The 65,409-nt window shown below is 45.1% G+C and overlaps 2 protein-coding genes across 7 annotated transcripts; both read right to left on the reverse strand.

Annotated features, from left to right (window-relative positions):
* Positions 1-6,255: 6,255 nt before the first annotated feature.
* On the reverse strand, positions 6,256-44,378 carry LOC309524447 (uncharacterized protein). Of its 4 annotated transcripts, XM_082242383.1 has the most exons (3): positions 27,664-28,239; positions 24,912-25,056; positions 6,256-9,214 (listed from the first exon to the last, which is right to left on the reverse strand). In XM_082242383.1, exon 3 carries the CDS (start codon positions 9,065-9,067, stop codon positions 7,820-7,822), a length of 1,248 nt encoding a protein of 415 aa, XP_082098509.1. In that variant the 5' UTR covers positions 9,068-9,214; positions 24,912-25,056; positions 27,664-28,239; the 3' UTR covers positions 6,256-7,819. The 4 variants fall into 4 exon arrangements, with proteins under 4 accessions (XP_082098509.1, XP_082098512.1, XP_082098511.1 ...); XM_082242386.1 differs by lacking the exons at positions 24,912-25,056; positions 27,664-28,239 and adding an exon at positions 44,340-44,378; XM_082242385.1 differs by lacking the exons at positions 24,912-25,056; positions 27,664-28,239 and adding an exon at positions 10,496-11,283.
* LOC309524448 (uncharacterized protein) lies at positions 37,836-44,189 on the reverse strand. 3 transcript variants are annotated; one of them, XM_082242388.1, is made up of 2 exons: positions 43,040-44,189; positions 37,836-40,684 (listed from the first exon to the last, which is right to left on the reverse strand). In XM_082242388.1, the coding sequence occupies exon 2, from the start codon at positions 40,358-40,360 to the stop codon at positions 39,365-39,367; it is 996 nt and encodes a 331-aa protein (XP_082098514.1). In that variant the 5' UTR covers positions 40,361-40,684; positions 43,040-44,189; the 3' UTR covers positions 37,836-39,364. The 3 variants fall into 3 exon arrangements, with proteins under 3 accessions (XP_082098514.1, XP_082098513.1, XP_082098515.1); XM_082242387.1 differs by lacking the exon at positions 43,040-44,189 and adding an exon at positions 40,928-41,394; XM_082242389.1 differs by lacking the exon at positions 43,040-44,189 and adding an exon at positions 40,904-41,394.
* Positions 44,379-65,409: the final 21,031 nt, after the last annotated feature.

Below are 65,409 nucleotides of genomic sequence, written 5' to 3' on the forward strand. Positions count from 1 at the left end.
TGTAATGCCCTGAAAGAAAACATTATGAAAATGATATACAGGTGGTACATGACCCCAGTCAAACTAGCAAAGATATACCATTTGACTGACAATAGATGTTGGAAGTGTAAAGAGGCCGAAGGGACATTCTTTCACCTGTGGTGGACGTGCCCTAAAGTGAAGGCATTCTGGGAAATGATATATAATGAGTTTAAAAAGGTGTTTAAGTACACCTTCCCTAAGAAACCAGAGACCTTCCTATTGGGCATTGTCGGCCAAAAGGTGTTAAAGAAGGATAGAACTTTTTTTATGTATGCAACCACTGCAGCAAGGATTCTGATTGCCAAATACTGGAAGACTCAAGATTTGCCCACACTGGAAGAGTGGCAAACGCAGCTGATGGACTACATGAAATTAGCCGAGATGACTGCCAGGATCCGTGACTTGGGGGAAGAAGCGATGGAGGAGGATTGGAAAAAATTTAAGGACTATTTGCAAAAGTTTTATAAATTATATGAACTATAAAAATCCGCACGATTTGGAAAGATTAGCACCAGCAAAGAGAGCGGAGGACTTATGAAATTAAACAAAAATTAATGATTGAACCAATGTTTAAATGTTGCAAATGATATTATATTCGCTTTTTTCAGATTAAATTGAAAATAAGTAATTTAAACTAAAACGTAAGCTTATGAAAGTATAATGAAACGCATGAAACAAGATTATAATTTGTTGATATTTTTATTGTAAAGAATGCACTGTGAAGGGGATGTGGGGAAGTCCAACAGGAAATTGAAATAAGTTTTGAAAAGACCTATATTTTCTTTTTTCTTTTTCTCTCTTCTATTTTTCTGCTGTTGAACTGAATGTATGTCTCTATCTGGAAAAATGTAATAAAAATATTATTTTTTTTTTTTAAAAAGAAATGTACATAGATACACATTTATTGAGTACCGGTGGTGGCAAGACAATGGGCCAGGTATATACATCGTCTGTCACCTAGTATTGCCCGAAGGGAGGATTTGCACAACTATCTGACAGGATTAAGAAGTTCCTGTGTACGTGACCTGCCGCTTCGGGGATTATGGAGGTAGGGGTAGCATTATGGAGTCCAGGGGGAGCTGAGTTGAATGACACCAAAAGTGAAGAAATCGGAGTTACGGTTGATTTTATATCAATTTTCAAAGATTTCAATGTTTTCTAGCCTGTTTCGTACTTAAATCAAAAGCGGGAACAGAATGGATACATTTTAGCAAGAATGGATACATTGTAACAGGATTTTGACAGTTTTACGAGGTCCCTGGTTTCGGATCCATTGTTCTCGCAGTGGGGGGCCGTCAACAGCTTGTCAGGGGTGAAATGAGGCGTGCAGTGGCTCCCTGAGCTAGCTCCTGCAGGATGAATGCATGGCTGTGATTGGCCAAAGCGCGGCCATAGGATTCAACGGAGAAGCAGAAACACTCGGTCTACTCGTTTTAAGTATGGAGCGCAGATAGGCATAGGAAAAGATAGGGAAATATTTGAGCTTATTTCGCTCGTGGAAGGAAGAGAGAGAGAGAGAGAGGTCTGGGCAAAGTGTGGTGCTTATGCAACGGTGAGGGGACTGGGGTGAGTGCATGGTGGGCATCCTCGAGGTCATCGCCTCGGACGTTGTACCCGAAAGGGGCACCCCCCCGTCCGTATCAAGGGGAAAAAGTGCGTCCTATAGAGCGAAAAATACGGTATATAAATCATTTTCACAAAAGTTATGCTGACAAATAATTTTATTTCAAGGCTTGAACCGGACCTGCAGATAAAGACAGAGCATCCCCTGTGATTGTGAATATGCAGACCGAGCCCCCTTTGGAATCGGAGGCCCTGGCCACGTGGCCCATATGCCCCCCCTCCGTCTGGGCCTGGAAGCAGTTGCCCTGAGCAACCAGCAACCTGCAGCCTGAGTTAGTGAGGGTCCATCACCTCCTGGTAAATAGAAGGGCAAGAAATGGAGGCAGTGAGAGATTTTACTTTCTTGGGCTCCATGATCACTGCAGATGGTGGCAGCAGCCACAACATTAAAAGACACCTGCTTCTTGGGAGAAAAGCAATGACAAACCTAGACAGCATCTTAAAAAGCGGAGACATCACCTTGGCAACAAAGGTCCGTATAGTTAAAGCCATGGTTTTCCCAGTAGTGATGTATGGAAGTGAGAGCTGGACCACCAAGAAGGCTGATCGCCGAAGAATTTATGCTTTTGAATTATGGTGCTGGAGGAGACTATTGAGAGTCCCATGGACTGCAAGAAGATCAAACCTCTCCATTCCTAAGGAAATCAGCCCTGAGTGCTCCCTGGAAGGACAGATCCTGAAGCTCCAAGACTTTGGCCACCTCATGAGAAGAGAAGACGGGAGTCGCGGGCCCCGCGCAGACATTGAGGCAGGAAATGGGGGGGGGTGCTGCTGTTCCGTCTGGTGTTGTAGCCATCTCGAGAACAAGATTTAAAATATGAAAAAACACGCAAAAAAGGAGAAAAGAAATAAAAACAGACGAAAAAGTTGAAAAGAAAAGAAAAGACCCTGATGTTGGGAAAGATGGAGGGCACAAGGAGAAGGGGACAACAGAGGACGAGATGGTGGGACAGTGTTCTCGAAGCTACAAACTTGAGTTTGACCAAACTGCGGGAGGCAGTGGAAGACAGGAGTGCCTGGTGTGCTCTGGTCCAGGGGGTCACAAAGAGTCGGACACGACTAAACAACAACAACATCAACAACAACAACAACATAAATTTGTGTACAAGTGAGCCCAAGGATTTTCCTAGAACAAGATGCCTTCAGTCTTTGTCTTCATTTACTAGCAAAAGCTGGCGGGTGGCATTTTAAATATTTTTGGCTAAGCTCAGTGGTAAGAAAATCCGCTTTGCATGCAGAAGGCCCCTGGCATCTCCAGGGAGAACTGGGAATGTCCCCATCTAAAATTACAAGGTCTTGTGATTGTGTTGCTTAAACAGGGACAGGGCAGAATTGGGCTCAGAGGTTTCCTGCAGGGCCCACTGAGTTTCTGTCTCGCCCTCCCTGAAAACCTGCGCAACCACTTCCCCCCTAGGTATATTACTGTGGGTCTGACATACATCTGGATTTTCCTGAGATTTCAAAGGTGGAATTGATGTCCGGGGAAGAATTTCCAAAAGAAGGCACTTTGTCTTGGATTTAAGACAAGTCAGTCGAAAACTCATGGGCTTTTTTGGCGTTTATTTGGGGCCTTGTCTAAAAAAGAAAAAGAAAAAGTTCTACAAATTTGGGGGTGTCCTGGTTTTTACTTTTTGAAATATGGCAACCCTAATTATTCTGGGCTCTGCTTGAACTGAAACTCCCTTTTAGAGCACAGCCGGTAGAGCATGAGACTCTGAATCTATGGGTCGGGGGTTTGAGCCCCACTTTGGGCAAAATATTCCTGCATTGCAGGGGGCTGGACTAGATGACCCTCGTGGTCCCTTCCAACTCTGCAATTCTAGGATTCTGCCATGTGTAGAGGAAAGATCGCCCTCTTGTGGGCAGTGGAGGAATGATGTAATGTTGGTTGGTGGGAACTGTTCTTGAGTGTTGCCTTGTCACTCACATGCAACGCCACAACAGTCCTGTGAAAGGAAGGGGGAGCATTTCTGCAGGCTGATGTCCATCCATCCAGCTGCCCAGGCCCCAGCACCTCCCCCTAACAGTGAAGGGTCCCAGTCTGGAAATCCTCCCTTCCTGCTGGAGATGAGGCAGTGAGCGATTCCAGAGGCGTCCTTGCTCTGGAATTCCCTTGCCAGCAGGGAGACTTCAAAAGCCCCCCCCCCATGCCTCCCCCTTCCCTCATTTAGTATGGAGACTTCTCATCTTGTGGTTTGGTCATTTCAAATCCAGTTTTTCTCTCTCTTAATACTGTTGTTGGTTTCCTTGTTTAAATTATTCTGTTCACGACTGATATTTCACATAGCGTTTGTGAATGCAAAGCAACTGTGGCGTTTATGATCCCTGCAGGGTATTAAGTGTTGTTCTAACCTTCCTATTGCAGGTGGAAAGAGGAATGTGGGGCTTGCTTATAATATCTTAGGGTGGCAGGATTAAGATTTGGGACTGGGACTTTCAGATTCAGAGCCCCTCTTCGCATGAGATTTCTTCCAACTATTGGAGGAAAGTATGTCTGAGGTTTATGATAGAAATATAATTATTACGGGTGAATTTAATGGAGTAGTATCTCTGGACTATGACAGAACACTGAGGGAAAGTGTCTCAGAAGAAAGCAAAATACCAAATACTTTTTGATATGGTTACAACAATGGATCTACTAGATCAGGGGTCAGCAGACTTTTTCAGCAGGGGGCCAGTCCACTGTCCCTCAGACCTTGTTGGGGGCCGGACTATATTTCAGGGGGAAATGAGCGATTTTGGCCCACCTGCAAAGAGGCCTGAAGATGTTTGGCTTTACCTGTCCCAGTTGTCGTCCCAATAGCCCCAGTTGGGCTTCTCCAGCCAGGTGCCAGGGCAGGGCAGGAGGCTGTGTTGGCCGGTGAAGACAGAAGCAGCATCCCCGGCGGAGCTTTCCAACTTTGCTGGAGTCTAGCCCTGTGGATGCTGGGAGTCTAGCCCTGTGATCCAGACATGCCCATGTCAATCACACCTTGTTTCAACATCCATCTAACACAAGGAAAAGAAAATATCCCCCCATCATCACGGAGGTTCACTTCCGAGGATCTTCTGGCAGTTCCCGCACATTTACAGGGTACCAGGCAGAGGGCCTTCTCGGTAGTGGCACCCTCTCTGTGGAACACCCCCCCCAATATCAGATGTCAAAGAGAGAAAGAATTCCATACCTTTTGGAAGACCTCTGAAGGCAGCCCTGTTCAGGAGCAGGGCGGAGATCTCTCAGAAGTGGAGGCTTTGTGCTGAGAGATCCCTGCCTCCACTCCTCCTTGCACACAAGTAGGAGCAGCAGCGGGAAGCTTGGCTGAGGAGCGGCTGGCTGCCTTGAAGTGGTGCAGGGGCTCTCAGATGCAGTTTCTGGGCTGCCTCCACCTTCCCCAGCCCCAGCAACTATTCAGCCTGGCTGCCTTCACGGGGTTGCAGGGGATCTGAGGCGGAGGGGGGGGGGCTCCTTTCAAATTCTCCCTTGAGGGGAGTGCAGCCTCAAAGCCCTCAACGGAAAGGGTGACGGAGCCTGTCCCTCCCCAGCTCAGCAGCCCCCATCCAGCTCCTCTTCCCGTGCAAGCAGCAACGCTGCCTAGCGGAGCAGCCCCATCCCATTCCTACTTGCCGCCCGGCCTGCCTTCCCTCACAAGGAAAACAGAAGTATGGCACTCAAAACGGAAGTTATACTCAGAACAGAGCATGTTCGGCTTCCAAAAAAAGTTCCAAAACTGGAACACTCGTTTCTGGGTTTGAAGAGTTCAGGTTGCAAGCAGTTTGAGAACTAAGCTGTTTGAAAACTGAGGTACCACTGTATTTATTTTCTCCAATTACAACTGTATTTATTCCCTCCCCCGGTGGTGATTTGCTTGAGTCAAAATGAGAGTACTGTAGGGATCAGATGGGATTACCATGAGGAATTATAAAATGTACATCAAGCCATCGTGTCCACAATGAAGACATTGTGTTGACTGGGTTTGATATATTGACGATAATTTCTGATCAAATCCCATAAGATTCTACATTCGTGTCCTTTTCATGCCATTTTCCCTGTTGCCCATTTCTCCTGTCACGTACACAGCCCAGTTGCTTCTTGCTTCGCCAGGCAGGCATCCTGGGCCATAGAGATAGTGGGCAAGTTTCTTTGAAGTAGGTTTCTATATGGTAATCTTAGGATCTTAATCTTAGGGCCAGGAAACAGATCTCACATGAAGGTGATAATGATCCGCTGTCCTCCTGGTCATCCTCCTTATCATGTGTATTGCTTGTTTATGACCTCCGGGGTTGCTAAATGCTCTTCTTTGTTTACCCCAGAAATATTTGTGCTTAATTAGTTTTAGTAGTTTAACTTTCTCCCCACGTGGGTTTGTGGAAATGCTCAGAAGAAATCTGATTAGTTCTTACGAACACTCTGTAAAAAGTTCTTTTGTGAATAAACCGGCCTGGGGCGGGGGCTGTGGGAATCGGACAAGCACAGAGAGACGATTATACGCACCCTTCCCAGAGTCTTGCTGGTTCAAGCCTCTGTGTGTATTCTTATTAATCAGAGTTCCATCCTTCCTTTACTTTGCGAACGGAACAAGTACCCCCTAAGCATTTTTTTAAGGAAAAAAAGCACTCAGTTATACCATAACATTACAGATCAATGGAAAGACAATTTAATGAAGAATGTAAGGAAATAACTTTTATGAAGGATTATTTATTACAACAGTAGTCATAGAGAAGAAATGTGAAACAAACAGAAAAAAATTAAATATACAGGTAGAATTGCCGCGTTATAGTAATAATAATAATTTATTATTTATACCCTGCCCATCTGGCTGGGCCACTTTGGGTGGCTTCCAACAAAATATTAAATTACAATAATGCATCAAACATTAAAAGCTTCCCTAAACAGGGCTGCTTTCAGATGTCTTCTAAAATTCTGGTGGTAGTTGTTCTCTTTGAGATCTGGTGGAAGGGTGTTCCACAGGGCGGGTGCCACCACCAAGAAGGCCCTCTGCCTGGTTCCCTGTAACTGGGCTTCTCGCAGGGAGACAACTGCCAGAAGGCCCTTGGCGCTGGACCTCAGTGTCTGGACAGAACGATGAGGGTGGAGATGCTCCTTCAGGTATACTGGACCGAGGCCATTTAGGGCTTTCAAGGTCAGCACCAACGCTTTGAATTGTGCTTGGAAACGTACTGGGAGCCAATTTAGGCCTTTCAAGACCGGTGTTCTGTGGTCTCGGCGGCCGCTCCCAGTCACCAGTGCAGCTGCCGCATTCTGCATTAGTTGTAGTTTCCGGGTCACCTTCAAAGGTAGCCCCACAAAGAGCGCATTGCAGTAGTTGGCACTTTGTGATAAATAAGTGAGTTTTGCGTTGCAGTTTGGGTACTCCATCTCTAAAAGGTTTGCCATCACTGCCCTCGGATCATGTCCAGTTGCAAAGGTGGAGGGAGGCTTTCCACCCTCAGGCCCAGAGGTGGCTCCTGCCTTGGGGCAGCTGGTGGATTTGGAGGAAGCTGACCCTTAGCACTCTGGGTTGGGGACCTGCCTGAACCTCCTTCCCCATTATACTCATCCTTACGGTTTCTCGCCTGCGTCATTATGGGAATAGCATTCTACACACACTTGTGTCACCATGGCTCCCGCCCCCCAGCACATTGCTTTGAGATGCTCTGCTATGGCCCCTTCTTCCCTGTGCCCCCTTCCCTCCTCATGCAAGACCACCAGTCTCAGCTCCACTTTGAGAAACTCTCTATTCCCAGATACAAACATTTCCAGCTCCCTCCACCAAACACCAACACCAGCTCACTCTCAGTCCGCCCTCTTTCAGCAGCAACACTACAGATTCACATTAAATATTAATTAGGCTTACTATTGTGAAATGTTACCTTCATTACTTTAAATAAATGTCTAGACCACGTTACAAACAACAGAAGCTCACACACGCTGCCTGCAATTAAGACTGATTTCCTACTATTGATGTGAAAGAAAGTGTCAACTTGGAGAGAAAAAGGTTCAACTCTCTAAAAAGCGTTGCATAATAACCAAAGCAGGATCCATACTCCTTCTAGTTAAACGCTTTCTCTTCTTTGAGTTAATTGATGGCCTGTGGGTGTCACCACTATTACAACTCTTACCCCTCGGAGTCTTTTGATCGTTTGTAAGACTTCCACTACAACTGAACCTCTGTCCATTTCCCTAGGACTTATATTGTTACTCCCCTGTATGAGTTTGTTGATGTTTTGTAAGAACTCCACTTGTACTGAAGCTCCTTCCATATTCCATGCATTGAAATGGTTTCTCCCCTGTGTGAGTCCGTTGATGGTTTCTAAGGTTTCCACTAGTAGTGAAGCTCTTTCCACATTCTATGCATTTAAATGGTTTCTCCCCTGTGTGAGTCCGTTGATGTTTTCTAAGGTCTCCACTCCCACTGAAGCTCTTTCCACACTCCATGCAATTAAATGGTTTCTCCCCTGTGTGAGTCCGTTGATGAATTCTAAGGTGTCCACTCCCACTGAAGCTCTTTCCACACTCCATGCACTCAAATGGTTTCTCCCCAGTGTGAGTCCGTTGATGAATTCTAAGGTTTCCACTATCAGTGAAGCTCCTTCCACACTCCATGCATTCAAATGGTTTCTCCCCAGTGTGAGTCCGTTGATGAATTCTAAGGTGTCCACTATTAGTGAAGCTCTTTCCACACTCCATGCACTGAAATGGCTTCTCCCCTGTGTGAGTCCGTTGATGAATTCTAAGGTTTCCACTATCAGTGAAGCTCCTTCCACACTCCATGCATTCAAATGGTTTCTCCCCAGTGTGAGTCCGTTGATGAATTCTAAGGTTTCCACTACCAGTGAAGCTCTTTCCACACTCCATGCATTTAAATGGTTTCTCCCCCATGTGAGCACGTAGATGAATTCTAAGCTGTCCACTCTGACTGAAGCTCTTTCCACACTCCATGCATTTAAATGGTTTCTCCCCTGTGTGAATCCGTTGATGTTTTCTAAGGTCTCCACTCCCACTGAAGCTCTTTCCACACTCCATGCAATTGAATGGTTTCTCCCCTGTGTGAGTCCGTTGATGAATTCTAAGGTTTCCACTAGTACTGAAGCTCTTTCCACACGCCATACATTTAAAAGGTTTCTCCCCCGTGTGAGTCCGTAGATGAATTCTAAGGTGTCCACTATTAGTGAAGCTCTTTCCACGCTCCATGCATTTAAATGGTTTCTCCCCCGTGTGAGTCCGTAGATGAATTCTAAGGTGTCCACTATCAGTGAAGCTCTTTCCACACTCCATGCATTTAAATGGTTTCTCCCCCGTGTGAGTCCGTAGATGAATTCTAAGGTGTCCACTCCTACTGAAGCTCTTTCCACACTCCATACATTTAAATGATTTCTCCCCTGTGTGACTCCATTGGTGTTTTCTAAGGTTTCCGCTGTCAGTGAAGCTCCTTCCACACTCCATACTTTCAAATTGTTTATGTTCTATTTTCACACTCCATGTATTTAAATGTTTTCTTCATTATTCCCATTAGACATGGCCCTCCAGAATTCTGATTGCCTTCTCCATTGTCTTCTTTCGATGGGGTGGGGAGAAAATCCTTTTTGTTTTCTAGGAAGAGAACAAAGGACTATTACACACATCAATTAGCACCTGCTCTTATTTTAACGTCTTGTACAATCTCTCCAGTCCTCCATATGTTCCAAATTTTTAGGAAAGGCAAATGAAATAATGTAAAATAATGGTCATGCACCATCAGCCTTTTATAACCCTTAATTATTGTTAATGAAGCAGCATTATCTTAGAATACGGTTGAACTGTGGGCTTTACGTTTTATAAAAAGTGGTTTCTCACAGGAAAGGGAGCTGCTGTATGTTCCAATATTCCTCAGGGTCCTAAGTTCATCATGAAGTTCTTCATCCTCTGCACTATAATCCTGCACCCCTTGGGACACATTTTGTCCCCTTTGACCTCTAGATCTTTATTCATCACCTGTACAGTCCCTTTGGCCTCAGGTGGTGCATAGTGACCATTTCTGGAGACCCATATATAAGTCTAGTGACAAGGCTTGGTGCTTGTGGTCGGTTGAAGGAGTGCTCAGTTGGAGAATGTTCTTGGGGTTGGACCTCCATCTCTCAGCCTTGCATTCTTGAATGGAGAGAGCTGGAGATGCAGAAGGAAAGCAGCTGGAGCCTGACCGCTGGGAAGGCCAGATTGAGACACCCACCCCAATTATTATTTATAATAATTATATGCCCCCCGGTCTCGCACCTGCCTCCTGACACTGGCTTATCTTAGTGGAGATTCCCTGTCCAGGCCTCTCTCACTGTTCTTTCTCCTTTGCCGTGGGTGACCTAGGGCTTCTGGATATTCTAGCTCTGCTCCAACTGGGAATTATTTATTACCGTATTTTTCGCCCTATAGGACGCACTTTTCCCCCTCGAAAAATGATGGGGAAATGTGTGTGCGTCCTATGGGCCAATGCAAGCTTTCGCTGAAGCCTGGAGAGCGAGGGGGGTCGGTGCGCATCCTGCATGCTGTTGCCTGCATGCTGAAGCCTGCGCGCGTTGAGCTCAGCACGTCCAGGCTTCGTGGACCTCTCCGCAAGCAGCGGGAGCCAGCGCTGGGCTCCCACGGCTTGCAGAGAGCTGCCTGTTTGGGGGCTGGGGTCGGGGGAAACTCGGGCTTCCCCCGACCCAGCCCCGCGCCTGGGGGGGGGGAATTAATTTTTTCCCCTTTATTTCCCCCCAAAAAAAACTAGGTGCGCCTTATGGGACGGTGCGTCTTATAGGGCAAAAAATACGGTACGTTTGTATACCTCTCTTACCTGAAGATCACAAGATAAAAATATGTGTGACACTGAAAAAGGTGAGTATTAAAGGTGAATAATACCCATTGTCCCCTTCATGGATCACTGCCTTGCCGTGGCAAAGGGGCTTGAATAACTCAGAGAAGCTATGAGCTATGCCGTGCAGTGCCACCCAAGATGGACAGGTCATGGTGGAGAGTTTTGACCAAATGTGATCCACCTGGAGCAGGAACCGGCAAGCCACTCCAGTATCCCTGCCAAGAAAACTCCATGGACAAAGACAACAAGCATATAAAAGTTATGACGCTGGAAGGTGAGCCCCTCAGGTCGGAAGGCGTCCAACATGCTACTGGGGAAGAGCGGAGGACAAGGACAAGTAGATCCAGAGCTGATGAAGCGGCTGGGCCAAAGCCGAAAGGACGCTCAGTTGCAGATATGCCTGGAAGCGAAAGGAAAGTCCAATGCTGTAAAGAAAAATATTGCATAGGAACCTGGAACGTAAGAACCATGAACCTTGGTAAGCTGGATGTGGTCAAAAATGAGATGGCAAGAATAAATATTGACATCCTGGGCATCAGTGAACTAAAATGGACAGGGATGGGCAAATTCAGTTCAGATGACCATCATAACTACTACTGTGGGCAAGAATCCCGTAAAAGAAATGGAGTGGCCCTCATAGTCAACAAAAGAGTGGCGAAAGCTGTACTGGGATGCAATCTCAAAAATGATACAGTGGTGCCCCGCAAGAAGAATGCCTCGCAAGATGGAAAACCCGCTAGACGAAAGGGTTTTCCGTTTTTGAGCTGCTTCACAAGACGAATTTCCCTATGGGCTTGCTTCGCAAGACGAAAACGTCTTGCGAGTGTTCCGATTTTTTTTTTAAATATATTTTTATTGCTTTTTTCCAGATAGAATATATTCATCAATTTACACAGAAAAAGTATCAATTACAGAAAGAAGAAAGAAGAAAAAAGACAGAAAAATTGATTATTTCAAGCTTGTTCCAGTCTATTATCGGACTTCCCCACATCTCCCCCGCAATGCATTCTTAACAATAAAAATATCAGCAAATTATAACCTTGTTTCATACGTTTCTTTTGTACCTTCAAAGCTTACGTTTTAGTTTAAATTACTTATTGTCAATTTACTTTAGTCAACCAATATAATAACATTTCCAACCTTTAAACATTTAATCCTTTCATTAATTTATTATTTAATTTCAATATCTTCTACCCTCTTTGCTGGAGCTATTCTTTCCAAGTCGTACGAATTCTTATAATTCAAATAATTTATAGAACTTTTGCAGATAGTCCTTAAATTTTTTCCAGTCCTCCTCCATTGCTTCTTCTCCCAAATCTCGGATCCTGGCGGTCATCTCAGCCAATTCCATATAGTCTATCAGCTGCGTTTGCCACTCTTCCAGTGTGGGCAGATCTTGAGTCTTCCAATGTTTTGCGATAAGAATCCTTGCTGCTGTAGTTGCGTACATAAAAAACGTTCTATCCTTCTTTAACACCTTTTGGCCGACAATGCCCAAGAGGAAGGCCTCTGGTTTCTTAGGGAAGGTGTACTTAAACACCTTTTTTAACTCATTATATATCATTTCCCAGAAGGCCTTCACTTTAGGGCACGTCCACCATAGGTGAAAGAATGTTCCTTCAGCCTCTTTACACTTCCAACATCTATTGTCAGTCAAATGATATATCTTTGCAAGCTTGACTGGGGTCATGTACCACCTGTATATCATTTTCATAATGTTTTCTTTCAAGGCATTACATGCCGTAAATTTCATACCAGTGGTCCATAACCTTTCCCAGTCTTCAAACATGATGTTGTACCCAATGTCTTGAGCCCACTTTATCATGGCCGATTTAACTGTCTCATCCTGGGTGTTCCATTTAAGCAGCAAGTTATACATTCTTTTTTTTATTTTTTATTGGTTTTTCACATTTTATATAGACAAATACAAACACAAAAACAGACAAATAAAAAACACAAAAAACATGTATAATTTCAGAAAGTCTTATTTTCCTAACCTTACTCCTTGACTTCCCCCCACCCCCTCCCTTGCATCCCTATTCCCAAAATTATATCAGCAAATTGGCAGTTCTCCTCTTATGCATCATGATATTAGTCCTTATATATATATTTAAAAAAAAGCAAAATAAATTTTTCTAAGTTGGACCCCAGTTCTCTTCCGTCGATTTCCCGAATTATCTTAGATAAAAGTCATATTAACTAAACCACATAATTTTGAGTGTTGTTAAATACATCCTCCCCTCCCTCCCCTCCCCGGTTTGCGCCCCTTCCCAATACATGTCCAAAATGTCAGTTCTTAGCCTGGGTCCCACACGTCCGAGGCTCTCAAATCTCTTTCAGTCCCTCTCCGCCGGTCTTGTTGGTAGTCTTTTATGTCGGTCACCAAGTCTCGAAAAAGTTCTGTCAGAATCAACCCATAATCTCTTCCCATACGCCTTTTTGGAAACAGCTGCTGAAGAATTTCCACAAGGCCTGGATCTTCAAAATCGTGTTAGGGTGTGAAACCTAAGACGCTGGCAAGTTAGCAATGTCATGTAACTTTAAGTAGTCAAGCTCGTTAAGTTGTTAAGTTGTTAAGTTGCTCAGTATATAAAGAGTGTTTGTTTTCTCTGTGGTTGGGGCGTGAAGCAAAAATGTCCGAAAGCTCCGGAGGTGTTTCTGTTATCTTTCTGCAATAAACCTGTCTTTGGAAAGACAGGCTTCCCTGTGTCGTTATTTCTTTGCTGCTGAGACTCTGAAGCTTGTACTGCAACAAGAATCTCTGCACTGGACTTAATTAATGCTCTGCAAAGAGAGCTGTTGCTGGTGGCGCAGCGGAAGCGTTTACTGGACCAGTACAAACTCTCTTAGGTTATGGATCCTCCAACGTTTCTACAGCTGTATTGTGTGCAGAGAAAGTGAAAGCAGCTTTCGAATGAGAGAAGACCGGCTTGGTCGTAAATCCAGCTCTTAAAGGAACTGAGAGGCTTCAGAGGAGGCTGGAGGCGTCTGAAAAGTGAGTAAGACAAATCCCAAGGGGAAAGAGAAGCAAGGGCACACAGAGGGAGTAGCAGCAGACCCCAAGAATGGCAGCGAAAAATTTCCAGGTTCCCTTTACAAAGTTGAACTCTGCTAATTACGTGCAGTGGTCTAAGAGGGCTCAAGTCTGGTTGGAAGCCAAAGAAGTGTGGGCTGACTATGTCCAGAGGCGAAAGCCGTTTGTGGCTGTTGCAGCAGATGCCACAGCAGAGCAACAGGCTGCTGCACATGCTCAGAACAGGGAACATGATAAAATGGACACTAAAGCTAGATGCATGTTGATGGTATCGATAGACGATTCCCAATTACCTCATGTGGAAAATTTAAGGTCTGCATTTGAAATTTGGGAAGCTCTTAGGCGAATTCACCATAGAGCCACGCCCGGAGAGAAGGTGAACATTATACGTGCTTTGTATGAGTTGAAATTGAAGCCAGGGGATAGTGTGGTTGAACACACGTCACAGATGACTGAGTATTTCAACCGACTGTCGTCTTTAGGTGTGAATTTTCCTGAAAATATTAAAGTTTATACTCTGCTTAGCAGCCTGCATGCAGGGTTTGAAAACTTAGTACTAACTTTACAAGTTTTGCCAGAGGACCAGCTGAATATGAATTATGTGACTGGTAGATTGTGTGAGCAAGAATATCAACATCATCGAAAACGTATTGATAATTCAAATACCCCAAGGGTTGGATGTTCAGATAATTCCCAGAGTGGGGAAACTAGCAGGCAGAGCTGTAAAGAAGCCTCACAAGTGTCTGCTATGGCCAGCAAGTCATGTTTTCGATGTGGTAGCAGGTTTCATTTGATAGCAAAGTGTCCAGAAAAGCAACAGGAATTTCAACAGTCCAAGGCCAGTTTCCGGAGTTACAGGGAAAGACGACGTGAGAACTACAAGATTCAACGATCCAGAGGGGGAGCAGGTGCTGATAAGGGACTATCTGCAATGGCAGCACAACAGAGTCCTAAAAGGAGCCAACAAACATTGAAGTGGATAATTGACAGTGGAGCAAGTCACAGTTTAGTTCCAGCGACATCTATTGGCCGCTTGATGAACTGCAAGACATTGCCAGTTGCAAAAACCGTGACTATAGCAGACAATAGTAAACGAGAAATGAACCTTAAAGGCACAATTTATGTTAACTGTTTGCAAACTAACCTTCCTGTTTTTGTTCTTCCAGGAATGAAGAATGGACTTTTGAGTGTGTCATGCCTGGTAAAAAGTGGTTTTAAGGTTGAGTTTGAAAATGATGTGTGCACCATTTCGAAACGGGGGAAGGAGCTAGTTAAAATTCCCTGTGAGGATGGGCTTTTTGTTTTGGTTGAAGAGCAGTTAGCAGCAGGTAGATGTTCAACAGGTGAAGCGCAAGCTAAGTGTGTAAATAAGGCTCCTCATACAGGTTGTGCACATCTACTACACAGAAGGTTAGCTCATATATGCTTTAAGTATGTAAGCAAGATGCCAGATTTAGCTGAGGGGTGTAACATTAAACCCTGTCCAAATTTTCTGGATTGTTGTGCTTGTAAACATGCTAAGGTTAAGACATGTAACTATCCTAGATCTGATAGAGTAAGCAAGAAACCCTTTGAACTTGTGCACACAGACGTGTGTGGCCCTATGCCAGTCAAATCGCTTGGAGGTGCGAGATTTATGCAAATTTTGGTGGATGACTTTTCAAGGGCTAGTTGGGTTTTCTTTCTGAAAGAAAAATCACAAGCAGCTTCCATCCTGATGGATTGGATTGCAGAAGTCGAATGTAAATTTGACACCAGGGTACGTAAAATACAATCAGATCGTGGTGGGGAATATGTGAACCACACGCTGGAGACGTGGTTAAAAAGGAAAGGTATAGTTCATAGACTTACCAATCCCTATTCACCACAGGAGAATGCAGTTGCCGAAAGAAAATTTCGAACATTACAGGAAGCCATTGCTGCTTTGCTGTTTGATTCTGGACTTCCACAGCGTTTTTGGGCTGAGGCTGCACTGTATGCAAATTATACTTTTAACAGAGTGTACAATAGCACAGTAGGCAACACTCCTTACTTCATGCTATTTGGGAAAAAACCAAAAATTGATCATCTAAGAGTTTTTGGATGTCGTGCTTATGTGCTGGTGCCTAGGGCACAACGTAGGAAAGGCGATCCTAGGTCTAAAGAAATGATTTTCTGTGGTTATCAAGCAAACACAAAAGGTTGGAGATTTGTGAATGTAGAAGGCAATCAAACGAAAATCACAATCAGCAGAAGTGCGGAATTTTGTGAACAGGATGGTTGGAATAAAATTCATGGAAATCCTGACATACTATTTGATGTGGTGAACAGTAGCAATGAAACTCAGGCCCCAGGGCAGGTATTAGTTCCAGAACAGACTGAGAAATTTGAGTCTGAGGATGAGGGTGAGAAATCGCCTAGTTCACCCAAGTCTGTAAAGTCAGAATCTTCTAGCTCTAAAAGTTCACCTGTACAGCAAGAGAGACGTGTAAAGTCAGAATCAGAAAGTTCTTCAACTACTAGTGATAAACAGGTGACGACTAGTGATTCTGGGTCAGAGGGGGAAACTGAAGGAACATCGCAGGAACTGTTAAGGCGTTCTAAGCGTACCAACAAAGGTAAACCTCCTGAAAGGTACCAAGCTATTAGTGTTTGGGCTGGTTTGGCAAATTGCGAACCTGAAAGTTTTGAGGAAGTTGAGCAATTACCCCAGGAGGAGGCCAGTAGGTGGCGTGAGGCCATGCAAAAGGAATTGAATTCTATGAAAGAACTGGGTGTGTTTTCCATCACCAAACTGCCAGAAGGTACCAAGGCAGTAAGTTGTAGGTGGGTGTACAGGATAAAGACAACAGCGATGGGGAAACCAGAGTACAAAGCAAGACTTGTAGCTCGAGGTTTTACGCAAAGAAAGGGGTTACATTATTCCGAAGTCTATGCACCCACTTCAAGGAGTGAAACCCTGCGGGCACTATTAGCAGTTGCTGCTCAGAAAGGGTTCAAAGTGAATCAATTTGATGTCTCTACAGCTTATCTTCATTCAGACTTGGCTGAAGAGCTCTATATGGAGCTACCGCCAGGATTGAAAGTTGGTAAATCAAATCAGGTATGGAAACTACATAAATCTATTTATGGACTCAAGCAATCTGCTCATAATTGGAATGAGTGTTTGAATGACGTTTTGGTAGGCATTGGTTTTTGCAGGAGCAAGGCTGACAAATGCTTATATTTCAGAAGTTCAGGAGATGCTCAAGAATCTTTGCTTGTTTATGTAGATGACCTGATTTATACTTCAAAGACACAAGAACAAGTAAAAAAAACTAGCCAAAGAGTTAAATAAACACTTCAAAGTTAAAAATCTTGGTGATGTGAAGGTCTATCTTGGTGTTCAGATAGATAGGACCAAAAATGGCAGTTTTCTACTGAATCAAAAAGGCAAGATATTGCAAATGTTGAAAAAATTTAACATGACGGAGTGTGCAGGTGTTAGAACACCAATGGAAATGGGTTTTGTAAAAGACAATGAGTTCAAGGATAGTGCTGAATTCAAGCGTGCTGAAATCTTTCAGTCAGCACTGGGAAGCTTACTCCATCTTTCGCAATGGAGTAGACCAGATATTGCTTACGCTGTTAACTTACTCAGCAGAGAAGCTTCGAAACCTAGTGTAAATGCATGGAAAGGAATTCAAAGAGTGTTAAGATATTTACAATACACCAAAGATTTTTGCCTTGAATTATCTTCGGAAGGACAAGCACAGATTACTTGCTGGGCAGATAGTGATTGGGCAAATTTAAAGGATAGAAAATCAGTGTCTGGCTGTGTAATAAAATTTGGTAACTCTCTGATTGGGTGGAGATCCAAGAAACAGAACCTGATTGCTTTGTCGTCAACAGAAGCTGAGTTCTGTGCCTTATCTGAGTTATGTAGAGATCTAGAATTTTACAAATGCTTGGCACAAGAGATGTATGAAAAGGCCATCACTCCAATCACTGTATGGGGTGATAATCAACCATGTCTTAAGTTAGCACAAAATGGGCAGTTTAAAGGTCGTACGAAACATTTGGATATCCGCTTTCAAAATGTTTGTCAAACGGTAAAAGCAGGAATTGTTAAATTAAATTACTGTCCCAGTCATGAAAATCAAGCTGATGGTTTTACAAAACCGCTTGGGTTTCAGCGGCATGAAAACTTTTGTGAAGAAATGGGTCTGAAGTAATTTTGTTTTTTGTATTGCCAGCGAGAGGGGGTGTTAGGGTGTGAAACCTAAGACGCTGGCAAGTTAGCAATGTCATGTAACTTTAAGTAGTCAAGCTCGTTAAGTTGTTAAGTTGTTAAGTTGCTCAGTATATAAAGAGTGTTTGTTTTCTCTGTGGTTGGGGCGTGAAGCAAAAATGTCCGAAAGCTCCGGAGGTGTTTCTGTTATCTTTCTGCAATAAACCTGTCTTTGGAAAGACAGGCTTCCCTGTGTCGTTATTTCTTTGCTGCTGAGACTCTGAAGCTTGTACTGCAACAAGAATCTCTGCACTGGACTTAATTAATGCTCTGCAAAGAGAGCTGTTGCTGGTGGCGCAGCGGAAGCGTTTACTGGACCAGTACAAACTCTCTTAAATCGTAGTCAAAGTCAGAGTCAGTGTGAGTGTGGAGGCCCCAATTATATTTCTTTATTTTAAAGTCCTGCATTCCATAAATTCCCGGGGCCTCCACTTTCGTCTTTTGCATCTTTCATAGATTTGTAGTAAACTTAATCCAAAAGTCTCCTTGCTTATATTCCACAGGTGTCAGTTCCTGGTTGGTACTTTCCAACTTTACTTTCTCTTTTTCTTGTTTAGTCTCTTGCACTTCTTTAGATATCATTTCAGATTCAGCTGTGGATTCTTTCTCATTCAGGTCCTCACTACATTCAGCAGAACTGCTTGTTCCAGGAGTCAAGGTCATAAGTTGTTTACTCATAGCTGAAGTCTGCTCTTGTAGGATTCCCACCAGCTGAAACATTCTTTCGATTTCCCCTAGTATTTTTCCATCCACAGCCATTGTAGTTTCACAGAATTCCCCCTAGAGGGAATCTGGATACTTAGTGTTCTTTTCTCCAACAATCCTCAAACTTATTGTTGTTACTTTATTTCCAACAATTTTATTCAATTGTAACTCATTTTAATCCAGAGGGATCTTAAATAAAAGTTTTTCCACTTTAAATTGCCCGTTTGACAGCTTTGACAGCTGTCAAACTCTGCTCCTCTTACACAAGCTCCGAAACAGGGCACTCCCGGGCCCGGGAGGGGGGGTTGTTTACAACAAAAAAAGAGACTTCCGAAACTCCACTCTCCTGCTCAAAATTACTTTTTTACGAAATCTTGGAAGTTACTGTCTTTTTTAACTCACCCCTTATAGGGTGGACTCTCCAGCTTAGTTCTTATGTCGTTGCTCTAAATCGTCTGCAAAGGGGGGGGGGTGCGGACTTCCTTTTAGCACCCCCCCCGGTCGTCTCAAATTCACAGGAAAAGTTTCTAAAAGTCCAATTCCGTTTTACTCACGGGTTATTTTTCAGTCCGAATTTCAAGGAAGGAAGTCAGCGCTCTCCAGTCATGGCTCGCGGCTTCACTCGGCGGAGGTAGCGATCGACTCTCAGCGCCGCGCCGCCCCCCGTATCCCCTCCGCAGCCTTTAAAAAGGCTCTTCGTGAATCGGGGGGCGTTTAAGGCACCCACCGAGTCTTCAGTCCGCAGGCTTCCGCGCCTGCGGTTTTTAAGGGTCCCCGTGTCGCCGGCACGGCAAAGACCCATCCTCCGCTGAGCCGATTCCCTCCGGAGCTCGGAGGGGATCCGCCATTTCCAGATCCTGCCAACCCCAGAAGTCATTCTTGATAATAACTTAGTCTTTGGTTCTAACAATTCTGTCTCTAGTTTCGATTTTTCCACCTGGAAGCCTGTTTTTTTTTTATCCATCTTAAACACCTCCTGAATTTGGGCATAATGAAACCAATCTTGCACCTTATCCTTTAGTCTTTCATAACTCTGTAACCTCCAATTATCTCCAATTTTTTCTATTATTTCCCCATATGTCGGCCAGCCGACCTCCATATTGGGTCTTTTCCGAGCCTTGGCCTCCACTGGTGATAACCACCTCGGGGTCTTATTTTCTAACAAATCCTTATATTTTATCCAGACTATAAATATTGCTTTTCTGACAATATGGTTTTTAAACATTTTATGTGTCTTTACCTTGTCGTACCACAAATACGCATGCCATCCTAGGGAATTGTTAAACCCTTCCAGATCTAGGACGTCAGTGTTCTTTAGCAACAACCAATCTTTCATCCAGCAGAAGGCTGCAGCTTCATAATATAACCTTAAGTCTGGCAGGGCAAACCCCCCTCTTTCTTTTGCGTCAGTTAGTATTTTAAACTTTATTCGGGGCTTTTTGCCCTGCCAAACAAACTTTGAGATATCCTTCTGCCACTTTCCAAAACATTCCACTCTATCCACGATCTGTAAGGTTTGAAACAAGAACAACATCTCTGGCAAAACATTCATTTTTATAGCTGCTATTCGGCCCAACAAGGAAAGTTTCAGTCTTGACCAAATTTCTAGATCTTTTTTAACTTCAGACCAACATTTTTCATAGTTGTCTTTGAATAAATTCAAATTTTTGGAAGACAAGTTAACCCCCAGGTATTTCACTTTTTTGACCACGTTTAACTCCGTTTCCCTCTGAAACCCATCTGTTTCTGAAGGTGTCAAGTTTTTTCCCAGTACCTTAGTTTTTTGTTTATTCAACTCAAAGCCCGCCACCCGACCAAATTCCTGAATCAGTTCTAAAACTCTTTTTGTACTAGACTCTGGCTCCTGCAAAGTCAAAACCAAGTCATCTGCAAAAGCTTTCAGTTTATATTGTTTCTCTCCGACCTGTACTCCTTGTACCTGCCGGTCCTTCCTGATCATATTCAAGAGCACCTCCAGGACAGAAATAAATAATAAGGGGGAGAGAGGGCACCCTTGCCGTGTTCCTTTTTCAATTTGAAACTCTTCTGTCACCACATTGTTTACTATCAACTTAGCTTTCTGTTCTGAATAGATTGCCTCTAAACCATTTTCAAACCCCCGTCCCACTCCCATCCCTTCCAAGTTCTTCTTCATAAACTTCCAGGAAATATTGTCAAAGGCCTTCTCCACATCAATAAAGATTAACACTGCTTTGGTGTTAATATTAGTTTGCAAGAATTCCAAAATATCAATGATGTTCCTGGTATTGTCAGACAAATGTCTACCCGGGAGAAAGCCTGCCTGGTCCTTATGAATTACTTCATTCAGAACCTTTTTAAATCTATTTGCCAAAATGTCTGCAAATATTTTGTAATCCACATTAAGGAGTGAGATGGGACGGTAGTTCTTTAGCTGAGTCTTTTCAGTTTCCACTTTGGGTATCAATGTAATGAAAGCTTCTTTCCACGTTTCTGGTGCTCTCCCACCGTCCATAATCTGGTTACAAACCTCCATTAGTGGTAATGTCAAATAGTCTTTTAATGTCTTATAATACTTGGAGGTAAGTCCATCAGGGCCTGGAGACTTGCCCAGCTGCATATTCTGAATGGCAACCTCAATTTCCTGTTGTGTTATTCTATGATTCAAGATTGATCTCTTTTCCTGAGAAAGTTCTGGTAGGCCGTTGGCTTTCAAAAATTGGTCCATCTCGAACCCTTCCTCGGGCCCTTGCGTATACAGTTTTTTAAAATATTTCTGGAAACACTTTCTAATTTCACCTGGTTTCTGAATGTTTTTCCCTTCAACCTCTAGATTGGTTACATAGTTCAATTTTTGTCTTTTCTTCAACTGCCATGCTAGCAGTTTTCCACATTTATTTGCTGATTCAAAAGATCTTTGTTTCATTTGTTTAATTTTCCATTCCACTTCTTGGTTTATCAATTTCGTATATTGTGATTGATAAAATTTAATTTCTCTCAAAGTCTCTTTTGATTTTGGGTCTAATCTCAATTTTTTCTCTCCATCTTTTATCTTCTCTAATATCTTATCCTTTTTTCCATTCCAGAGTTTTTTCTTAATCGTGTTCTGTTGTATCAGAAACCCTCTCATTACCGCTTTGCTTGCGTCCCAGATTATTCTCTTTTCCACCGAGGTGTTCAAGTTAATTTCGAAATAGTCCTTTAAAGCTTTTTGGCCCTTCTTTACAATCTATTGATCTCTTAGCAGGTTGTCATTCATTCTCCATCTGAAGGAACCAGCTGGAGTAAGTCTTAATTCCATTTTCAGAGCGTTATGGTCGGAGCAAGTCTTTGGGCAGATTTCCACTCTTACAATCTTAGGTGCCAGCCCTCTAGTTACCCAAATCTGGTCGATTCTTGTCCATGACAGGTGGGCCTCAGAGAAGAATGTTCCCTCCTTACCTAGGGGGTTCCTTGTCCTCCAAGTGTCAATCAAATCCATATTGTCAGTCAATTCAAAAAAGGTTTTAGGTAATCTGCCGTCCTTAGTCAAATTTTGGTTCTGGGACTTGTCCATTAGGGTAGAGACCACCCCATTCATATCTCCCATCATAATGATGTTAGTATAGTCCAGATAGTCCAGCAATGTCTCATGCAGTTTCTTGTAAAATTCCGATTTCCCCTCATTTGGTGTATAAATTCCTAATATCAAAACTTTTTCTCCTTGAATTTGTGTTTCAATTGCCAAAATTCATCCGTGTTCATCTTTAAACAAAATTTTCGGTGACAGATTCTCCTTTGCATAGATCACCACGCCTCTTTTCTTGACTCTATCTGATGAAATAAATTCTTGGCCCAATCTTTTGTTAATCAACACTTTCCTTTGGAGTCTTGTCACGTGTGTTTCCTGCAGACAAATTATATCCAAATGTTCTTTTTTCAAAATATGAAAGATCCTTCTCCTTTTCTCCGGGGAATTTGCGCCATTAATGTTCCAACTATATAGCTGCAGAGACATCCTGGGTCGATCTGTTGTTACTCTATAATGGGGTGTCCTCTTTTTCTTCCGTACCTGAGGCAGAAGGTAATTGTTCTACTCCAGGCAGTGGTTGTGGCCAAAGAGCCGCTATCCCTTTCTGTAGGTCCTCTCCGTGGTCGTGCAGGAACTTCTGGCTATCTTCTTTTGTTTTAATTTTAATTTTCTTTCCTTTATAGGTAAAAGATAAACCTTGAGGGAACTCCCACCTGTAAGGTATCCCGTTGCCTCGCAGTAATCTTGCTAGATCCGTGTATACAGCTCTGAGATCCAAAAGTTGTTTTGGTATATCCTTATAAATTTCCACTCTCTTATCTTGGAACTCAAGTGATTTCTTAAAGTGAAGGTCCAATATTTTGTCTCTCTCCTGTTTAGATCTCAAAATGATCAAACAGTCCCTGGGTCTGTCCTTCCTTGTTACTCTTCCCAATCTAAATGCAGTTATTATTTTAAAGTCCTGATCAACTTTTATACCCCAGAACTTAGAGAACTCCACTGTCAAGTAACCAATCAGATCTTCTTTCTCAAGTTCTGGGATAAGACAGAGTCTCAAATTATTTTCCCGATTTCTCAATTCGACCATAGACAGGTAGGCTTGCTGGTCACTGATGTGTCTATGAAGTGGCCTTACTTCCCCTTTTATTTCCTCAATTTTTTGATTTGCTTGGTCAGCTTTCAAATTGGCGGCTTCGGCCAATTTCCGATTCTCAGATGCTATATCTTTAAGATTTCCAATTGCTTGTGAATGTTGTGTCACTTGTTCAGTAAGTTTTGTAATGGAGGATGTGGCTAAATCAATTTTTGCCGTCTGATCATCCACCTTCTTGTTTAAAATTGCGAATTGATCTAACATCTCTTTTAGTATGGTAGACTCAGATCCTCCTGCAGCCATATCCTCTGTTGTAGTCTGTCCAGCTTCCTCTAATACAGCTGGAACGGATGATCTGCGTGTTTGAGTTGTCAAAGTTGTTTGCACAAGTTGTCCTTTCCCTGCTTTCGCTTTTGCAGCCCTTGTTTTCGGTTGGCCACTCATTCCACACCTGTCTATGGCTCAAGGTCAAACTATCAATCTTCCCATGGGAAAGACAGTCCCTCAATATACCAAAGAAAACCGCAGAGAGTCAAAATAAAATTTGTTCCCAGGCACTTGTAAATCCAAAACTCCACTAGAGGGAGTATTATTGCAATTCAGAAAGGAAAGAAAGAAATTTGTCCGCCATTAAAGTCCCTGCAGTCCCAAGAAGTTTAACAACAGAAGTTTAACAACAGTCCTTTTTCTCTTTAAAACTTACAGAGCGTTCGCAGGTTGCCACAAAGTCTCTCCAAAAGGTGTCTGCTACAGTTCTTTAAATGTATCCTCAATAAGCACCCAAAATGTATCAATTTCCACTTTAGATACAGTTCCCGCAGCAACAGTTCTCTTTCCCCCTGCCAGCCCGATACTTGGCACTTTAAATTTTTGTAATCCAACAAGGAGGAGAGGATTCCCAGTTTAAATCAATGCCATGAAAAAAGAAGAAAAACTTGCCTTTACCCTTTCGGTTGCCAATTTCATTAGCGCACGATATTTCCAATTTTTATGTCCCTTTAAATTGCTTCCAGCTGTCAGTTTCTTTGCCTTTGATCTTTAAGCAGTGCGGAAAGACGGACTTCCTTTTTTCGTCCCCCGCTTTCAGCCAAATTCCCGAATTTGTAATCCAAAAGAGAGTAATCCTTACTCACGAGTAGATGGTTTGTAATCCAATTCAAAGGAAGAAAGGTCAGCGCTCATCAGCAGCAGCCGCGCGGCTTCACTCCCGCAGAAAGAGCGATGAACTCACAGCACCGCTTCCCCTCCATGCTTCCGGAGCCCCTTACGGGGTCCCTTCTTCGTTTCGGGGGTCGCTCCAGGTGCCCGCCGAGTCCCACGGCCACGAGCTCACTCTACTCGTGGTTTTTCTTAATGGATCGTCGCTGTGCCGTAGCGTACGATCCTTTTCTGCGGAGCCCCTCTTCAGAGACTGAAGAGGACCGCCATTGCCGTTTCGCGCCGCCCCCGGAAGCCGAAAAGAAACTTATTTTGAAAGCATGGACAACCCCCCGCCCCCGCTACTGGCTAGAACATTGCAGTTAACTATTTTTTCCAGTTCCCCCGACTCAGCCGCTGAGGAGCTGTCTCCAAGGGAGGAAAGTGCCAGCACATCAGATTTATTATTTCCTTCAAATGTTAGCAAGACACTGGGGGAGAAATGGGACAGAGGTCAGCTTTGGATTTCTAAAATCTAAGCATTTTAGTTCTGCTGAAGCCTTGAAGCCTTAGCTATTAAAAACCAGTTAGATACATGGATATATGGATACATATGGATATATATGATTATATAGAAATCATAAGGGTAAAATTATTCCAGGTGGTCTTGCCACATGGGGAAAACTGGGGTTTGGTTTTGACAGCTCCCCAACTCCTTCCAGGTGAAAATAACAATTCTTGGGGTGCCCTACCTTAAAGTGCTTTCCAACTTTGCTGGAGTCTAGCCCTGCGGATGCTGGATTGATCAGAAAACGCGAGACGGCAGGCAAGCAATGAGGAAGCAAATCAGTGGCCAGAAGGGCTGATCATTTATTTGTGCAACAAAGGTCTCAATCTCTAAGGAGAGCAAAAAAAGAAAAGGTCCAGGACAAAGATTACGTGAATTTTTAATAGTTCCCACAACACATTTATCATAGTGTCATCAATACATCACAGGTATGTCCAGGAAGAGGAGTGGTGTTGGGCAGAAATCTGTGATCCAGACATGCCCATGTCAATCACACCTTGTTTCAACATGCATCTAACACAAGGAAAAGAAAATATCATCACTGAGGTCCACACCAATTGAGTGTCAAAAACAGTAAAGCATTAAATATTAACAACTTCCCTAAACAGAGCTGCCTTCAGATGTCTTTTAAAAATAAGATAGCTGCTTATTTCCTTGACATCTGATGGGAGGGCGTTCCATAGGGCAAGCGCAACTACCCAGAAGGCGCTCTGTCTGGTTCCCTGTAACCTCACTTCTCGCAATGAGGGAACCGCCAGAAGGCCCTCGGCGCTGGATCTCAGTGTCCAGGTTGAACGATGGATGTGGAGACGCTCCTTCAGGTATACAGGACTGAGGCCGTTTAGGGCTTGAAAGGTCAGCACTGTAGCAGGAACCCCCCCCCCAATCATTCAGTTTGTACAAACTTCACACACATTCACACTCACACACTACACACGCCACACTTCTGTTATAAATTCATAGAAAAATCAACCATACATCGGATTTGCAGTGTTCCATTTTTATTTTACTCCATATGACAAGGACTATCAAAGGGGGGTGGCTTGGTTCTGGTCAGCCATAATCCCTTCACCATCCCAGCACATCCACAGGAGCCCTGCCCAGTTGCTATGTCAACCCTGATGATCCCAGACAGAAGACCATCAAGATCACAAAGAACTTGCATATGGGAGTGGATTCAGCACCAACAAAGGACAATGATCAGATCTTCCCTCTGGGGGCAGGAAACTGCAAACTCCCCTTTGTCTCCTGGAAGTGACTCATGGGCAGGGGGAAAGGAGGAACCTGCCAGGTGACAGGACACTCAGGTTACCACCACAACTCCTTCCTCAACCCCTCCTTTCTGTGATGAAGGTGTGATGTTTCTGGGGGTGGGCTTGACCTAGAGGGTGGCAATTTCAAAAGTCTTTATAAGACTTTGCACACCATTTTTCTTTGTCTTTCCTCTCTCTTGCAAATGAGGGGAACACCCTGTTGCAACAGTTCAATAAAGGCCAAGCCTACAGGCAGGCTGCTGTTTTGCTCCAAGTTATAACTGGTTGGTGTCTTTGTTTTGTCCAAGGGAGCACCAACACTTTGAATTGTGCTCAGAAATGTATTCAAATATTCCTCTGCAGTAAAGAAGGCAAATGGAAGCCTTCCCATTGTCTTTGTGCTTACAAATACTGCCTTAAGGAGGGATGAACAGGGTGAGCCTGTGACCTGGATTCAGGAACTAAAGTATTTACCATCACAAAAGAATGCCCAGGCTGCCCAGGTAATGCAGCTAGTGACCATTAACAGGTATCCTTGGGGACAGGTTTTCTGCTGTAGACCGCCTCCTGTGATCTATTCCTGCTGTAGACAGTCTCCTTCTGTATGATATTGGGGGGGTGGTCTTGGGTGGGCAATTTCAAAAGACTATATAAGGCCTTGCACACCTCCCTCCTGGTTGTGGTGAGGGGGGGGGGGACACTGTTGCAATAAAGATCAGGCTTACTAGCCGCTTTGCTTCTCCATATTCTCTGCTTGGCCTCTGTTATTTTCTCCTACCTATATGGAACCCACTTAAGGACTATATGGGCTCTTGGATACCCCATAAGGGGAAAGGAGCAGGTTTTCCTTATAACAAAGGTCGTAAGACTATGTTTGGTTGGCACGCTTATTTATGGCAGGATAAAACTAAAACACACAAGAGCTCTATGAATCAGGTTATTCAGAAAATCCTTTTTACAGTATGGGATAAATATAATAATATGCTGGAAAGAAAAACACCTCTTTGGCTCCAACCCACAAAAGCAACAGCTTTTTTAAAAAATGCAATACGGAAGAAGCAATGGGCAACTTACAGAGATCTTTTGGACTTTTCGGAAGAAGAAATAAAACTGAATAAACAGGATGAGGTGGGAGGTGTGGTGGCGGATTGGTTTCAATACCATCAAATCATCTTGTTTGGACAAGATGAAGGGAGAGGCTCACAGTTTGGAAGAGATATTATTGAGAGGAAAGAGAAAGTGTTTCCCAAATTTCAGGCAGAAAACTGTCCAATCTGAAGAAGTGTGCATGCACACGAAAGCTCATCCCCAGAACAAGCTCAGCTGGTCTCTTGGGGACCCAGCCAGGCGCCCCACGACCCCAGGGAGAATGGGGGGCCTCAGTCCCACCCCCAGCCCTGCTTGGGGTCCTCATTCCCCTTCCCGCCAAGGCCTCGGGGGGGGGGCAGGGCAGCTGAGCATCTCTCGGCCCCCCAGGGAAGAGAAAGGGGAGTCTGGCGGTGCTGCTGCTGCTGCCCAGGAGATCTTGCAGGTGTTGGGTCCCCCCCCCTTCCCCCCTGGGTCGGGGCCTGGATCGGGGCCCCTGTCGACGGGCGACCCCAGGGAGGGCGCTTTCCTTGGGGGGGTCTCTTTGTCCTCCCCCCTTATCCCCCCTTCTATTCCCCCCCTTCTCTCCCTCTTTACCACTTGGTCCTCCGCCTCCCTGGCTCCAGATTAGTCCGCTTTCCTTGTCTACAATAGAAAGGGCGGCGGCGACGGGGGGGGGGGACTCTTCAGCGACGCCCCTCCTCCCCTTTCCTGGAAACTTCCGGCGCATTCAGCAGCGACAGTTCCGGTTCCTTTTGGGATGCGCTTGCCCCTAGAGCTACGTCTATAGAGCAGCCCCTTCCTGTGTTGGGATGGGAAGAGGACGGGACGGCGCTGCCTCGGGGGCTCCATGGGGGCCTGGCCCCCCTCCTTCCTCCTCCCCACAGCCGGGGTCGAGATGGCTGCGGGGGGGGCATCATATCTGGGGGTGACCTGGGTTTGCGGGGAGAGAAGGAGGTGGTTGTCAATCTGCAAAGAGGGAGGCTGGGAGGGGAGAGGCTGAGTGAGAAGGAGGGAAGGGCTGCCCCTCCCCCTGTGGGTCAGGAGAGTGGGGGAGGGGCGGACCCAGGGAAGCCCAGGGGGGTCCCTCCTCCCCCCCCAGCCCAGGGGGGGGGGGTCCTCTGTGAAGCCCAGAGATGGACCCAGCCTCGGGGGGGGGGGGAAGAGACATGGGGCTGCCTGAGAGAGAAGGGGCGCTTCCTCTCCTCCCTCCCCCCAGGCTCTCCTGCGCCCAGAGACCCCCTTGGCCCGGCTGCCCCCTCGCCAGGCAGGGAGAAGAGGGTGGGGTCCCCTTCCGCCATGAGAGGAGTGCAATGGGGTTGTGAGGGGGGGGGGAGAGAGAGACCCCTTTCTGCTCCCCTCCCAAGAGGGTCCCCGTCGTGTCTCTGAGGGGCGAGAGAGGAGGCGCCCCTCCCCCCCCGCTGCTTCTTCTTCCCCTCAACGGCTTTTCCCGCCTTTTCCCAACTTCCCGCCCTTCGGGATCTCAGCCTCGCCTCAGTTTCAGGCGCCGAGGAGGAGGAGGCAGATTCCCCGGGATCCCTGCTCTATGAGGGGATTTCTTCTCATTCGCCCTGATTTCTGCTCAGATATCTTGCTTTTGGAGCTTCTCTGGAAAGAAGGCTGTATAAAAAGCCCCTCACCACCGCCCGCTTCCCATACAGTATGTAAAAGTCTGATTTCTTCCCATTTGCTGTGTATAATTCTTTTTTTTTTTAATAAATTTTTTATTGGTTTTACAAAAGTTTTTTATAACAAACATATAAAAAGACAAACAAACAAACATAATTTCATAATATCTTTTCTTAAACTTCTTTTCTCAGACTCCCCCATACCGCCCCTTTCTGCATCCCCATGTCCATAGTTTTATAGCAACTTATAGATGTTTTTCCCCCCAACCTAATTCATCTTAATCCTTTCTTTAATCTAATCTTACATCACTGCAACCCTTTCTTTCTGAAAACCTCGACATTCTAACATTCATCAAGTTTGTAATAGTCCTTGAGATAAATTTTAAATTTCTTCCAGTCTTCTTCCGCAGTCTCCTTTCCCTGATCACGGATTCTGCCTGTCATCTCAGCCAATGTCATATAGTCCATCACTTTCATCTGCCACTCTTCCAAGGTGGGTAGATCTTGTGTCTTCCAATACTTTGCGATGAGTATTCTTGCTGCTGTTGTAGCATACATAAAAAAAGTTCTATCCCCTTTTAACACCAATTGGCCGACAATGCCCAAGAGAAAGGCCTCTGGTTTCTTAAGGAAAGTATATTTAAATACCTTTTTCATTTCATTATATATCATTTCCCAGAAAGCCTTAATCTTCGGGCATGTCCACCAAAGATGATAAAAAGTACCTTCAGTTTCCTTGCATTTCCAACATTTGTTATCAGGCAAATGGTAAATTTTTGCTAGCTTGACTGGGGTCATGTACCACCTATAGATCATTTTCATAACATTTTCCTTTAAGGCATTACATGCCGTAAATTTAATACCGGTGTTCCACAACCTTTCCCAGTCAGCAAACATAATATTATGACCAATGTCCTGTGCCCACTTAATCATAACTGATTTAACTGTTTCATCTTGTGTATTCCATTTCAACAGCAAATTATACATTCTTGACAAATTCTTAGTATTGGGTTCTAACAGTTCTGTCTCTAGTTTTGATTTTTCCACCTGGAAGCCAATTTTCCTGTCTTGTTTATAAACCTCCATTATTTGATAATAATGGAGCCAGTCTCGTACTATAGGTTTCAGTTTTTCATGGCTCTGTAGTTTCAGTTTGTCTCCGTCCTGTTCCAAAATCTCCCAATACTTTGGCCATCCGGCCTCCATATTGAGTTTCTTCAATGCCTTAGCCTCCAAGGGTGATACCCATCTAGGGGTTTTGTTTTCCAACAAATCTCTATATCTTATCCAAACATTAAACAACACTTTTCTGACAATGTGGCTTTTAAAGGCCGTATGCGCTTTGATTTTGTCATACCATAAATATGCATGCCAACCAAATGTGTTATTGAAACCTTCTAAATCCACTATGGCAAGTTCTTAAAGAAATGGGAGTGCCTGATCACCTCATCTGTCTCCTGCGAAATCTCTATGTGGGACAAGAAGCTACAGTTAGAACTGGATATGGAACAACTGATTGGTTCCAAATTGGGAAAGGAGTACGGCAAGGCTGTATATTGTCTCCCTGCTTATTTAACTTATATGCAGAATTCATCATGCGAAAGGCTGGGCTGGATGAATCCCAAGCCGGAATTAAGATTGCCGGAAGAAATATCAACAACCTCAGATATGCAGATGACACAACCTTGATGGCAGAAAGTGAAGAGGAATTAAAGAACCTTTTAATGAGGGTGAAAGAGGAGAGCGCAAAATATGGTCTGAAGCTCAACATCAAAAAAACGAAGATCATGGCCACTGGGCCCATCACCTCCTGGCAAATAGATGGGGAAGAAATGGAGGCAGTGAGAGATTTTACTTTCTTGGGCTCCATGATCAGTGCAGATGGTGACAGCAGTCACGAAATTAAAAGACGCCTGCTCCTTGGGAGAAAGGTGATGGCAAACCTAGACAACATCTTAAAAAGCAGAGACATCACCTTGCCAACAAAGGTCCGTATAGTAAAAGCCATGGTTTTCCCAGTAGTGATGTATGGAAGTGAGAGCTGGACCATAAAGAAGGCTGATCGCCGAAGAATTGATGCTTTTGAATTATGGTGCTGGAGGAGACTCTTGAGAGTCCCATGGACTGCAAGAAGATCAAACCTCTCCATTCTGAAGGAAATCAGCCCTGAGTGCTCACTGGAAGGACAGATCGTGAAGTTGAGGCTCCAATACTTTGGCCACCTCATGAGAAGAGAGGACTCCCTGGAAAAGACCCTGATGTTGGGAAAGATGGAGGGCACAAGGAGAAGGGGACGACAGAGAATGAGATGGTTGGATGGTGTTCTTGAAGCTACTAGCATGAGTTTGATCAAACTGCGGGAGGCAGTGGAGGACAGAAGTGCCTGGCGTGCTCTGGTCCATGGGGTCACGAAGAGTCGGACACGACTAAACGACTAAACAACAACAACAAATCCAAGATATCTGTATTCTCGAGGAGCATCCACTCTTTCAGCCAGCAAAACGCTGCTGCTTCATAATACAGTTTTAAGTCCGGCAGGGCAAATCCCCCTCTTTCTTTTGCATCTGTGAGTATTTTAAATTTTATTCTGGGCTTTTTGCCCTGCCAGACAGATTTCGTAATATCTTTCTGCCACCTCTTGAAACAGTCCATCTTGTCAATAATCTGCAAGGTTTGAAACAAAAATAACATTCTAGGCAATACATTCATCTTAATAACTGCAATTCGGCCTAACATTGACAATTTCAAGTTTGACCATATTTCTAAGTCTTTTTTAATTTCTGACCAACATTTTTCATAGTTATCCTTATACAAATTCAGGTTTTTAGATGTCAAATACACCCCTAGATATATCACCTTCTTAACCACCGTCAGACCTGTCTCTTCTTGAAACTTCTCCTTCTCCATATCTGTTAAGTTTTTCCCTAAGACTTTAGTTTTTTGTTTATTCAACTTAAATCCAGCTACCTGTCCAAATTGTTGAATTATTTCTAGCACCCTTTTCGTACTAGTGTTTGGCTCTTGCAAAGTCAATACAAGATCATCTGCGAATGCTCTTAATTTGTAATGTTTAACTCCGACCTGTACCCCTTTAACCTGCTGGTCCTCTCCAATCATGTTCAGCAACACCTCCAGAACCGAAATGAAAAGCAATGGGGAAATTGGGCACCCTTGTCGTGTTCCTTTTTCTATCTTGAGTTCCTCAGTTATTACATTATTTACAATCAACTTAGCTTTTTGTTCAGAATATATTGCACCCATACCATTCTCAAATCCTTGCCCTACCCCCATCCCATGAAGATTCTTTTTCATAAAACTCCAAGAAATATTGTCAAAGGCTTTCTCCGCGTCCACAAATATCAAAACTGCTTTAGTGTTTATGTTCACCTCTAACTTTTCCAAAATGTCTATTATATTCCTAACATTGTCTGATAGGTGTCTCTTTGGGAGAAAGCCTGCTTGGTCCTTATGAATCTTCTCCATCAGCACTTTTTTAAATCTTTTTGCTAAAATGTCTGCAAAAATTTTGTAATCCACATTAAGTAATGATATTGGGCGGTAGTTCTTCAGTTGAGTCTTTTCAGTCTCTGTCTTTGGTATGAGTGATATATACGCTTCTTTCCACGATTCAGGTGCCTTTTTCCCCTCTAAGATCTCATTACAAACTTCCTTTAACGGTTGTATCAACCATTCCTTCAAAGATTTGTAGTATCTGGAAGTCAGTCCGTCAGGCCCTGGAGATTTGCCCAGTTGCATGTCCTGAATGGCACCCTCTATCTCTTGTTCTGTTATTCTCTGGTTTAAATCCACCTTGCTTTGATGAGAGATTTTTTGTAATCCATATTTATTAAGGAATTTATCTATATCCTCTTCATTTTGTGGTCCTTGGGAATAAAGTTTTTTAAAATAGCTCAAAAAGCAATTTCTAATCTCATTGGGTTTGGATATATTCTTTCCGTCCACTTCTAGGCTTGTAACTGTATTTAGTTTCTGCCTTTTCTTTAATTGCCATGCCAAAAGTTTACCACATTTATCTGCCGATTCAAATGTCTTTTGTTTCATTTGCTTTATCTTCCATTCTATCTCTTGGTTCATCAATTCTATATATTGTGTTTGATATAACTTAATCTTCCATTCTATCTCTTGGTTCATCAATTCTATATATTGTGTTTGATATAACTTAATCTCTCTCAATATCTCCTGGGACTTTGGTTTTGATCTTAATTTTTTCTCTCCTTCCTTTATCTTTTCCAGGATCTTTTCCTTTTTCTCATTCTGTTTTCTCTTCCTTATTGAATTTTGTTGAATCAAAAATCCTCGCATCACTGCTTTACTTGCGTCCCAGATCACTCTTTTTTCCACATCGCCCTTTAGATTTATTTCAAAGTAGTCCTTTAGAGTTTTTTGGGCCTTCATGTGGATCTCCTTATCTTGAAACAGGGTGTCATTCATCCTCCATCTAAACTGACCAGTTAATGTAGGTTTCATTTCCATCTTCACGGCATTATGGTCGGAGCAGGTTTTTGGGCAGATTTCTACCCTCTTAATCTTCGGAGCCATTCCACTAGTAACCCAAATTTGATCAATTCTGGTCCAGGTCATCTTTGCTTGGGAGAAGAAGGTTCCCTCTCTCTCCAGAGGGTTCCTTGTTCTCCAAATGTCTATTAAGTCCATGTTTTCCGTCATTTCAAAAAAAGTCTTCGGAAGTCTCCCTTCCTTGGTAACTGTCAGTCTTTGTGTCTTATCCATATTTGTAGAGACCACACCATTCATATCTCCCATAATTATCATATTATAATCCAAATAGTCCATCAAAGTTTCATGAAGTTTCTTGAAGAATTCTGCCTTGCCTTCATTTGGTGCATAGATCCCCACTATCAAAAATTTTTCTCCTTGTACTTGTATCTCCACTGCCAAATATCTTCCTTGTTCATCTTTAAACATCATTTTTGGGGCCCACTTCTCTTTTACATAGATCACGACTCCTCTTTTTTTCACTTTGTCTGACGAAATGAATTCTTGTCCCAGTCTTTTGTTTATAAGTAGTCTCCTGTGAGCTCTAGTTATGTGGGTTTCTTGTAAACATATCAGATCCAGTTGTTCTCTGTTCAAAATATGAAAGACTTGCCGTCTCTTCAAAGGCATGTTCAGCCCATTACAATTCCAGCTAAGGAATTGCAGGGTCATCTTGTTATTTTTCTGATATTCCTCCAACAGCTCCCAGTTGTTGTTCTTCCTCTGTTGGTGGTGGCAGGTTCTGTCCAAATGATAGGTTCAGAATGTCTAGTGCTCTCTTCTGTTCTGCAATTGGGTCCACAGTTCCCTTCTGTAAATCCTCTCGATTTCTTTCCAAGAACCTCTCTTTGTCCTGTATCGTCTTTATTTTCACCTTCTTTCCCTTATAGTCAAAAGACAGTCCCTGTGGGAATTCCCACCTGAAGAGGATGATGTTCTTCTTCAGCAGATAAACCAAATCCTTGTAGAAAGCTCTCAAGTCCAAAATATGTTTAGGAATATCTTTAAAGATCTGTATCGGTGAGTTTCCAATTTGTAGGGCCTTTTCAAAATGTAGCCTTAAAATTTTATCTCTTTCCTCCTTCGATCTCAGGGTGATCAAACAGTCCCTCGGTGCCTTTCTGTTCTGTCTTTTGCCCAGTCTGAATGCTGTTGTAATCTTAAATTCGTCCTCCTCTAAATCTTCCCAGCAATCAGCAAACTCTTGTGTTAAAAAGTCCATAAGATTGTCTCCTTCATTCTCTGGAATTGATCGTAGTTTCAAATTCCTTTCTTTTCTTTGTAGTTCCCACAATGCCAGGGTTACGTCGTGGTCGTGCACCTTTTTGGCGATCGGTTCTAATTTTTCTTGAGTATCTCCAGCAATAGTTCTAGCTTCTTCTGCAATTTTGCGTGTTGCGGAATTTTCTTGCGTAAGCCTGTTAATAGATTCTGTATTCAAATCCAATCTTGTTGTTAGTTCTGTCAGTTTCTGTGAGTTTTCTGTCAATTTCTTGGTATTTTCTGCAGTCTGCTTTGTTAAGTTCTCCAAAGATTGGTTTATCTTAAGCAGAGCTTGCGACACTGCATCCATGGAGGCGGCTGTCCCTTTTTCTTGTCCTGTTGTTACTGTAGGGGTTATACCTGAGATCGAGCCTCTTTTCTTTTGTTGCTGTTGCTGTTGTTGAAGTTGTCTTGTCTTGGCTCTCGTACTTATCTCATCTGCTGGGCCACTCATATCCCAAGGTCGTTTCCCACGGGAGCCGTCTGCTGGAGGAAAATTCCACCGTCCCAGGCTGTAGCAACTTTTAATTTACCCTCTAGAGGGAGCAAATCAAAATGTCCACGTACGAAGACAAAGAATGTTTAAAAACAAGTATATCAGGAGACTTCTAAATGTGTATTGCAACACTTTTCCAGTAGATACAGTCTCAGCCTTCTCTAATATATTGTAACAGCAAAGTCCAAAAACTTTGTAACAGGCAGAACTTCCACTATGTAACTTTCACAGGAATTTAAAATCAGTTCAGTGTCCTGTTATCTTATAGGCAGTCCGTTTCAGGTTGGGGGCTGCAGAAGATTTCCTTTTTCTTTAAATTGGTCATGCAGCTCATAAAGTCCCTTTTTCCTCCCCTCTGCCCTGCAAGCTAGGGGGGATATCCAAAGTCCAGATGTCAGATTTAAGCAGTTAAAAACAGTGTCCCATGCGGATGCAGCTTATTAACTTTCGTTGCTTTAGTTATCATGCAGTCAGGGGGAGGGAGACTTCCTTAATTTTCGCCTTCCCCGTTTTCAGCCTAATTTCAAGTACTTTTGTATCGGATAGAGGTTCAATCTTACTCACGGGTTTTTTCAGTCCAAATTTTACAGGAAGGAATCGGCGCTCTCCACTAATGGCGACGCGGCTTCACCCTGCGGGCTGGGTGACGATTCTCAGCACCGCGCTCCCCCGTTGTCGTTCCGGAGCCTTTAAAAAGGCTCTTTCTGCGGTAAAGGGGGGGCGCTTTGGGTGCCCACCGAATCTCCTTGTTCACAGGCGTCCGCGCCTGTGATTTTAGGGGTCCCCCACTTGCCGTAGCGGGTCAGACCCGAACTCGCAGAGCCGTCCTCCTCCGGAGCTCGGAAAGAGGACCGCCATTAGCGCTGGCGCCGACCAGAAGTCTCTGCTGTGTATAATTCTTCCACCAGGACTGTAATTCTTCCCTCACTGCCCTTAAATAGCTGCTTGGGGTCTAGTTTGGGGCCTGCATAAAGAACCTCGTCTCTTTTTTCCTTTTAGCTGTAGGTATAAATTCAAGGCCAAAAGCCTTATTGATACACAATCTTCCATCCAGAGCCTGCTTACTCAGGAGTAAGTCCTACTCTGCTCCCAGTTCTGGCAGTTCTGCTAGCAGGAGGCCAAAGGACCCAGAGTGGTTTGCAACCAGGTGGTTTCCAAATGCTGCCCCTTTTGATACGTTTCCATTTATTCTTTTGCGTGGGGACTGGCCAGATTGAAACCCCCCCACCCCATTCAAAAGAAAGACTAGCAAAAGATTTCAAAGGCGGAATTTCCAAAAGATGGCACTTTGTCCTGAATTTAAGACAAGTGAATCAAAAAATCATGGGCTTTTTTGGCGTTTATTTGGGCCTTGTTTAAAAAAAAAGCTCTACAATTTTGGGCTTGTCCTGGTTTTTACTTTTTGAAATATGGCAACCCTAATTATTCTGGGCTCTGCTTTAGAGTTCGGTTGGTAGAGCATGAGACTCTGAATCTATGGGTCGGGGGTTTGAGCCCCACTTTGGGCAAAATATTCCTGCATTGCAGGGGGCTGGACTAGATGACCCTCGTGGTCCCTTCCAACTCTGCAATTCTAGGATTCTACCATGTGTAGAGGAAAGATCGCCCTCTTGTGGGCAGTGGAGGAATGATGTAATGTTGGTTGGTGGGAACTGTTCTTGAGTGTTGCCTTGTCACTCACATGCAACAGCACAACAGTCCTGTGAAAGGAAGGGGGGAGCATTTCTGCAGGCTGATGTCCATCCATCCAGCTGCCCAGGCCCCAGCACCTCCCCCTAACAGTGAAGGGTCCCAGTCTGGAAATCCTCCCTTCCTGCTGGAGATGAGGCAGTGAGGGACTCCAGACAGACAGAGGCGCCCTTGCTCTGGAATTCCCTTGCCAGCAGGGAGGCTTCAAAAGCCCCCCCCCCAATGCCTCCCCCTTCCCTCATTTACTATGGAGACTTTTCATCTTGTGGTTTGGTCATTTCAAATCCAGATTTTCTCTCTCTCCCTGCAATTTTAATACTGTTGTTGGTTTCCTTGTTTAAATTATTCTATTTACTAGTGATATTTCACATAGCGTTTGTGAATGCAAAGCAGTTGTGGCTCCTGGATAGAAATCTGTGATCCAGACATGGCCTAGTCAATCACACCTTGTTTCAACATCCATCTAACACAAGGAAAAGAAAATCCCCCCATCATTTAGCCCGGACACTGAGGTCCACTTCCGAGGGTCTTCTGGCAGTTCCCTCATAATTACAGGGAACCAGGCAGAGGGCCTTCTTGGTAGTGGCGCCCTCCCTGTGGAACACACGCCCCCATAATAATTTATTATTATTATTATCATCATCATCATCAGATGTCAAAGAGAGAAAGTAACTTTTGGAAGACCTCTGAAGGCCTTCAGGGAAGTTCTTAATGTTTGACATTTTACATGTTCCTTTGTCATAGAACCAAGCTGGCACCATCCATTGGTTCTGGCAGGGTTCTAGTTCATGGTCAACAAGATTAAACAGATGCACGTTGGGCTGATGAGGTGGAGGTGAGGGACCAGGAGTGAGACCTTGGGGTCATGTTAGGTAACTCTGGGAAATTGTTGACCCTGTGTGCACTGGCTCGGGAAACTGCAAATCTCACGCTGGGAATGTTTAGGGAACTGATTGAAAATACACCTGCCACTCTCCTAATGGTTGTAGTGCAGATCTTGTTGGCATGCAGAGGGTCGCAAGGCCAGCTGGCTAGTCCCAGGTGGGTCATCTCCCTCCAGCCGTCCCGCTGCGAAGACCCATCAGCCTCTGCTCCGATGTAAATCAGCGACCCAGGCTTCAAAGCCAGGGCACACTATATCAGCAGAGCGAACTGCGGACACAGAACAGGCGTGAGGCTTGTGGAAGCATACTACAACTACAGATTTATTAATCATAAATCAGGACAAAGAAACATTTCGTCTCTCTCTTTGTATTCTCAGAGAGACAGAGAAAAGCAAAACCTATACACACAACGGAAGTTCCCAGCATACTGTGCTGGAATGAAAACAGACATGTGACACATAACAATCCCATATCTGCTCCTTAAGGAGGAATGGAAATTATTTATGGAGATCTATGGTGTGAACACATTTGGAGTACTGTGTACAGTTCAGTATCTGGGACCTTTCAGTTTGGAGAGAAGACGAGGAAGGAAGGACATGTCAGATAGAATGGAGAAAGAGGATAGAGAAAAGCCACTCCCCCTTAAATTTAGAACTCATGAAATCCAGTGAAGCATGAAGCAGTAATGGTGGAAGATTAAAAAAAAAAGGGTCTCCCCCCTTCTCTGCATCCAGCCAGTCCATGATGGCAACAGCAACAATAAGATAATTACATCAATAGTATGCATTGTGCTCTGCTGGCAGGAGGACTCCCTCGGATCATGTCCAGTTGCAAAAGTGCAAGGAGGCTTTCCACCCTCAGGGCCCAGAGGGGGATCCTGTCTTGGGGCAGCTGGTGGAATTGGAGGAAGCTGACCCTTAGCACTCTGGGTTTGGGACCTACCTGAACCTCCTTCCACATTATACTCATCCATATTGTTTCTCGCCTGCGTCATTTTGGGGATAGCATTCTACACACACTTGCGTCACCATGTGCCCCCCTCCCAACATTGCTCTGAGATGCTCTGGTACGGCCCCTTCTTCCCTGTGCCCCCTTCCCTCATGCAAGACGTGCAGCTGGGAACAGAGCCTTTCCTGGTTCTGCCAGGGAATGCCCCTTTTATTTCTCCTGCCACCAAATATATCTATACACATTATATCTGACATAATGCATCTATAAATCAAAAGAATAGATCAGGGTTTCAAGATTACCTTCGGCATATAAGTAGGTGCTTTCAATCTTTCTGTGTCTTCATGGTTCCACTATTGCAACTATAACAATGGCAGTTATGCTGCTGTTCCTATAATATTAGTCTAACTCTGCTTCCAAAGCAACACCACCAGTCTCAGCTCCACTTTGAGCAACTCTCCATTCCCAGATACAAACATTTCCAGCTCCCTCCACCAAACACCAAAACCAGCTCACTCTCAGTCCACCCTCATTCAGAAGCAACACTACAGATTCACATTAAATATTATATTATGCTTACTATTGTGAAATTCTACCTTCAATACTTTAAATAAACGTCTAGACCACGTTACAAACAACAGAAGCTCACATACGCTGCATGCAATTCAGATTGATTTCTTGTTATTGATGTGAAAGAAAGTGTCAACTTTGAGAGAACCAGGTTCTATACTCTATAAACCATTTCTCTTCTTTGAGTTAATACATGGCCTGTAGGTGTTACCACTCTTAGAGCTCTTACCTCTCAGAGTCTTTTGATGGTTTATAATACTTCCACTACAACTGAACCTCTGTCCACTTCCCTGGGACTTATATTGTTACTCCCCTGTATGAGTTTGTTGATGTTTTGTAAAAACTCCACTTGTACTGAAGCTCCTTCCACACTCCAAGCATTGAAATGGTTTCTCCGTTCTGTGAGTCCATTGATGGTATCTAAGGTGTCCGCTCTGACTAAAGCTCTTTCCACACTCCATACATTTAAATGGTTTCTCCCCCGTGTGAATCAGATGATGGTTTCTAAGGTGTCCACTCTCAGTGAAGCTCTTTCCACACTCCATGCATTTAAATGGTTTCTCTCCCGTGTGAATATGATGATGGTTTGTAAGGAGTCCACTCCGACTGAAGCTCTTTCCACACTCCATGCATTGAAATGGTTTCTCACCTGTATGAGTCCGTTGATGAATTCTAAGTGTTCCACTATCAGTGAAGCTCTTTCCACACTCCATGCACTGAAATGGTTTTTCACCTGTATGAGTCCGTTGATGAATTCTAAGTGTTCCACTATCAGTGAAGCTCTTTCCACACTCCATGCACTGAAATGGTTTTTCACCTGTATGAGTCCGTTGATGAATTTTAAGTGTTCCACTATCAGTGAAGCTCTTCCCACACTCCATGCATTTAAATGGTTTCTCCCCTGTATGGGTCCGTTGATGTTTTCTTAGTGTTCCACTGTTAATGAAGCTCTTACCACAGTCCATGCATTTAAATGGTTTCTCCCCCGTGTGAGTCCGTTGATGAATTCTAAGGGTTCCATTGTGACAGACGCTCTCTCCACATTCCATGCATTTAAATGTTTTCTCCCCTGTGTGTGTCCGCTGATGAATTCTAAGTTTTCCATTGTCACTGAAACTTTTTCCACATTCCATGCATTTAAATGGTTTGTCCCCCATGTGTGTCCGTTGATGTTTTCTTAATGTGCCACTATCAATGAAGCTCTTTCCGCACTCCATACATTTAAATGGTTTCTCACCCGTGTGAGTCCGTTGATGTTTTCTTAGTGTTCCACTGTCAATGTAGCTCCTTCCACACTCCATACATTTAAATGGTTCCCCCCCCCCGTGTGAATTCGATGATGGATTCGAAGTGTTCCTCTATCAATGAAGCTCTTTCCACACTCCATGCATTTAAATGGTTTCTCCCCTGTGTGAGTCCATTGATGTTTTCTTGGTGTTCCACTGCTACTGAAGCTCTTCCCACACTCCATACTTTCAAATTATTTCTCCTCTCTCCTTTCACACTCCATACATTTAAATGGTTTCTTTGTTAATCCTATTGGACATCGCCCACCAGAATTCTGATTGCCTTCTCCATTGTCTTCTTTCGATGGGGTGGGGTAGGGAGAAAATCCTATTTGTTTTCTAGGAAGAGAACAAAGGAATATTACACACATGAATTACAACCTCCACTTATTTTAACATCTTGTACATTCTCTCCTGTCCTCCATATGTTCCAAATTTTTCGGAAATGCAAATGAAATAATTTAAAATAATAGTAATGCATCATCAACATTTCATAACCCTTAATTATAGTTAATGAAGCAGCATTATCTCAGAATACGGTAGACTTTTGGTGTTTACTTTTTACATAAAGTGGTTTCTCACAGGAAAGGGAGCTGCTCTATGTCTATGAACCTGGCCAATATTCATCAGGGTCCTAAGTTCACCATGAAGTTCTTCATCCTCTGCACAATAATCTGTTGGGTGTAGTGAAGGGTTAGCCTTCTGTGCCTCGAGCCTGAGAGGAGGAGACAACAAGGGAGGTAAGCCAGGACGTGAGGAAAGCAGCTTGGAATGCTGTGTACTGAGTGGAAATCGAAAGCATTCTGTTACAGCGCTGCAAGCAGAGAGAGAAGATGCAGCTTAACACGGATGGCTATTGGAGATTGTAAATACGCTATTTTGTTCCAATAAAGAGATATTAGGACAGAAGAAACGTTTGGCACTGATTTACTGCTCTTTCAACACGCGACCGCTGTGCAACTTTGCTAATTGCTAATTGCTTTACGACCTGCAGAGGCTCGCAGGGAAAGTGTGGCTGGGCGCCGAACGATAAAGCAATAAAACTATCGAAAATAATCCTCCACCCCTGGGGCCACATTTTGTCCCCTTCGACCTCTAGATCTTTATTAATCACCTGCACATTCCCTTTGGCCTCAGGAGGTCCATACTGACCATTTTGGGAGACCCATATGTAAGTCTAGTGACAAGGCTTGGTGCTTGTAGTCGGTTGAAGGAGTGCTCAGTTGGAGAATGTTCTTGGGGTTGGACCTCCACCTCTCAGCCTTGCATTCTTGAATGGAGAAAGCTGGAGATGCAGAAGGAAAGCAGCTGAAGCCTGACTGCTGGGAAGGCCAGATTGAGACACCCAGCCCAATTATGATTTATAATAATTATATGCCGCCGGGTCTCGCACCCGCCTCCTGACACTGGCTTATCTTAGCGGAGATTCCCTGTCCAAGCCTCTCTCACTGTTCTTCCTCCTTTGCCCTGGGTGGCCAAGGGCTTCCGGATATTCTAGCTCTGCTCCAACTGGGAATTATTTATTAAATTATTATACCTCTCTTCATCTGAATATCACAAGATAAAAATATGTGTGACACTGAAAAAGGTGAGTATTAAAGGTGAATAACACTGATTGTGGGAAAGAAAAGAAAGGAGATGAAACCAGTGGTGTGTCCACCTGAATGTAATATAATAATAATAATAATAATAATAATGTGTAAAGAAGAAACCAATCTTCAAATCAGTTTCATATTCCCTGGCTGAATTTCTCAGCCACAATTGTGACTCGGAATCTTAGCCACACTTTATTCTAGAATATCAACTGGATCTCTTTGTAATAGGAGCCAGACATCCCTGGGATTTCATCCAGACATTTCTTTAGTGTGGGCAGCAGCAGCAGCGGAGAAAGGAAGGAAGCAACTTTGGGGACAAACCATTTCCTTCAGAAGGTCTTCCCCTGTGGCCAGCAGGGTTGATAAACTGCTCAGTGGGGACACATTGGAAATGTCTCAAGAACCCTTAAGATCCTGTTCCACCAACTCCCAAGTAACACTGAGCCCTAGAGGAACCGTCTATACTGAGGTGAGTCACCTCTGGCCCTCCAGATGTGGTTGGACTCAAAGGACCACCTGCCCAAGCAAGGATGGCCCATGGCCAGGGAGGATGGGAGTCTTATCTGGGGGGACACACTTTCCCCTTCTTCCCCCTCCCCTGAAAACGCTGAATATCTGCATTTTGTTTCCTCCTTCCTCCGTGATCTCCAACATCTTCCTGATACAGTCCAACCAACTGCTCACATTCCCAAATCATCCTGTGCCATTGACTTCCCAAGGCGGCTGCATTGTGTCTAGGACACTGGCAATGGGACAGCACCTTCCACTGGATGAGAGGATAGAGGGTTAAATCAGGGCTGGCCAAATGGGACTCCGCTCCGTCCCCTCCTTGCCCCTCCCTGCATCTGCTGCCTGAGGGGCCTGCCTCAGTTTCCCTAGTGGGGGAGCAGGCCCCGAGAACAGCCTTCTCTCTTCCCCCAAAATACAGGAAACACGACAAAGAAGGCCTTGGAGTGTCACCGTGGAACATAACAACAACAACAACAACAACAACAACTGGTTGTAAGTCCCTTTGGGCTGCCCTGGGCAAGAGAAAGCAACCAATAGATTAAATAAACAAATAACAATAAGAATAACTGAAACTGCAGTACAGTGGTACCTCGGGTTAAGTACTCAATTCGTTCCGGTGGTTAAGAAAGTGTTCTTAACATAATGGGGCCTCCTGCTGCTGCCGCGCCGCTGGACCACAATTTCTGTTCTCATCCTGGGTTAGCGGAGTCTGTAACCTGAAGCGTATTTAACCTGAGGTACCACTGTAATAATAATAATAATAAGGCAGCCTCTTGAGGGGGGAGCACGGGAACCCACCCATTTCCATAACAATCTTCCCCATCCCTTAAATCCCACAGAGTTAAGAGATCTGATATAGTGGGAATAATGGACACCTGGTGGATGGAGAGGAGGAGTTGAGCCCAGGTGTCTCTGGGGGGGGGGAGCCCTTTAGATGCTTCTCCACGGAAACCCAGGCATGAGGGAGAGACTGGAGTTGCCCAGAGCGAAGCCTCAAAGGGGGGGGATAATAAAGGGGGCTTCCTCCCTTTCCTCTTTCCCCCCATGGTTGGACTCCCTCTAACAGCCCCCAGCGCCCCCTGCAGCTCCTGACCTGGGACTTGAGGCAGGGCAAGGACTGAGCTTCAGGGGAGGAGAGGGTGGCTGGATCGGGGCTCCTGCTCAGGGATCTCTCCCTGGTCTACGCGGAGTCATGGCAGATTCCTGGGCAGGAGGGAGAGGTCAAGGCAGGCGGCCCCCCCCCAGTCCCTCTCTCTTTCTCCAAAATGGCTTCCATCCCTCCCCAGGGATGCTTCCCTTCCTCCCTCCGCCCCCCCAGGGTCCCCTTTCCCCAAAGGCCCCCCTGGCTGGCTCAGCCTTCCTGCCAAATCTCTCCCCATCCCAGGAGGGAGACGGGGGGGGGGTCTCCATCCAGGCCTCTCTCGCCCCCATTAACCCTTCCATGGACTCCCCAGTCTCCCCCCAAAGGGGACCCACCAAGCCAGGATGGCGGCGCCCCAGAGATACCTGCCAGGGGGGAGCCAGAACTGGGGCCTGGGTTCAAGTCCCAGCCCGGGGGGCTCCCTTGTCCTTCCCGGGGGGGGGCAGCTGAGCATCTCCTCTCCCCCCTCCCTCGCTCGCTCTGCTATTCCCATTTCCTTCCCCGCAAGACAAAGGGCTGGGGGTCTCCAAGGAGGCGCCCCCTCGGGGGGAGGGGCTCCTTTCTCCAAAACCAGCCCCTCCCCCGCTCGCCGGATCCCCAGAAGGGGGGAGGGGGAGGAACCCCCCACTTTCCTTTCATCCTCCCCAAATCCTGCCCCCTCCTTCCCAGCTGCCCTGTTTGCAGATTCAGGGGGAGGAAAAGCGCCCCCTTCTCTCCCCTTCCCCCCATATATAGATATATTTCGCACCTCTTTCCCCTCCTCCTCCTCCTCCGCAGAGCTGCTCCTCTTCCGGGAAGGTGGATCAGGCCCCTCCCCTCCCCCCTTGGCCCCTCCCTTCCTGCCTCCCTAGGAAGCGGAGCTCACTGACGGGGGGGGAGGAATGAGTGGCCCCTCCCTCCCCGAAGACACCAATTCTCCTCCTTCCAAACCAGCTCCGTTTTCCTGATTCTCTCCTGAGTGATACGGAAGGGGGGGCATGTCTTCTTCACCTTGTTCTTCGCTACAATATATCCATTTATTTCCATCTGCCAAGCCCTTCCTCCAGGCGATGCCAGGTGACAGACTATGCAAACATGGACCATTGTCTTCTCAGGATGTGCTTATCTGCGCATATCTCCAGCTCTCTGCATATTCCCCCCTCCCTCCTCCATCCAGCTCTCTGCATATTCCCCCCTCCCTCCTCCATCCAGCTCTCTGCATATTCCCCCCTCCCTCCTCCATCCAGCTCTCTGCATATTCACCCCTCCCTCCTCCATATGTTAATCTGTGTAACCCAACCTCTTAATGTATTCATGATGTAACTGGGATGTATTTTGCACTGTATTCTGGGATATGGAGGGAAATTTCAAAAGTTCATGTCACCCCTTTCTCTCTGTTCAATCTCGCCTTGAACCTGTTGCGCAATAAACTTGGATCTTCTGCAGTTTGCTCCTGCGTCCGGCTGAGCTCATTTTTCTTCCGCAGGGACCCACGGACTTAGTCTGATGAGCTGGGTGGCAGAGTAACCCCGCACCCAGATTTTTCCGTAACAGTTGGCTGCCCAACGTGGGGCTTGCGGTTCTCCCGAGCTGCTGACTGGGGCCCCCGAAATCTTCAGCCGGCTCCGGGCCATTTTGCCTGGGAAGATCCTTTTGGACCCCCAGCCATCTTCCGGGCAGTAATCGAAAGCCCTAGGAGTTCAGCCGGGGAGCAAAAGAGGGATCCAGCCGGCTTATTCATCGATCCCGGGATCATCATAGAAGACGCGTGAGTATAAGGAAAAAGGAAAATCCAGTGCACTGGTTGGAAGGGGGTGGAATCTCCTGGCAACTGAATTCTCTGCCCTCCTCTTTATCGCTCCTTCTTGCCTTTCTCTTGGTCCGGTTAGTGAGAGAGACCGTGGACCGCTGCTCAACCCGAAAGGGGGGTTCTGAGCTCTATCTCTTTCTCCTCTCAAACCCTCCAGTCAGCCGCACCAATTGAGAGTCCGAAAGTAAGACGGAGAGACCCGACTTGAAAGATAGCCGACTCTCCGCAACGGGCATCCCAGTTGAAAGCAAGGGGTTGGAGTTCTCTTTCCGAACTTCCCGAGCGTCCTTGCTAGGGGGCAGGAAGGGGTCTGGCTTTCTATCCCAATCCCAGCCGCACTGGTCGGTGCCACGTAACACGTGTATCGTGCGTGAGCCCGCTTCCAAAAGCAAGGGGGATTTTCAGTTCGAAATTCTATCCAGGGACCACCTGATCTGGCACCGAATGGCGCGGGCGTCCAGTAGGGCCCCTTTTCCTGAGATGTGACGATAGGTAGGAGGTTGCCAGGAGGGATAGCCCATGAGGAATTGGGCAGGACCTGCAGAGTGGAAAGAGACCCCAGGTTATAGGAAATAAGGAAATAAGGAAATAAGGAAATAAGGAAATAAGGAAATAAGGAAATAAGGAAATAAGGAAATAAGGAAATAAGGAAATAGGAAAGGGAACGCAAGGAACCGGATAGCTAGAGCTCTCTAAAACCCACTAAGGAAGTTGCCAGGCAACTAGAAGCCCCTTCTCTTCTCTTCTTTACTATACGTCCCTGTACTAAGCATACCAAACCCCTAGACATACCAATCCTAATCAACCCCTCTCTTTCCCCCTTCTCTATCCCAGACACCCCCCCAAAAAAGGAAAAAGCAAAAAAAAGCAACAACAGCAATGCATGCATCTATAAAGGGGTACCCAGTCAACCAAGCGTTGTGAGCCCTACCAGTTTGATTAACTGGTGGTGTGTTTGAAGAGGCAAGGAGGCTCATAAAACCATGTGGGACCTTCCTACTATTTTCACTTAATGAAGCCAAAGGTAGTGGCCCAACTCCTTGCAATAACCAACTAAAGGATGAGAATATATATGTTTACATGTTGTCTGTTATGTGTGTTGTCTGTTAATACATATATGAGAATATGTATGTTTACATGTTGTCTGTTATGTGTGTTGTCTGTTCCTTCTGTCTCTGGCAGACTGCCTTTCTTAAGTGTGCATAGTTTAAACTGCAAGCTTGCTTCAAAATTTAAATCTAAGGAAGCCATGCTGGACCTTAGCAGTCCTAAATAAGAGAAAATGAGAATGAAGTGTGCAAATGTTTACCCCACCTCTTGCTTTGCCCCAACTTTTGAGATTGTGAGTCTACAGTCTTATTTTGGAAGGTGCTGATAACCTAATGTTTCTGCTGCAAAAGCCTAGTTGAGCCAACTGCTCTCTCAAGCTAAAATGCAGTGTATGTACTTCATTAAGCATATGCCTATGAAAGTATGGTGTTCCTTCTAAGAAAATTATGTGAGTCCAGTTTTAACTTTGATTTGGTTGGACAGAAGAGTTATTGTAAGGCTCCTGATATCAGTCTCTATAAGACGTCCTGGCCTCTTTTCTTAGAAAATGCCCCCCCTTGTTTCATTCTGTCTCTTTCAGTTTTTTTTCCTTCTCCTTCTTATTCTGTGCCAGGTAAATTTACTCCCGAGTAAGCTTCCTTTAAAGGAAACTGCAAGGGGGGGCATATATTAGGCTTACTATTCCTCTGCAAGTTCAGGAAAAATTGTCACTTTTGTATTCCTTTTAAATCAAATCTATGGCTGTTTTAACTATGCTTTATAAGAGATTCTCTCCCTATCTTGGGAAAAATGTTCACTTCAGTCTTTAAAGATAATTTATCTAGGAACTTTCATTCTTTAGTCTAAGGAAGTAAACTCTCACTCAAACTAGCTTCAAGATCTGCTAAAAGGGTTCTGTATAGAGTTGGGTACTTTTATTTTCCTCTCCCTTAGTACATGATAGGAGCATAGATGTTTCCTTTCCCAGCTGTAAATCTGTACTTAAATGTGTATGTGTATGTCTCTTTGGTAATACAAATCTTGCTGCGAAATCTTGCTGTGAACCCTATATTTTGCTGCGCCTCTCCCGCTGTCCCCCGAGTTTGTGGGGCTGGCGACGGGAAGGAGCAGGCTTCTCCCCCCGCCAGCCTTCTAACCAAGTCGGGGGACAGCGGGAATGGCGCGCTGCGCCTCTCCCGCTGTCCCCCGAGTTTGCAGGGCTGGCAACGGGAAGGAGCAGGCTTCTCCCCCCGCCAGCCTTCTAGACAAGTCGGGGGACAGTGGCAAAGGCGCGCTGCGCCCCTGCCGCTGTCTCCCGAGTTTGCGGGGCTGGCGACAGGGAGGAGCAGGCTCCCCCCGCCAGCCTTCTAACCAAGTCGGGGGACAGCGGGAAGGGCGCGCTGCGCCTCTCCCGCTGTCCCCCGAGTTTGTGGGGCTGGCGACGGGAAGGAGCAGGCTTCTCTCCCCGCCAGCCTTCTAACCAAGTCGGGGGACAGCGGGAATGGCGCGCTGCGCCTCTCCCGCTGTCCCCCGAGTTTGCAGGGCTGGCAACGGGAAGGAGCAGGCTTCTCCCCCCGCCAGCCTTCTAGACAAGTCGGGGGACAGTGGCAAAGGCGCGCTGCGCCCCTGCCGCTGTCTCCCGAGTTTGCGGGGCTGGCGACAGGGAGGAGCAGGCTCCCCCCGCCAGCCTTCTAACCAAGTCGGGGGACAGTGGGAAGGGCGCGCTGCGCCCCTGCCGCTGTCCCCCGAGTTTGTGGGGCTGGCGACGGGAAGGAGCAGGCTTCTCTCCCCGCCAGCCTTCTAACCAAGTCGGGGGACAGCGGGAAGGACGCGCTGCGCCTCTCCCGCTGTCCCCTGAGTTTGTGGGGCTGGCGACGGGAAGGAGCAGGCTTCTCCCCCCGCCAACCTTCTAGACAAGTCGGGGGACAGCGGGAATGGCGCGCTGCGCCTCTCCCGCTGTCCCCCGAGCGTGCGGGGCTGGCGGTGGGGCTCTCCTGAAGCCTGGAGAGTGAGAGGGGTCAGTGCGCACTGACCCCTCTCGCTCTCCAAGCTTCAGCGAAAGCCTGCATTCGCCCCATAGGACGCACACAGATTTCCCCTTCATTTTTGGAGGGGGAAAAGTGCGTCCTATAGTGCGAAAAATACGGTAATTATTTGCAGCTTCCCACGGAAAACTCAAGGACATCCCTTTTGCCTTTTGCCCCTTCCTTGTCTAACTGTGTTTTTAAGTCACCCCAAAAACCCTGCCCCTTACAGGATATCACTTCTACAGATGTGCAATGATGAAAAGCAGCAACAACCCCTCAACTCAGTCATCACAAGACCTGCAACGACAGACACCAGATATAGACTGATGGGGGAGTGGGGCTGACAAAGGGGGGAGGAGTTGAATTGCAAGGACATTTTTTTTTCCACTTGAACCTCAAGCCTCTGTGTACCAGGATTCAAAAGATACATACGTAAAAGGTCACAATTGTGTCAAGATACGCAACTGATATTTAATTAGTTTGTTTTGTATTATGTGTTATTATGTAAGAATGTTGAAATGTGTCTGACAGTGTGTTATTTCCACAAAAGGGGGGGGATTTTTTGTGTGTATCTGTTTTTATGTTTAATGCCTTATTGCTTACACACCAATGGAGAATTCTCATGCATTTTATACTTTCTAATAGCTCACACTATTGTGTAGTCCAATGTTTAGATAACCACATTTCATTGCCCCACCTGGCACTATGCCAACCTTCCCTACCCATTTTAAAAATTGTGCTAAAACTTGCTTTACCAAGGAGAAGCTTCTAAGAAACATGAAGGTGGATATGCTTTGGTTTAGCAGGAAGGATCCCTTATAGACTTAAATTGACTTATTTGGACAACTGCCCTTGTTAAGAATGGTTTTCTTTTAACAGATTGGTTTGAAGAGTTGAGAACCCTGGGGCAAGATAAATTCAAATTGGACTCAGTTTGAATTGGGCAAGTGTATCCAGGCTGCAATTAGCTTTTTGGTCCTTTAAGTGCAAGTGAGCAACTTCCCATGAGTGCCAGACCACAGCCTATAATAAAATCCCATAGCTAAAGGCCAAGGCGAAGACCTCTCCCTCACGAGAGGTCCAAACCTGTGCCAGCTATGGTGAATGCCAGGCGACATGGTTAAATGAAAGCCCCGAGGGGATTCAACAGACAGGATGTGTTGCTGTAGCACTATGTCAGTGTGAGACCACAGAAGAGCTAGCTTGACACCTGAGAAATACACAAAAATGGCGAAGGACAAAACACCAACTGCATTTTTCAGTCATTAGTGGACCTTCCTGCTAGGTGTAAAGCATAGAACACTATTGAGTAAATGGTCTCTCCCAAAGTGTTAGAATGCCACAAGTAATTTAGCAACAAAATACAAGAGGTGTTCTTTATATAATACCCTATATGCAGCTACCTGCACTGCTATACTTGCAAATGACCGTAAGAGGCATGGCTTGCAAGTCCCTTTCAGGTTTGCATAAAGCCACACATCCCATTCACCGAGATTTAGGGTGCGGAGAAAAGATTTGCAAGTTCTTACAGAACTTTAATGCAAATCTATCTCCGAATGGGGGACTGATACGGAAGGGGGGGCATGTCTTCTTCACCTTGTTCTTCGCTACAATATATCCATTTATTTCCATCTGCCAAGCCCTTCCTCCAGGCGATGCCAGGTGACAGACTATGCAAACATGGACCATTGTCTTCTCAGGATGTGCTTATCTGCGCATATCTCCAGCTCTCTGCATATTCCCCCCTCCCTCCTCCATCCAGCTCTCTGCATATTCACCCCTCCCTCCTCCATATGTTAATCTGTGTAACCCAACCTCTTAATGTATTCATGATGTAACTGGGATGTATTTTGCACTGTATTCTGGGATATGGAGGGAAATTTCAAAAGTTCATGTCACCCCTTTCTCTCTGTTCAATCTCGCCTTGAACCTGTTGCGCAATAAACTTGGATCTTCTGCAGTTTGCTCCTGCGTCCGGCTGAGCTCATTTTTCTTCCGCAGGGACCCACGGACTTAGTCCGATGAGCTGGGTGTAACCCTGCACCCAGATTTTTCCGTAACACTGAGAAAGTCCCGAGTTCGATCCCCAGAGGCGGCAGGGAAGGAGACCCCCCCCACTGGGAAAAAGTCCTCCGGGGCAGGAAGGTGATATCCCCCCCTTTTAATCCCTTGCCGGGGGGGTCCGGTCAGTCTCACCCCCATTTCCCGACGGGGGGGGGGGAGGCAGGGCCGGGGCGCAGGGGGTCCCCGTTACAACAGCCCCGCAAAGTAGACCGGAGTTGCTGTGCCCTTTGGGGACTCAGAGCAGTAACTTACGACCACCCTAAATGCTGCTCTCCCTTGCCATTATATATTCCAAATTGCTCTTTAACATGGAACATCACCACAAGAGAATAATCATGGAAGCCATCGAGATAGAGAAACACCCTCACAACATGAACAAGCGTGACGACACGTCCCGCCTGCCAGACATCTGGAAATTAGCCCTCCCCACAAAAACCGACACCAGAACCAGAGGCACACAGAACGCCGTCACCAATCAACCACACCAGACCCAAACCCAGACCCTCTCCACAGACATATTACAGACTCCATCCAGTAGCCAAACTATAGTGGCACCTCCGGATGCTGCACCCCCCTGCAATCCCTACACAGATCTGGCTGGCACAAGGCACAAAACCATAGCTCGCCCCTATACACGAAGCCAAGCCAGAGCACAACTAAATGCAGCACAGCCATCTTCTCAGAAAAACTCTTCACAAGCTCAAGAGGTCAAGACACGAAAGCTTTAGCAACTAATCTACACTTAATGACCCACCCAGTGATATTCAGAATATCACTCATGAAATCACCCAAGATATCCCTCAAGTAATTAAGGAACAAAAGAAGAAAAGGCACACTAATCTAGGAACTTCCTCTCTGCCCAGAACGTTGGAGGCTATACACCACACCCCTCAACAGTATTTATAGGAACTCAAACACCAGATTCTGCTCTGTTCCAGTAACAAGAAGCCGAAAGCACCAGCCTGAAGATGACGAGTGAGACCTCGTCGAAACGTCGCACAGACACCCCGACTCTTACACGGGAAGACACCCGAAGACACCAAAACCTGCATATATATATATATATATATATATATATATATATATATATATGTGCTTTCGTAGATTTTTTTATATATATCCGCCGATTTTGTGTGAGCTGCTCGCAGGACAGCTTTGGTTCAAAGGCAAGATTGAAATGCAAAGGTTTTCCCCATTCGTAGCAAAGAGCTCTTCCGCCGCCCCTCCTCTCCAGATCCAGGGCTCCCCCCTTCCTCTCCCCCTTTGAAGACAGAGCCAGAGCATCACCCCCTCTCATGGGAGTCTCTTCCCCTGCCAAAAAGCTCTTGCTGGCAAAGGTTTAGTCAGAATTGCCTTTCTTGCAGCTTGAGGCCATGGGTTCGAGTCCTACCCTACAGCCTAGAATAATCTTTCTTTGTTGCTGCATCACCCTGCGGACTCAGGTTAAGCTAGTGGTCCACCAAGACCCCTGGATCCTTCTCACATGTACTGCTAGTCAGCCAGGTGTCCCCCATCCTCTATTTGTGCAGGTGGGTCTTCCTGCCTAAGTGCAGGACCTGACATTTGTCCCTGTTGAAGTTCATTTTGTTACTCATTCTGTTATGCAAGGAGGTGACCCAGCGGAGCTGCTCTTCCTGTTACCGGAAATCTCAGGGGAGCATCAATAGCGCAAGTTGCACTCCTCCCGAGTGGTGGATCTATGGCTGGGCAGGATCTGTCCCGCCTCAGACTGCAGGGGAGGCAGCTGGCAGGATGGACTGCTCCCCAGTGCCCTCCTTCTCCCAAGGGAGGAGGGTCCTGGCTGGACATCTCCTCCCCCCTGACTTGGTCTGCTTCCCCAAGTGGTGGAATCAATGTGATGTGTCCCAGGAAAGAGGGTCTTCCTTGCAGGCTGAAGTGGTGCAGTCCAGATACAGGCTAAACCCCAGGGGGTGTGGAGGAGGCAGAGACTTTGGGCCTCTCCCTCCCTCCCCCACCCCTTTGAGAGCACACCGGGCCTCACTTGTGAAGGATGGGTTCAGCCATTCCTGGAAAGAGCCCTGAAAACTGGCCACGCCAGGTCCACATGCCCCTATGACCTTCAAAGGAAGCTTCCTCTTGGCTGCCTCAATGCTCAGAGGTGGCTCCTGCCTCCAGGCAGCTTGTGGATTTGTAGAAAGTTGACCCTTAAGTCTGGGACCTGCACACTATAGACATCCACAGGATTTCTCCCCTAGGTGTGTTATCTTGGGGATAATGTGATAGGAGCTTCCAGTGAAGCATTTAACACACACTTAGGCCACCTCCCCATTGCATTGAGGTCTCTCTGGCACTGCCCACTCTCTGCTCTGCCACCTTCCCCCTTCATGCAAGATTCGCAGCTAGGAGGCCAGTCCTTCCTGTCTGGCCGGATTGGAAGGTGAGTGAAGGGAAGCCTTTGTTGGAAAACGCTCTGGCCTACCTGCAGCCCCCCTTCCGGATCTCCCTCCGAGCGTCCTCCGGTGAGCATAGCTCTGGAAAAGGCATCCCCTTCTCCAGCGACATAAACCATCTTGATTTGTGCACACTAGCCTTCTGGCTTAACACAGCAGAAGAAAGAAGCATCGTAGTTCTAAACTACTATTTATTTACATAACATTTACATACATATGCATAATGGCATCCATTCTCATCAGCTCCAACAACAAAACAGAACGACATAAAAGTGAAAGTAGTTTCACAGTCTCACACCGGAAGGGAGATAAGACAGTCTTCCTTTCTCACACTCCACTCAGACAGGCATGTGAAATATATCAAACATAAAATCAGCATTGGGGAGCCTGAAATCCTAACAGCCTTTGTTCTTTCTCTATACATGTACTACATTGTTTTATGTTGTGGCAATCCTTCACTCAAGAAAAATAATTCCTAATGGAAAATAATTATTAATGGATGGTAATTAGTAATGGAAAGCTGGAAGTCAGCCCTTGTTGTTGTGGTTTAGTCGTTTAGTCGTGTCCACCTCTTCGTGACCCCCTGGACCAGAGCACGCCAGGCACTCCCGTCTTCCACTGCCTCCCGCAGTTTAGTCAAACTCATGCTGGTAGCTTCGAGAACATTGTCCAATTATGGTGCTGGAGTTTCCTCCAGCACCATAATTCAAAAGCATCAATTCTTCAGCAATCAACCTTCTTTACAGTCCACCTCTCACTTCCATACATCACTACTGGGAAAAGGCAAAATGCCAATGAAAGATGGGAGAGTCGATGGCACAGCAAGAATCAAGTTCTCGGAGTGGGGTTGGGGTGGGGAATACAGGAAATAATAGATTACAACAGGAAGGGAAACACCAACCTTAAAATATATTCCACACAGAAAGTTCCAAGATATAAACCCCTCTGGCAAATGGAAAGAGATGGAATAGCTAAATACGAAGCAAGTCGCTACATCAGTGGCTGCCAAGATAAAGTGGCTGCCAAGATTAATAAAAAATACATTGGGTATACAATATTCGGGACGCGGGTGGCGCTGTGGGTAAAAGCCTCAGCGCCTAGGGCTTGCCGATTGAAAGGTCGGCGGTTCGAATCCCCGCAGCGGGGTGCGCTCCCGTTGCTCGGTCCCAGCGCCTGCCAACCTAGCAGTTCGAAAGCACCTTCGAGTGCAAGTAGATAAATAGGGACCGCTTACTAGCGGGAAGGTAAACGGCGTTTCCATGTGTGGCTCTGGCTCGCCAGAGCAGCGATGTCACGCTGGCCACGTGACCCAGAAGTGTCTCCGGACAGCGCTGGCCCCTGGCCTCTTAAGTGAGATGGGCGCACAACCCCAGAGTCTGTCAAGACTGGCCCGTACGGGCAGGGGTACCTTTACCTTTACCTATACAATATTCAATAATATATTCAATAATATTCAATAATAACATATGTACAATTCTATATACAGTGGTGCCTCGCAAGACGAAAAGAATCTGTTCCGCGAGTCTCTTCGTCTTGCGGTTTTTTCGTCTTGCGAAGCAAGCCCATTGACGGCTTTGCGGATTAGCACTATTAGCGACTTAGCAGCTTTTAGCGGCTTTTAGTGGCTTAGCGGATAAGCGGCTTAGTGGCTTAGAAAAAGGGGGGAGGGAAAAAACCCCGCAGGAACTCGCAATACATTTTCGTCTTGCAAAGCAAGCCCATAGGAAATTCGTCTAGCGAGTTTTCCGTCTTGCGAGGCATTCATCTTGCGGGGCACCACTGTACCTTAACGCTCCTCCCTCCACAAGGTTTATTTAACTTTAAACATTTTAATTGCCCCAAATTGTTCAAACCTACCCAAATAATTCAGTGTCTTCTCAAACCAATCCTCCTCTTTCTCACTGAGCTTAAGCCCTTTCAGTCTATGTATAAGATGAATGAATGAATAGACTTTATTTGTGTAGCCAACAGGCCATAGCATCAAAATGTACAAGATGCTTTTCGTCTTTTTGTGTCTTTGTTGTTCCATCAATGGGAGTTATGCTGCTGTTCCTATAATGCTAATCCCACCAACCCTGCTCCCAAACTACCACCACAACTCCTAACACCAACATTTCCAACTCTCTCCACCAAGGCCCCAAAATCAGCTGGCTCTCAGCCCATCATCACTCACCCCAGCACTCCAGATTCTTCCCCTCCCTATCTAACATTATATTATATCTGCTATTATACTTGTGAGACATGACCTTCATTTCTTTAAAGACCTGTCTATACAACTTTGTATTTGTATTTGTTATACAAATACCAGAACTTCACATGCACTCCATGCATTTAAGACTGCTTTCCCATTATCTGAGTTCATTGATGGGAAGGAAAGTGAACTCTGAGAGAAATACGTCAAACACTCCATACATCTAAATGTTTTCTTCTCCCCTTTGAGAATCTGTAGAGGTTTCTTAAGCATCCCATTCTAACTGATGCACCGCTCTGGGACTTCCAGGTTGTCGCATCAGAGTTCAGTCGCCTGCCATGCACCCTCCGCAGCAGATCAGGTCCTGTGGTAAACTGGTCCCCAACCATTAGCCCCTCCCTCACCTGTCTTTGCTCTTCGGCCAGACCAGGTTTCTGGAGCAAGGCTGGATGTTACGGCAAAATCTGGGTGCGAGGCTGCTCTGCCACCCAGCTCGTCGGACTAAGTCCGCGGGTCCCTGCGGAGGAAAATGAGCTCAGCCAGAGACAGGAGCAAGCTGCAGAAGATCCAAGTTTATTGCGCAACAGGTTCAAGGCGAGATTGAACAGCGAGAAAGGGGTGACATGAACTTTTGAAACTTCCCTCTATGTCCCAGAATACAGTGCAAAATACATCCCAGTTACATCATGAATACATTAAGAGGAGGTTGGGTTACACAGGTTACATCATGAATACATTAAGAAGAGGTTGGGTTACATGGATTAACATATGGAGGAGGGAGGGGGGATATGCAGAGCTGGAGATATGCGCAGATAAGCACATCCTGAGTACCAGTGATGAGAAGACAATGATCCATGTACTGGCATTGCCCGGAGGAAAGATTTGGCAGAGTGATTTGACAGGATTAGGGTCTTGACACCTTGCTTGAGGGATGATGGAGGACAGAGGAGGTGTCATGGGGTCCTAGAGAAATTGAGCAAATTGGCACGTTGAGTTTCTATGAATTTTATAGATTTTAGTCTCTTTTGACATTGACAATTGGGAATAAATGGATATATTGTAGCGAAGAAGGTAAAGAAGACATGCCCCCCCCTTCCGTATCACTGGCAGACCCTTTTACCTTTTCAGAAACAGGACGAAACAGAACTGGTAAGGCTGCCACCACTCCCTTGTCCCAGGGTTACCTTAAGCCACAGCTCAAGGGAGACGGCCGTGCTTCTTTGTTACTGGTTAACTCCAAACTACAAGTTGCTTCCACAAGCTTGCAGGCAGAAATTCTTTAGTAAGGCGCAACCAAGAAGCTAGGCATTGGATTTAGCTATTTCCCCGGATAGGCACACACAAGACAAGAGAAAGTTTCTTGCTTAAAATTTATTTTAAAACATAAAGAACATGCTAAAAAGCAGGCACATCTTTTGGTAGATTACAAGTAAAGAGAAAATAAAAACGTTGCAAAATATAGCTAGCTAATACTCACTTCTACACTCTAAGGCAAAGATAGGATAGTTCAGAGTCCTTCAGAGATCCGCATTCAGAGGTCTTAGAAAATCTTCATCACAAAAGAACGGCTGCTTAGGTGGAACATCAGCAGCAGGGCGATTTTGCGGATTGCAGAGCACACCTTCCCAGCCATTCTCAAGATCTTTTGTCCCTAATTTGCACATGGAATCAGATCCCCCAGGCCCAATCACCACTCTTGGTTACATTTGAATTCTCCAATAACCAGCTTGTGGGCTAATAATTTTAACTTCTGACAGCTGGGCCAATTAAGGCTCCAGAGCCTACATCAAAGATGTTTCCTCCCTTTCTTGGAGCTTATGCAGATGCACCTCCTTTGGGCAATTAACAGGGAGATAACATCACTGGCTGGATATACATAACTTCCCTCACAGGTGTCAACCCTTCACATTATCCAGAGAATTCCTCTCCCATAGTAAACCTTTCACGCCCTTGGAGCCAACGGGTCTACGGGTTAAAGCAACAGGACCTAGTTCCCATAATTCTTGCTGGTTTCCCACAAGGCCTCACTCTCCGCTTGACCAAAGTACTAACTTTACTACAGGTGCCATGGGGGTGGGAGAGAGAGTGTGGGTATAGCCCCCCCATAAGGCTCTGGGGTTACTGGAACATCGGAGCACCCTGCCTAAAGTGGAAAGCTATAAAAATGTTGGGTGTTAACAAGAACTTGACTATGGGCCAGACGAGGAAGACACCCTCAACCAAAGTAGAGAAGGAGAAACAAGAGAAAGAAAGAAAAAAATGACTTGATGGAGATTCTTGCTTTCAGAGTGAAATCAGCTTATGCAAAAGCAAATAAACTACCAGGAGTTTGATTGATTTTATGAAACTCAAGATCAAGAACTCCAAACACACTACCAGAAAAACTGATTACAATGCTCAAAATTGCTGAAGAAAAGAACCAGCTATAAGTTTCTGGCTGATGCGCTCAAGAAGAATTCAATTCCCTTTAGTTGAGAATTCCTGGAAGGGAACTTTTTTATGTACATAGGGAAGAAACAAAGATGGCAAGGGCCAATAAAAACAGAGGCATTCTAGAGGAAATATATTTTAAAAAAGAGCTGGGAGATGCATCAGTAGAAGAGCTGGAGGAGGGAGATAGCTGATAAGGGGAAAGGGGACTTAAAACTGTTTAAAGGATTCAATGATGGATTTAAAATTGTTTTCATTGAATGTGAATGGTTTGAACAACAAAACCAAATGAAATAAAATTACACATATTTTCACAAGGAAACAACAACAAAAATGATTATTGGTAAATAAAGGACTAGGACAGGAATTCATATAAAACAAAGAAAAGAGGGGTGGTACTATATATGAATTCCAAACTGGACTCTAAACAGATCTTTAGAGGTGAAGAATTATTGCAGTGAAAGTGATGGTGAAGGAGAAAAAAATATTATTGGTAGGAGCTGACGCACCTAATGAGGAAAAAGAAAGATTTCTTCCAACTATTGGATGAAAGTATGTCTGAGGTTTATGTTGGAAATATAATTATTATGGGCGATTTTAATGGAGTAGTATCACTGGACTAAGACAGAACACTGCAGAAAGGTATCTCAAAAGAAGGCAAAATACCAAATACTTTTTTTTTAATTAATTATGTAATTAGGAAGAATTTATAAAGAGCTTGGGAAATGTATAAGGATTTGTTGGAAAAGAAAACATCTTTGTGGCTTTCAGCCAACCAGATGAATTATAACTAGGGAGAAAATTACTTTACTTAGGGTGATGCTCCTGAAGGAACCATTTCTTTTAGGGATAACTGGGTTAAATGTTCCATGAAGACAGATGAACGACAGCAGCAAAAGTACTTTATGCACAAAAATGGCAAAATCAAGAGATAGCTACACTTGATCAAGAGAGCGGCAGTTAAAAGTGATGGAAAAGGCCAAATTGGCAAATTTAACTATGAAAATAAGAGATCAAGACAGACATTAAGGAGGAGTAGAAACCTTTTGTTGAATATTTAAAGAATTTTTGTAAACATGTACAAACACAAGTAGGAGCTGAATGGAAAACAACAGTTCAAAACTTGCTGGAGAAGAGTGTGGAAAAGGTAAGGTGTAAATATCTGAAATATGCAGCAATTTAAAAATTCTATGGGGAAACCATGGAGAGGAAGTCAAGTATGAAATAAATGTGTATCTGGAAAGTATGTAGCAATTTGTAAATAAATTCCATATAAAAACAAATTGCATATAAAATTATATACATATAAGGTAATAGAAGAACTTCCCACACTCCTTCCATTCAAATCATTTCTGCTTTTTCAGTTTGTTGGTAGATTGTTGGGTTTCAACTCTTAAAGCTTCTCCTCCTTGTGAGTCCATTGATGTTTTGTAAGAACATCAGGATTGAAGAGCTATCTACACTCCATATAAGTAAGTGGTTTTCGCTCTGTGAGTTCAATGGTGTTTGCTAAGGTGTCCACTTCTATTGAAGCTCTTTCCAAACTCCATGCATTTAAATGGTTTCTCCCCTGTGTGAGTCCGTTGATGCTTTCTAAGCGTTCCACTCTCAGTGAAGCTCTTTCCACACTCCATGCATTTAAATGGTTTCTCACCTGTGAGTGCGTTGATGAATTCTAAGTGTCTCCACTCCCACTCTGACTGAAGCTCTTTCCACACTCCATGCATTCAAATGGTTTGTCCCCAGTGTGACTCCGTTGATGAATTCTAAGGTGTCCACTCTGAGTGAAACTCTTTCCACATTCCATGCATTCAAATGGTTTCTCCCCTGTGTGACTCCGTTGATGAATTTTAAGGTGTCCACTCTGACTGAAGCTCTTTCCACATTCCATGCATTTAAATGATTTCTCCCCTGTGTGACTCCGTTGATGAATTCTAAGGTCTCCACTCCGACTGAAGCTCTTTCCACACTCCATGCATTTAAATGGTTTCTCCCCTGTGTGACTCCATTGATGAATTCTAAGGTGTCCACTCTCACTGAAGCTCTTCCCACACTCCATGCATTTAAATGGTTTCTCCCCAGTGTGACTCCGTTGATGAATTCTAAGGTGTCCACTCTGACTGAAGCTCTTTCCACACTCCATGCATTCAAATGGTTTCTCCCCCGTGTGAGTCCGTTGATGAATTCTAAGGTCTCCACTCTGAGTGAAACTCTTTCCACATTCCATGCATTCAAATGGTTTCTCCCCCGTGTGAGTCCGTTGATGAATTCTAAGGTCTCCACTCTGACTGAAGCTCTTTCCACACTCCATGCATTTAAATGATTTCTCCCCTGTGTGACTCCGTTGATGAATTCTAAGGTGTCCACTCTGACTGAAGCTCTTTCCACACTCCATGCATTTAAATGATTTCTCCCCTGTGTGACTCCGTTGATGAATTCTAAGTTTTCCACTCTCAGTGAAGCTCTTTCCACACTCCATGCATTCAAATGGTTTCTCCCCCGTGTGACTCCGTTGATGAATTCTAAGGTGTCCACTCTGACTGAAGCTCTTTCCACACTCCATGCATTCAAATGGTTTCTCCCCTGTGTGACTCCGTTGATGAATTCTAAGTTTTCCACGCTCAGTGAAGCTCTTTCCACACTCCATGCATTTAAATGGTTTCTCCCCCGTGTGAGTCCGTTGATGAATTGTAAGGGATCCACTCTGAGTGAAACTCTTTCCACATTCCATGCATTCAAATGGTTTCTCCCCCGTGTGAGTCCGTTGATGAATTCTAAGGTCTCCACTCTGACTGAAGCTCTTTCCACACTCCATGCATTTAAATGATTTCTCCCCTGTGTGACTCCGTTGATGAATTCTAAGGTTTCCACTCTGACTGAAGCTCTTTCCACACTCCATGCATTTAAATGATTTCTCCCCCGTGTGACTCCGTTGATGAATTCTAAGTTTTCCACTCTCAGTGAAGCTCTTTCCACACTCCATGCATTCAAATGGTTTCTCCCCCGTGTGGCTCCGTTGATGAATTCTAAGGTGTCCACTCTGACTGAAGCTCTTTCCACACTCCATGCATTCAAATGGTTTCTCCCCTGTGTGACTCCGTTGATGAATTCTAAGCTGTCCACTCTGACTGAAGCTCTTTCCACACTCCATGCATTCAAATGGTTTCTCCCCCGTGTGACTCCGTTGATGAATTCTAAGTGTTCCACGCTCAGTGAAGCTCTTTCCACACTCCATGCATTTAAATGGTTTCTCCCCCGTGTGAGTCCGTTGATGAATTCTAAGTTTTCCACGCTCAGTGAAGCTCTTTCCACACTCCATGCATTTAAATGGTTTCTCCCCCGTGTGAGTCCGTTGATGAATTGTAAGGGATCTACTCTGAGTGAAACTCTTTCCACATTCCATGCATTCAAATGGTTTCTCCCCCGTGTGAGTCCGCTGATGAATTCTAAGGTTTCCACTCTGACTGAAGCTCTTTCCACACTCCATGCATTTAAATGATTTCTCCCCTGTGTGACTCCGTTGATGAATTCTAAGGTTTCCACTCTGACTGAAGCTCTTTCCACACTCCCTGCATTTAAATGATTTCTCCCCCGTGTGACTCCGTTGATGAATTCTAAGGTCTCCACTCCGACTGAAGCTCTTTCCACACTCCATGCATTCAAATGGTTTCTCCCCCGTGTGACTCCGTTGATGAATTCTAAGTTTTCCACTCTCAGTGAAGCTCTTTCCACACTCCATGCATTCAAATGGTTTCTCCCCCGTGTGACTCCGTTGATGAATTCTAAGGTGTCCACTCTGACTGAAGCTCTTTCCACACTCCATGCATTCAAATGGTTTCTCCCCCGTGTGACTCCGTTGATGAATTCTAAGATGTCCACTCTGACTGAAGCTCTTTCCACACTCCATGCATTCAAATGGTTTCTCCCCCGTGTGACTCCGTTGATGAATTCTAAGTTTTCCACGCTCAGTGAAGCTCTTTCCACACTCCATGCATTTAAATGGTTTCTCCCCCGTGTGAGTCCGTTGATGAATTCTAAGGTATCCATTCTGAGTGAAACTCTTTCCACATTCCATGCATTCAAATGGTTTCTCCCCCGTGTGAGTCCGTTGATGAATTCTAAGGTCTCCACTCTGACTGAAGCTCTTTCCACACTCCATGCATTTAAATGATTTCTCCCCCGTGTGACTCCGTTGATGAATTCTAAGGTTTCCACTCTGACTGAAGCTCTTTCCACACTCCATGCATTTAAATGGTTTCTCCCCTGTGTGAATCCATTGATGTTTTCCAAGTGTTCCACTGTCAGTGAAACTCCTTCCACACTCCATACTTTCAAATTGTTTCTCCTCTCTCTTTTCACATTCCATGAATTTATATGGTTTCTTTGTTATTCCCATTGGACATGGCCCTCCAGAATTTTGACTGCCTTCTCCATTGTCTTCTTTCAACAGGGAGGAGCGGGGGGAAAGGAAACCTAGGAAGAGAACAAAGGAATATTACACACATCAATTAGCACCTGCTCTTATTTTGACATCTCGTACATTCTTTCCTGTCCTCCATATGAAATTTTTCGGAAAGACAGATGAAATAATGTTAAATAATGGTAATGCATCATCAGCCTTTCCTAACCTTTAATTAAGCATTAATGAAGCAGCATTATCTTAGAATACAGTTTAACTGTGGGCTTTACGTTTGATAAAAAATGGTTTATCACAGGAAAGGGAGCTGCTCTATGTTCCATGAAGCCAATATTCATCAGGGTCCTAAGTTCATCATGGAGTTCTTCATCCTCTGCACTATAATCCTCCACCCCTTGGGCCACATTTTGTCCCCTTCGACCTCTAGATGTTTATTAATCACCTGCAGAGTCCCTTTGGCCTCAGGAGGTCCATACTGACCATTTTGGGAGACCCATATATAAGTCTAGTGACAAGGCTTGGTGCTTGTGGTCAGTTGAAGGAGTGCTCAGTGGGACAATGTTCTTGGGGTTGGACCTCCATCTCTCAGCCTTGCATTCTTGAATGGAGAGAGCTCGAGATGCAGAAGGAAAGCAGCTGAAGCCTGACTGCTGGGAAGGCCAGATTGAGACACCCTCCCCAATTATGATTTATAATAATTATATGCCACCGGGTCTCGCACCCGCCTCCTGACACTGGCTTATCTTAGCGGAGATTCCCTGTCCAGGCCTCTCTCACTGTTCTTCCTCCTTTGCCCTGGGTGGCCAAGGGCTTCCGGATATTCTAGCTCTGCTCCAACTGGGAATTATTTATTAAATTGTTATACCTCTCTTCATCTGAATATCACAAGATAAAAATATGTGTTACACTGAAAAAGGTGAGTATTAAAGGTGAATAACACTGGCCAGAGTGGTGCATGCTCTGGTTATCTCCCGCTTGGACTACTGCAATGCGCTCTACGTGGGGCTACCTTTGAAGGTGACTCGGAAACTACAACTAATCCAGAATGCGGCAGCTAGACTGGTGACTGGCAGCGGCCGCCAATACCATATAACTTGAAAGACCTACATTGGCTCCCAGTACGTTTCCGAGCACAATTCAAAGTGTTGGTGCTGACCTTTAAAGCCCTAAACGGCCTCGGTCCAGTATACCTGAAGGAGCGTCTCCACCCCCATCATTCTGCCCGGACGCTGAGGTCCAGCGCCGAGGGCCTTCTGGCGGTTCCCTCATTGCGAGAAGCAAAGCTACAGGGAACCAGGGAGAGGGCCTTCTCGGTAGTGGCGCCCGCCCTGTGGAACGCCCTTCCAGCAGATGTCAAAGCGATAAACAACTACCTGACATTCAGAAGACATCTTAAGGCAGCCCTGTTCAGGGAAGTTTTTAACGTGTGATATTTTACTGTATTTTTGGTTTCTATGGAAGCCACCCAGAGTGGCTGGGGAGGCCCAGCCAGATGGGCGAGGTATAAATAATAAATTATAATTATAATTATGATTATGATTGTTGGAAAGAAAAGAAAGAAGAAGGAAACCCGTGGTGTGTCCTCCTGAATGTAATATAATAATAATAATAATAATAATAATAATAATAATAATGTGTAAAGAAGAAACCAATCTTCAAATCAGTTTCATATTTCCTGGCTGTATTTCTCAGCCATGATTGTGACTCAGAATCTTAGCCACACTTTATTCTAGAATATCAAGGAGACTGAGGAGACAAAGGGAGGTCAGAACCCTTTCCTTCTTTTTTTCTTCTTTTTTTTTTTTTTGCTTTTTACAAACACTGACAAGGACGCACTTTTCCCCCTCCAAAAATGAAGGGGAAATCTGGGTGCGTCCTATGGGGCGAATGCAGGCTTTCGCTGAAGTCTGGAGAGCGAGGGGGGTCGCTCTCGCTCTCCAGGCGTCACGCAGATCTCCGCAAGACGTAGGAGGAACCCGCGCTGGGCTCCCACGGCTTGCGGAGAGTTGCCTGTATGCTGAAGCCTGGGCATATCCCCGCTATAACACACAAGTTCTAATTAAATCCTAGTATTTACTATACCTAAACATTGAGCACCACAGACTACTAATAATAATAGTAATAATAATAATTTATTATTTATACCCTGCCCATCTGGCTGAGTTTCCCCAGCCACTCTGGGCGGCTCCCAATCGAGTGTTAAAAACAATACAGCATTAAATATTAACAACTTCCCTAAACAGACCTGCCTTTAGATGTCTTTTAAAAATAAGATAGCTGCTTAATTCCTTGACATCTGATGGGAGGGCATTCCACAGGGCAAGCGCCACTACCCAGAAGGCCGTCTGTCTGGTTCCCTGTAACCTCACTTCTTGCAGGGAGGGAACCGCCAGAAGGCCCTCGGCGCTGGATCTCAGTGTCCAGGTTGAACGATGGAGGTGGAGACGCTCCTTCAGGTATACAGGACTGAGGCCGTTTAGGGCTTAAAAGGTCAGCACCAACACTTTGAATTGTGCTCAGAAACGTACTCAAATATTCCTCTGCAGTAAAGGAGGCAAATGGAAGCCTTCCCATTGTCTTTGTGCTTACAAATACTGTCACACCTCCTGAACAGGGTGGGCCTGTGACCTGGATTCAGGAACTAAAGTATTTGCCATCACAAAAGAATGGCCAGGCTGCCCAGGTAATGCAGTTAGTGACCATTAACAGGTATCCTTGGGGACAGGTTTTCTGCTGTAGACTGCCTCCTGTGATGTATTCCTGCTGTAGACAGTCTCCTTCTGTATGATATTTGGGGGTGGGTGGTCTTGGGTGGGCAATTTCAAAAGACTATATAAGGCCTTGCACACCTCCCTCCTGGTTGTGGTGAGGGGGGGACACTGTTGCAATAAAGATCAGGCTTACTAGCCCCTTTGCTTCTCCATATACTCTGGTTGGCCTCTGTTATTTTCTCCTACCAATATGGAACCCACTTAAGGACTATATGGGCTCTTGAATACCCCATAAGGGGAAAGGAATAGGTTTTTTCTTACAACAAAGGTCGTAAGAAAATATTTTAAGATGCCTAGACAGCATCTTAAAAAGTAGAGACATCACCTTGCCAACAAAGGTCCGTATAGTAAAAGCTATGGTTTTCCCAGTAGTGATGTATGGAAGTGAGAGCTGGACCATAAAGAAGGCAGATCGCCAAAGAATTGATGCTTTTGAATTATGGTGCTGGAGGAGACTCTTGAGAGTCCCATGGACTGCAAGAAGATCCAACCGATCCATTGTGAAGGAGATCAGCCCTGAGTGCTCACTGGAAGGACAGATCGTGAAGCTGAGGCTCCAAGACTTTGGCCACCTCATGAGAAGACTCCCTAGAAAAGACCCTGATGTTGGGAAAGATGGAGGGCACAAGGAGAAGGGGACGACAGAGGACGAGATGGTTGGATAGTGTCTTCGAAGCTACAGACATGGG

This window comes from Podarcis vaucheri (genome assembly GCF_965113315.1).
Source record: "Podarcis vaucheri genome assembly, contig: HAP1_SCAFFOLD_211, whole genome shotgun sequence".
Lineage (NCBI taxonomy): Eukaryota > Metazoa > Chordata > Lepidosauria > Squamata > Lacertidae > Podarcis > Podarcis vaucheri.

Bases quoted from the DNA above. Each gene is read 5' to 3' on its own strand.
- LOC309524447 (XM_082242386.1), bottom strand. From the start codon at position 9,067: ATGGAGTGTGGAAGGAGCTTCACTGACAGCGGAAACCTTAGAAAACAC.
- LOC309524448 (XM_082242388.1), bottom strand. From the start codon at position 40,360: ATGGAGTGTGGAAGGAGCTACATTGACAGTGGAACACTAAGAAAACAT.